This window comes from Strongylocentrotus purpuratus, unplaced genomic scaffold, assembly GCF_000002235.5.
Source record: "Strongylocentrotus purpuratus isolate Spur 01 unplaced genomic scaffold, Spur_5.0 spur5_contig_41, whole genome shotgun sequence".
Lineage (NCBI taxonomy): Eukaryota > Metazoa > Echinodermata > Echinoidea > Camarodonta > Strongylocentrotidae > Strongylocentrotus > Strongylocentrotus purpuratus.
In genome coordinates, this window is record NW_022145073.1 from 63,561 (window position 1) to 125,721 (window position 62,161).

General features: G+C 36.1%; 1 protein-coding gene and 2 long non-coding RNA genes across 3 annotated transcripts; all 3 read left to right on the forward strand.

The window, feature by feature from the left end:
* The first annotated feature begins 33,580 nt into the window (after positions 1-33,580).
* On the forward strand, positions 33,581-40,944 carry LOC105445371. Its single transcript, XM_030986940.1, has 5 exons — positions 33,581-33,777; positions 34,338-34,475; positions 35,062-35,268; positions 36,224-36,282; positions 40,418-40,944. The coding sequence occupies exons 2-5, from the start codon at positions 34,458-34,460 to the stop codon at positions 40,593-40,595; spliced, it is 462 nt and encodes a 153-aa protein (XP_030842800.1). The 5' UTR covers positions 33,581-33,777; positions 34,338-34,457; the 3' UTR covers positions 40,596-40,944.
* A 10-nt stretch (positions 40,945-40,954) lies between these two features.
* On the forward strand, positions 40,955-43,676 carry LOC115924563. Its single transcript, XR_004064361.1, has 2 exons — positions 40,955-41,495; positions 42,615-43,676. It is a non-coding gene; the product is annotated as an uncharacterized LOC115924563 (long non-coding RNA).
* Positions 43,677-51,406: 7,730 nt separating this feature from the next.
* LOC105445319 lies at positions 51,407-59,311 on the forward strand. Its single transcript, XR_004064374.1, has 5 exons — positions 51,407-51,528; positions 55,365-55,398; positions 56,584-56,638; positions 57,982-58,078; positions 59,297-59,311. It is a non-coding gene; the product is annotated as an uncharacterized LOC105445319 (long non-coding RNA).
* The last annotated feature ends 2,850 nt before the right edge of the window (positions 59,312-62,161 follow it).

Below are 62,161 nucleotides of genomic sequence, written 5' to 3' on the forward strand. Positions count from 1 at the left end.
AAATACACTACATTTTCCATAAATACAATGACGTCATAATATGCAATTTTGTATTTTTGACTTCCAAGGCCATTATGATGACGTTAAGATGTACTTAATGGCCAAATGAGATATGAAATCATACCTCCGACTCATACTCTATCTAAATATGAAAAAAAAAATTGGCAATCCCTATTCATCCCAATGGACTTTTCATAGGCATGTTTTTGCCCATATATGCAATGTATTACAAAAATCGCGCGTACGGACGGTTATCTTGAACGGACGCTCATTCCGTTTTTAATAGTGATAAAGAGCTAAACATGGTATCAAATTTTCCGGAAAAATATGAGGAATATTCGGTCAAAAGCTTTTGCGGAGAAATTATTTTTCGTTCGGCCGTGACGAACGAAAACGTGCAAAAATGCGTGTTTTGCGTGATTTTTTATGAAATGCTTATAATGGCCTGAAACGTATGCAAAAAAAATTTAAGACGATTTTGAGCAATTTAAAATTTTACGCGCGCATTAACGCGCGCGCCTACGCGTACGCGCATTTTTGCGCGCATTTATTGACCTCAAATTGACCCGACGGATATTGATCTTAATCTTGATAAATATGAATGTAAAATTACTTTCCGTTATGAAGATATGATCATAAGTTGATTTTTACAAAATGGCGCCTGGATGACGTCACGATGACTTTGAGTCTTTGAAAAGTCACGCAGTTCTAAGTTAGACTAAGATCTATTATCATTGAAAGATTCATAACAATGGCTTCATTCAGTCTTGAGATATCCTGCGAACAAATTCGAGGAAGAATAATAATAAATAATAATAATAATAATAATAAATAATAACAATCTTGACGAAATCAAAAGGTGATACGTTGACTTCGTTACGTATCACCTAATGATCCCTTCAAAATTTGCAATTTCAACTTTCGATCGAAAATTTTAACATGATCCCAACATCTCATTAAAAAACAAAGTCACCCTTTTTTATAGCCCATGGTCTCAGCTATAACATACCCCAACTTGGGAGAAAACAGAGCACACATAAGATAGATAGTGCTCATAGATGAATGCCATGTAGATTCATGATGTGAACGAAATTCACCTTCCATAGACATAACACGCAAATGACGAAAATTCTGACATGTGGCCTTTAACTGAATTTTGTACTATGATGACCTCATTAAAATGAAACTTAGTGAAAAGCGATCTTGTAGAGAATTGCCTTATCTACAACATATCGACATTTCAAAGAGAATCGATGAATATTGAGAGAAATACACTACATTTTCCATAAATACAATGACGTCATAATATGCAATTTTGTATTTTTGACTTCCAAGGCCATTATGATGACGTTAAGATGTACTTAATGGCCAAATGAGATATGAAATCATACCTCCGACTCATACTCTATCTAAATATGAAAAAAAAATTGGCAATCCCTATTCATCCCAATGGACTTTTCATAGGCATGTTTTTGCCCATATATGCAATGTATTACAAAAATCGCGCGTACGGACGGTTATCTTGAACGGACGCTCATTCCGTTTTTAATAGTGATAAAGAGCTAAACATGGTATCAAATTTTCCGGAAAAATATGAGGAATATTCGGTCAAAAGCTTTTGCGGAGAAATTATTTTTCGTTCGGCCGTGACGAACGAAAACGTGCAAAAATGCGTGTTTTGCGTGATTTTTTATGAAATGCTTATAATGGCCTGAAACGTATGCAAAAAAAATTTAAGACGATTTTGAGCAATTTAAAATTTTACGCGCGCATTAACGCGCGCGCCTACGCGTACGCGCATTTTTGCGCGCATTTATTGACCTCAAATTGACCCGACGGATATTGATCTTAATCTTGATAAATATGAATGTAAAATTACTTTCCGTTATGAAGATATGATCATAAGTTGATTTTTACAAAATGGCGCCTGGATGACGTCACGATGACTTTGAGTCTTTGAAAAGTCACGCAGTTCTAAGTTAGACTAAGATCTATTATCATTGAAAGATTCATAACAATGGCTTCATTCAGTCTTGAGATATCCTGCGAACAAATTCGAGGAAGAATAATAATAAATAATAATAATAATAATAATAAATAATAACAATCTTGACGAAATCAAAAGGTGATACGTTGACTTCGTTACGTATCACCTAATGATCCCTTCAAAATTTGCAATTTCAACTTTCGATCGAAAATTTTAACATGATCCCAACATCTCATTAAAAAACAAAGTCACCCTTTTTTATAGCCCATGGTCTCAGCTATAACATACCCCAACTTGGGAGAAAACAGAGCACACATAAGATAGATAGTGCTCATAGATGAATGCCATGTAGATTCATGATGTGAACGAAATTCACCTTCCATAGACATAACACGCAAATGACGAAAATTCTGACATGTGGCCTTTAACTGAATTTTGTACTATGATGACCTCATTAAAATGAAACTTAGTGAAAAGCGATCTTGTAGAGAATTGCCTTATCTACAACATATCGACATTTCAAAGAGAATCGATGAATATTGAGAGAAATACACTACATTTTCCATAAATACAATGACGTCATAATATGCAATTTTGTATTTTTGACTTCCAAGGCCATTATGATGACGTTAAGATGTACTTAATGGCCAAATGAGATATGAAATCATACCTCCGACTCATACTCTATCTAAATATGAAAAAAAAAATTGGCAATCCCTATTCATCCCAATGGACTTTTCATAGGCATGTTTTTGCCCATATATGCAATGTATTACAAAAATCGCGCGTACGGACGGTTATCTTGAACGGACGCTCATTCCGTTTTTAATAGTGATAAAGAGCTAAACATGGTATCAAATTTTCCGGAAAAATATGAGGAATATTCGGTCAAAAGCTTTTGCGGAGAAATTATTTTTCGTTCGGCCGTGACGAACGAAAACGTGCAAAAATGCGTGTTTTGCGTGATTTTTTATGAAATGCTTATAATGGCCTGAAACGTATGCAAAAAAATTTAAGACGATTTTGAGCAATTTAAAATTTTACGCGCGCATTAACGCGCGCGCCTACGCGTACGCGCATTTTTGCGCGCATTTATTGACCTCAAATTGACCCGACGGATATTGATCTTAATCTTGATAAATATGAATGTAAAATTACTTTCCGTTATGAAGATATGATCATAAGTTGATTTTTACAAAATGGCGCCTGGATGACGTCACGATGACTTTGAGTCTTTGAAAAGTCACGCAGTTCTAAGTTAGACTAAGATCTATTATCATTGAAAGATTCATAACAATGGCTTCATTCAGTCTTGAGATATCCTGCGAACAAATTCGAGGAAGAATAATAATAAATAATAATAATAATAATAATAAATAAATAACAATCTTGACGAAATCAAAAGGTGATACGTTGACTTCGTTACGTATCACCTAATGATCCCTTCAAAATTTGCAATTTCAACTTTCGATCGAAAATTTTAACATGATCCCAACATCTCATTAAAAAACAAAGTCACCCTTTTTTATAGCCCATGGTCTCAGCTATAACATACCCCAACTTGGGAGAAAACAGAGCACACATAAGATAGATAGTGCTCATAGATGAATGCCATGTAGATTCATGATGTGAACGAAATTCACCTTCCATAGACATAACACGCAAATGACGAAAATTCTGACATGTGGCCTTTAACTGAATTTTGTACTATGATGACCTCATTAAAATGAAACTTAGTGAAAAGCGATCTTGTAGAGAATTGCCTTATCTACAACATATCGACATTTCAAAGAGAATCGATGAATATTGAGAGAAATACACTACATTTTCCATAAATACAATGACGTCATAATATGCAATTTTGTATTTTTGACTTCCAAGGCCATTATGATGACGTTAAGATGTACTTAATGGCCAAATGAGATATGAAATCATACCTCCGACTCATACTCTATCTAAATATGAAAAAAAAAATTGGCAATCCCTATTCATCCCAATGGACTTTTCATAGGCATGTTTTTGCCCATATATGCAATGTATTACAAAAATCGCGCGTACGGACGGTTATCTTGAACGGACGCTCATTCCGTTTTTAATAGTGATAAAGAGCTAAACATGGTATCAAATTTTCCGGAAAAATATGAGGAATATTCGGTCAAAAGCTTTTGCGGAGAAATTATTTTTCGTTCGGCCGTGACGAACGAAAACGTGCAAAAATGCGTGTTTTGCGTGATTTTTTATGAAATGCTTATAATGGCCTGAAACGTATGCAAAAAAAATTTAAGACGATTTTGAGCAATTTAAAATTTTACGCGCGCATTAACGCGCGCGCCTACGCGTACGCGCATTTTTGCGCGCATTTATTGACCTCAAATTGACCCGACGGATATTGATCTTAATCTTGATAAATATGAATGTAAAATTACTTTCCGTTATGAAGATATGATCATAAGTTGATTTTTACAAAATGGCGCCTGGATGACGTCACGATGACTTTGAGTCTTTGAAAAGTCACGCAGTTCTAAGTTAGACTAAGATCTATTATCATTGAAAGATTCATAACAATGGCTTCATTCAGTCTTGAGATATCCTGCGAACAAATTCGAGGAAGAATAATAATAAATAATAATAATAATAATAATAAATAAATAACAATCTTGACGAAATCAAAAGGTGATACGTTGACTTCGTTACGTATCACCTAATGATCCCTTCAAAATTTGCAATTTCAACTTTCGATCGAAAATTTTAACATGATCCCAACATCTCATTAAAAAACAAAGTCACCCTTTTTTATAGCCCATGGTCTCAGCTATAACATACCCCAACTTGGGAGAAAACAGAGCACACATAAGATAGATAGTGCTCATAGATGAATGCCATGTAGATTCATGATGTGAACGAAATTCACCTTCCATAGACATAACACGCAAATGACGAAAATTCTGACATGTGGCCTTTAACTGAATTTTGTACTATGATGACCTCATTAAAATGAAACTTAGTGAAAAGCGATCTTGTAGAGAATTGCCTTATCTACAACATATCGACATTTCAAAGAGAATCGATGAATATTGAGAGAAATACACTACATTTTCCATAAATACAATGACGTCATAATATGCAATTTTGTATTTTTGACTTCCAAGGCCATTATGATGACGTTAAGATGTACTTAATGGCCAAATGAGATATGAAATCATACCTCCGACTCATACTCTATCTAAATATGAAAAAAAAAATTGGCAATCCCTATTCATCCCAATGGACTTTTCATAGGCATGTTTTTGCCCATATATGCAATGTATTACAAAAATCGCGCGTACGGACGGTTATCTTGAACGGACGCTCATTCCGTTTTTAATAGTGATAAAGAGCTAAACATGGTATCAAATTTTCCGGAAAAATATGAGGAATATTCGGTCAAAAGCTTTTGCGGAGAAATTATTTTTCGTTCGGCCGTGACGAACGAAAACGTGCAAAAATGCGTGTTTTGCGTGATTTTTTATGAAATGCTTATAATGGCCTGAAACGTATGCAAAAAAAATTTAAGACGATTTTGAGCAATTTAAAATTTTACGCGCGCATTAACGCGCGCGCCTACGCGTACGCGCATTTTTGCGCGCATTTATTGACCTCAAATTGACCCGACGGATATTGATCTTAATCTTGATAAATATGAATGTAAAATTACTTTCCGTTATGAAGATATGATCATAAGTTGATTTTTACAAAATGGCGCCTGGATGACGTCACGATGACTTTGAGTCTTTGAAAAGTCACGCAGTTCTAAGTTAGACTAAGATCTATTATCATTGAAAGATTCATAACAATGGCTTCATTCAGTCTTGAGATATCCTGCGAACAAATTCGAGGAAGAATAATAAATAATAATAATAATAATAATAAATAAATAACAATCTTGACGAAATCAAAAGGTGATACGTTGACTTCGTTACGTATCACCTAATGATCCCTTCAAAATTTGCAATTTCAACTTTCGATCGAAAATTTTAACATGATCCCAACATCTGATTAAAAAACAAAGTCACCCTTTTTTATAGCCCATGGTCTCAGCTATAACATACCCCAACTTGGGAGAAAACAGAGCACACATAAGATAGATAGTGCTCATAGATGAATGCCATGTAGATTCATGATGTGAACGAAATTCACCTTCCATAGACATAACACGCAAATGACGAAAATTCTGACATGTGGCCTTTAACTGAATTTTGTACTATGATGACCTCATTAAAATGAAACTTAGTGAAAAGCGATCTTGTAGAGAATTGCCTTATCTACAACATATCGACATTTCAAAGAGAATCGATGAATATTGAGAGAAATACACTACATTTTCCATAAATACAATGACGTCATAATATGCAATTTTGTATTTTTGACTTCCAAGGCCATTATGATGACGTTAAGATGTACTTAATGGCCAAATGAGATATGAAATCATACCTCCGACTCATACTCTATCTAAATATGAAAAAAAAAATTGGCAATCCCTATTCATCCCAATGGACTTTTCATAGGCATGTTTTTGCCCATATATGCAATGTATTACAAAAATCGCGCGTACGGACGGTTATCTTGAACGGACGCTCATTCCGTTTTTAATAGTGATAAAGAGCTAAACATGGTATCAAATTTTCCGGAAAAATATGAGGAATATTCGGTCAAAAGCTTTTGCGGAGAAATTATTTTTCGTTCGGCCGTGACGAACGAAAACGTGCAAAAATGCGTGTTTTGCGTGATTTTTTATGAAATGCTTATAATGGCCTGAAACGTATGCAAAAAAAATTTAAGACGATTTTGAGCAATTTAAAATTTTACGCGCGCATTAACGCGCGCGCCTACGCGTACGCGCATTTTTGCGCGCATTTATTGACCTCAAATTGACCCGACGGATATTGATCTTAATCTTGATAAATATGAATGTAAAATTACTTTCCGTTATGAAGATATGATCATAAGTTGATTTTTACAAAATGGCGCCTGGATGACGTCACGATGACTTTGAGTCTTTGAAAAGTCACGCAGTTCTAAGTTAGACTAAGATCTATTATCATTGAAAGATTCATAACAATGGCTTCATTCAGTCTTGAGATATCCTGCGAACAAATTCGAGGAAGAATAATAATAAATAATAATAATAATAATAAATAAATAACAATCTTGACGAAATCAAAAGGTGATACGTTGACTTCGTTACGTATCACCTAATGATCCCTTCAAAATTTGCAATTTCAACTTTCGATCGAAAATTTTAACATGATCCCAACATCTGATTAAAAAACAAAGTCACCCTTTTTTATAGCCCATGGTCTCAGCTATAACATACCCCAACTTGGGAGAAAACAGAGCACACATAAGATAGATAGTGCTCATAGATGAATGCCATGTAGATTCATGATGTGAACGAAATTCACCTTCCATAGACATAACACGCAAATGACGAAAATTCTGACATGTGGCCTTTAACTGAATTTTGTACTATGATGACCTCATTAAAATGAAACTTAGTGAAAAGCGATCTTGTAGAGAATTGCCTTATCTACAACATATCGACATTTCAAAGAGAATCGATGAATATTGAGAGAAATACACTACATTTTCCATAAATACAATGACGTCATAATATGCAATTTTGTATTTTTGACTTCCAAGGCCATTATGATGACGTTAAGATGTACTTAATGGCCAAATGAGATATGAAATCATACCTCCGACTCATACTCTATCTAAATATGAAAAAAAAATTGGCAATCCCTATTCATCCCAATGGACTTTTCATAGGCATGTTTTTGCCCATATATGCAATGTATTACAAAAATCGCGCGTACGGACGGTTATCTTGAACGGACGCTCATTCCGTTTTTAATAGTGATAAAGAGCTAAACATGGTATCAAATTTTCCGGAAAAATATGAGGAATATTCGGTCAAAAGCTTTTGCGGAGAAATTATTTTTCGTTCGGCCGTGACGAACGAAAACGTGCAAAAATGCGTGTTTTGCGTGATTTTTTATGAAATGCTTATAATGGCCTGAAACGTATGCAAAAAAAATTTAAGACGATTTTGAGCAATTTAAAATTTTACGCGCGCATTAACGCGCGCGCCTACGCGTACGCGCATTTTTGCGCGCATTTATTGACCTCAAATTGACCCGACGGATATTGATCTTAATCTTGATAAATATGAATGTAAAATTACTTTCCGTTATGAAGATATGATCATAAGTTGATTTTTACAAAATGGCGCCTGGATGACGTCACGATGACTTTGAGTCTTTGAAAAGTCACGCAGTTCTAAGTTAGACTAAGATCTATTATCATTGAAAGATTCATAACAATGGCTTCATTCAGTCTTGAGATATCCTGCGAACAAATTCGAGGAAGAATAATAATAAATAATAATAATAATAATAATAAATAAATAACAATCTTGACGAAATCAAAAGGTGATACGTTGACTTCGTTACGTATCACCTAATGATCCCTTCAAAATTTGCAATTTCAACTTTCGATCGAAAATTTTAACATGATCCCAACATCTGATTAAAAAACAAAGTCACCCTTTTTTATAGCCCATGGTCTCAGCTATAACATACCCCAACTTGGGAGAAAACAGAGCACACATAAGATAGATAGTGCTCATAGATGAATGCCATGTAGATTCATGATGTGAACGAAATTCACCTTCCATAGACATAACACGCAAATGACGAAAATTCTGACATGTGGCCTTTAACTGAATTTTGTACTATGATGACCTCATTAAAATGAAACTTAGTGAAAAGTGATCTTGTAGAGAATTGCCTTATCTACAACATATCGACATTTCAAAGAGAATCGATGAATATTGAGAGAAATACACTACATTTTCCATAAATACAATGACGTCATAATATGCAATTTTGTATTTTTGACTTCCAAGGCCATTATGATGACGTTAAGATGTACTTAATGGCCAAATGAGATATGAAATCATACCTCCGACTCATACTCTATCTAAATATGAAAAAAAAATTGGCAATCCCTATTCATCCCAATGGACTTTTCATAGGCATGTTTTTGCCCATATATGCAATGTATTACAAAAATCGCGCGTACGGACGGTTATCTTGAACGGACGCTCATTCCGTTTTTAATAGTGATAAAGAGCTAAACATGGTATCAAATTTTCCGGAAAAATATGAGGAATATTCGGTCAAAAGCTTTTGCGGAGAAATTATTTTTCGTTCGGCCGTGACGAACGAAAACGTGCAAAAATGCGTGTTTTGCGTGATTTTTTATGAAATGCTTATAATGGCCTGAAACGTATGCAAAAAAAATTTAAGACGATTTTGAGCAATTTAAAATTTTACGCGCGCATTAACGCGCGCGCCTACGCGTACGCGCATTTTTGCGCGCATTTATTGACCTCAAATTGACCCGACGGATATTGATCTTAATCTTGATAAATATGAATGTAAAATTACTTTCCGTTATGAAGATATGATCATAAGTTGATTTTTACAAAATGGCGCCTGGATGACGTCACGATGACTTTGAGTCTTTGAAAAGTCACGCAGTTCTAAGTTAGACTAAGATCTATTATCATTGAAAGATTCATAACAATGGCTTCATTCAGTCTTGAGATATCCTGCGAACAAATTCGAGGAAGAATAATAATAAATAATAATAATAATAATAAATAAATAACAATCTTGACGAAATCAAAAGGTGATACGTTGACTTCGTTACGTATCACCTAATGATCCCTTCAAAATTTGCAATTTCAACTTTCGATCGAAAATTTTAACATGATCCCAACATCTGATTAAAAAACAAAGTCACCCTTTTTTATAGCCCATGGTCTCAGCTATAACATACCCCAACTTGGGAGAAAACAGAGCACACATAAGATAGATAGTGCTCATAGATGAATGCCATGTAGATTCATGATGTGAACGAAATTCACCTTCCATAGACATAACACGCAAATGACGAAAATTCTGACATGTGGCCTTTAACTGAATTTTGTACTATGATGACCTCATTAAAATGAAACTTAGTGAAAAGCGATCTTGTAGAGAATTGCCTTATCTACAACATATCGACATTTCAAAGAGAATCGATGAATATTGAGAGAAATACACTACATTTTCCATAAATACAATGACGTCATAATATGCAATTTTGTATTTTTGACTTCCAAGGCCATTATGATGACGTTAAGATGTACTTAATGGCCAAATGAGATATGAAATCATACCTCCGACTCATACTCTATCTAAATATGAAAAAAAAAATTGGCAATCCCTATTCATCCCAATGGACTTTTCATAGGCATGTTTTTGCCCATATATGCAATGTATTACAAAAATCGCGCGTACGGACGGTTATCTTGAACGGACGCTCATTCCGTTTTTAATAGTGATAAAGAGCTAAACATGGTATCAAATTTTCCGGAAAAATATGAGGAATATTCGGTCAAAAGCTTTTGCGGAGAAATTATTTTTCGTTCGGCCGTGACGAACGAAAACGTGCAAAAATGCGTGTTTTGCGTGATTTTTTATGAAATGCTTATAATGGCCTGAAACGTATGCAAAAAAAATTTAAGACGATTTTGAGCAATTTAAAATTTTACGCGCGCATTAACGCGCGCGCCTACGCGTACGCGCATTTTTGCGCGCATTTATTGACCTCAAATTGACCCGACGGATATTGATCTTAATCTTGATAAATATGAATGTAAAATTACTTTCCGTTATGAAGATATGATCATAAGTTGATTTTTACAAAATGGCGCCTGGATGACGTCACGATGACTTTGAGTCTTTGAAAAGTCACGCAGTTCTAAGTTAGACTAAGATCTATTATCATTGAAAGATTCATAACAATGGCTTCATTCAGTCTTGAGATATCCTGCGAACAAATTCGAGGAAGAATAATAATAATAATAATAATAATAATAATAAATAAATAACAATCTTGACGAAATCAAAAGGTGATACGTTGACTTCGTTACGTATCACCTAATGATCCCTTCAAAATTTGCAATTTCAACTTTCGATCGAAAATTTTAACATGATCCCAACATCTGATTAAAAAACAAAGTCACCCTTTTTTATAGCCCATGGTCTCAGCTATAACATACCCCAACTTGGGAGAAAACAGAGCACACATAAGATAGATAGTGCTCATAGATGAATGCCATGTAGATTCATGATGTGAACGAAATTCACCTTCCATAGACATAACACGCAAATGACGAAAATTCTGACATGTGGCCTTTAACTGAATTTTGTACTATGATGACCTCATTAAAATGAAACTTAGTGAAAAGCGATCTTGTAGAGAATTGCCTTATCTACAACATATCGACATTTCAAAGAGAATCGATGAATATTGAGAGAAATACACTACATTTTCCATAAATACAATGACGTCATAATATGCAATTTTGTATTTTTGACTTCCAAGGCCATTATGATGACGTTAAGATGTACTTAATGGCCAAATGAGATATGAAATCATACCTCCGACTCATACTCTATCTAAATATGAAAAAAAAAATTGGCAATCCCTATTCATCCCAATGGACTTTTCATAGGCATGTTTTTGCCCATATATGCAATGTATTACAAAAATCGCGCGTACGGACGGTTATCTTGAACGGACGCTCATTCCGTTTTTAATAGTGATAAAGAGCTAAACATGGTATCAAATTTTCCGGAAAAATATGAGGAATATTCGGTCAAAAGCTTTTGCGGAGAAATTATTTTTCGTTCGGCCGTGACGAACGAAAACGTGCAAAAATGCGTGTTTTGCGTGATTTTTTATGAAATGCTTATAATGGCCTGAAACGTATGCAAAAAAAATTTAAGACGATTTTGAGCAATTTAAAATTTTACGCGCGCATTAACGCGCGCGCCTACGCGTACGCGCATTTTTGCGCGCATTTATTGACCTCAAATTGACCCGACGGATATTGATCTTAATCTTGATAAATATGAATGTAAAATTACTTTCCGTTATGAAGATATGATCATAAGTTGATTTTTACAAAATGGCGCCTGGATGACGTCACGATGACTTTGAGTCTTTGAAAAGTCACGCAGTTCTAAGTTAGACTAAGATCTATTATCATTGAAAGATTCATAACAATGGCTTCATTCAGTCTTGAGATATCCTGCGAACAAATTCGAGGAAGAATAATAATAAATAATAATAATAATAATAAATAAATAACAATCTTGACGAAATCAAAAGGTGATACGTTGACTTCGTTACGTATCACCTAATGATCCCTTCAAAATTTGCAATTTCAACTTTCGATCGAAAATTTTAACATGATCCCAACATCTGATTAAAAAACAAAGGCACCCTTTTTTATAGCCCATGGTCTCAGCTATAACATACCCCAACTTGGGAGAAAACAGAGCACACATAAGATAGATAGTGCTCATAGATGAATGCCATGTAGATTCATGATGTGAACGAAATTCACCTTCCATAGACATAACACGCAAATGACGAAAATTCTGACATGTGGCCTTTAACTGAATTTTGTACTATGATGACCTCATTAAAATGAAACTTAGTGAAAAGCGATCTTGTAGAGAATTGCCTTATCTACAACATATCGACATTTCAAAGAGAATCGATGAATATTGAGAGAAATACACTACATTTTCCATAAATACAATGACGTCATAATATGCAATTTTGTATTTTTGACTTCCAAGGCCATTATGATGACGTTAAGATGTACTTAATGGCCAAATGAGATATGAAATCATACCTCCGACTCATACTCTATCTAAATATGAAAAAAAAAATTGGCAATCCCTATTCATCCCAATGGACTTTTCATAGGCATGTTTTTGCCCATATATGCAATGTATTACAAAAATCGCGCGTACGGACGGTTATCTTGAACGGACGCTCATTCCGTTTTTAATAGTGATAAAGAGCTAAACATGGTATCAAATTTTCCGGAAAAATATGAGGAATATTCGGTCAAAAGCTTTTGCGGAGAAATTATTTTTCGTTCGGCCGTGACGAACGAAAACGTGCAAAAATGCGTGTTTTGCGTGATTTTTTATGAAATGCTTATAATGGCCTGAAACGTATGCAAAAAAAATTTAAGACGATTTTGAGCAATTTAAAATTTTACGCGCGCATTAACGCGCGCGCCTACGCGTACGCGCATTTTTGCGCGCATTTATTGACCTCAAATTGACCCGACGGATATTGATCTTAATCTTGATAAATATGAATGTAAAATTACTTTCCGTTATGAAGATATGATCATAAGTTGATTTTTACAAAATGGCGCCTGGATGACGTCACGATGACTTTGAGTCTTTGAAAAGTCACGCAGTTCTAAGTTAGACTAAGATCTATTATCATTGAAAGATTCATAACAATGGCTTCATTCAGTCTTGAGATATCCTGCGAACAAATTCGAGGAAGAATAATAATAAATAATAATAATAATAATAATAAATAAATAACAATCTTGACGAAATCAAAAGGTGATACGTTGACTTCGTTACGTATCACCTAATGATCCCTTCAAAATTTGCAATTTCAACTTTCGATCGAAAATTTTAACATGATCCCAACATCTGATTAAAAAACAAAGTCACCCTTTTTTATAGCCCATGGTCTCAGCTATAACATACCCCAACTTGGGAGAAAACAGAGCACACATAAGATAGATAGTGCTCATAGATGAATGCCATGTAGATTCATGATGTGAACGAAATTCACCTTCCATAGACATAACACGCAAATGACGAAAATTCTGACATGTGGCCTTTAACTGAATTTTGTACTATGATGACCTCATTAAAATGAAACTTAGTGAAAAGCGATCTTGTAGAGAATTGCCTTATCTACAACATATCGACATTTCAAAGAGAATCGATGAATATTGAGAGAAATACACTACATTTTCCATAAATACAATGACGTCATAATATGCAATTTTGTATTTTTGACTTCCAAGGCCATTATGATGACGTTAAGATGTACTTAATGGCCAAATGAGATATGAAATCATACCTCCGACTCATACTCTATCTAAATATGAAAAAAAAATTGGCAATCCCTATTCATCCCAATGGACTTTTCATAGGCATGTTTTTGCCCATATATGCAATGTATTACAAAAATCGCGCGTACGGACGGTTATCTTGAACGGACGCTCATTCCGTTTTTAATAGTGATAAAGAGCTAAACATGGTATCAAATTTTCCGGAAAAATATGAGGAATATTCGGTCAAAAGCTTTTGCGGAGAAATTATTTTTCGTTCGGCCGTGACGAACGAAAACGTGCAAAAATGCGTGTTTTGCGTGATTTTTTATGAAATGCTTATAATGGCCTGAAACGTATGCAAAAAAAATTTAAGACGATTTTGAGCAATTTAAAATTTTACGCGCGCATTAACGCGCGCGCCTACGCGTACGCGCATTTTTGCGCGCATTTATTGACCTCAAATTGACCCGACGGATATTGATCTTAATCTTGATAAATATGAATGTAAAATTACTTTCCGTTATGAAGATATGATCATAAGTTGATTTTTACAAAATGGCGCCTGGATGACGTCACGATGACTTTGAGTCTTTGAAAAGTCACGCAGTTCTAAGTTAGACTAAGATCTATTATCATTGAAAGATTCATAACAATGGCTTCATTCAGTCTTGAGATATCCTGCGAACAAATTCGAGGAAGAATAATAATAAATAATAATAATAATAATAACTAGAAATTTAATTCGTCATGGGGACGAATTAGGTGGTCTGTCTTTAATTCCTATGTTCATGCTCATCTTTAATGCAATATTTACTATATTGAAAAAGGGAGAAGTTATATAGACATGTAAAGAATGATGATCATGATGATGATCTTGATAGTAATGGTGATGACGATGATGATGATCATGGTGATGTTGATGATCATCAACAGACCATGATGACATCTGATTAAAAAATGAGGGGACGTTGAGATAGCGTTTAGTCTCAGCTACAACATACTCAAAAATCAACAAAAATCAAGCCGAAATAATGGCGATATTGCTATCAAAAGACAAGAATGTAGAATCCAGATTTGAGAAAAAGTCATCTCCCATAAGGATTGCATGCAAAAGTAATGGATCAAGTGATAATAGGGTAATGATAAAGTAAATATGGTTGTCTATTACATTATTTGCGATTGTACGTGTTTTAATATTTAAAGGAGATGGTACAGTAAAAGGTCAAAAAGAAAAAAAAGTGAAAAAAAAATTTGTTGGAGACCCCCGGACTCGAACCAGGGACCTCGAGGTCGGAAGTCAAGTGTGTTACCGATATACCAAAACATTTCCCATAGAGATTACACGTAAACGGAAAATGGAATGATCAAATCCCACTTTGCAAGTGAGATATGAGCATGATTCCGGCATCTGATCGAAAAATAAAGGGCACACGTGTGATAGCTTATTGTCTCAGCTACAACATACTCAAAGCTCAGCGAAAACAAAGCTAAAACGACGGAGATATTGCTCGCAAAAGACAGGATGTAGAATCCAGTTTTGAGAAAAAGTCATGTCCCATTGAGAATACACGCAAAATGTGAAAAATTGACATGCCACCTTTAATCACAAAAATACGCCATGATACCTTTGTCAAAATGAAAAATTGGAGTGACTGCATTTGTAGAGAATTGTCTCAGCTAGATCATATCAAAATTTGGAAGAAAATCGATCAATATTTACAGAGATACAATCAATTTTCCAGAAATATGCTGACGTCATAATATGCAAATTGAAATTTTGAGTTGGGAGGCCATTAGGATGACGTCATGAATTAATTGAGGGTCAAATGAGACATGAAATCATATCTCCAACTCATGTTTTTTCTAACCATGATATAAAAGTTGGGGTCATTGGACTATCTGAAGAGCTATTTTGATTTTTAAAATGGCATGTTTTTGATCAAATTTGCATTATATTGCCCATAGCAGCACGCGCGGATTTTGAACTTTGACGCGCGCTCACGGCCTTATGAAAGGTCAAGGGTAACTGAAATTAATGTAAATTGTCATTTACGGTAAGAGGAATCTAAATCATGTAAACATTTTGAATTTGACCTTTTTCCGCGCGCTGTGAGCGCGCGCAACGCGCGCGGGGACACGTACGGACGGAAAATGTTGAAATGCTTAAAATGACCTGATTCGTACTCTCGTTTAATAGTTAGGTGATTTTGAGCATTTTTAAATTTTGACGCACGCGTACGCGCGCGTCATGACCTTTATGTGACCTTTGATGACATGACCTGTTGACCCTTGATCTGAAGTATATGTGATATGAATATGAATGACCTTTGCTTATGCATCATGAAGATATGATGGATAACGTGATTTCACAAAATGGCGTCTGGATGACGTCACGATAACCTAATGACCTTGAAAATGTTCCTGTCACGTCTCATGACAATGACCTATGACTGTGCCAAAATTAAAAGAAATTGATTAAACTGATATTCAGTTATCCTCTGAACAATAAAGGGGGAGAAATAAAAATAAAGAATAAATAAATAATAATAAAGAAGAAAGAAAATTCTGACGAAAACAATAGGTGATCTGTTTTCAACAGACCACCTAATAAATAAATAACAATCTTGACGAAATCAAAAGGTGATACGTTGACTTCGTTACGTATCACCTAATGATCCCTTCAAAATTTGCAATTTCAACTTTCGATCGAAAATTTTAACATGATCCCAACATCTGATTAAAAAACAAAGTCACCCTTTTTTATAGCCCATGGTCTCAGCTATAACATACCCCAACTTGGGAGAAAACAGAGCACACATAAGATAGATAGTGCTCATAGATGAATGCCATGTAGATTCATGATGTGAACGAAATTCACCTTCCATAGACATAACACGCAAATGACGAAAATCTGACATGTGGCCTTTAACTGAATTTTGTACTATGATGACCTCATTAAAATGAAACTTAGTGAAAAGCGATCTTGTAGAGAATTGCCTTATCTACAACATATCGACATTTCAAAGAGAATCGATGAATATTGAGAGAAATACACTACATTTTCCATAAATACAATGACGTCATAATATGCAATTTTGTATTTTTGACTTCCAAGGCCATTATGATGACGTTAAGATGTACTTAATGGCCAAATGAGATATGAAATCATACCTCCGACTCATACTCTATCTAAATATGAAAAAAAAAATTGGCAATCCCTATTCATCCCAATGGACTTTTCATAGGCATGTTTTTGCCCATATATGCAATGTATTACAAAAATCGCGCGTACGGACGGTTATCTTGAACGGACGCTCATTCCGTTTTTAATAGTGATAAAGAGCTAAACATGGTATCAAATTTTCCGGAAAAATATGAGGAATATTCGGTCAAAAGCTTTTGCGGAGAAATTATTTTTCGTTCGGCCGTGACGAACGAAAACGTGCAAAAATGCGTGTTTTGCGTGATTTTTTATGAAATGCTTATAATGGCCTGAAACGTATGCAAAAAAAATTTAAGACGATTTTGAGCAATTTAAAATTTTACGCGCGCATTAACGCGCGCGCCTACGCGTACGCGCATTTTTGCGCGCATTTATTGACCTCAAATTGACCCGACGGATATTGATCTTAATCTTGATAAATATGAATGTAAAATTACTTTCCGTTATGAAGATATGATCATAAGTTGATTTTTACAAAATGGCGCCTGGATGACGTCACGATGACTTTGAGTCTTTGAAAAGTCACGCAGTTCTAAGTTAGACTAAGATCTATTATCATTGAAAGATTCATAACAATGGCTTCATTCAGTCTTGAGATATCCTGCGAACAAATTCGAGGAAGAATAATAATAAATAATAATAATAATAATAATAAATAAATAACAATCTTGACGAAATCAAAAGGTGATACGTTGACTTCGTTACGTATCACCTAATGATCCCTTCAAAATTTGCAATTTCAACTTTCGATCGAAAATTTTAACATGATCCCAACATCTGATTAAAAAACAAAGTCACCCTTTTTTATAGCCCATGGTCTCAGCTATAACATACCCCAACTTGGGAGAAAACAGAGCACACATAAGATAGATAGTGCTCATAGATGAATGCCATGTAGATTCATGATGTGAACGAAATTCACCTTCCATAGACATAACACGCAAATGACGAAAATTCTGACATGTGGCCTTTAACTGAATTTTGTACTATGATGACCTCATTAAAATGAAACTTAGTGAAAAGCGATCTTGTAGAGAATTGCCTTATCTACAACATATCGACATTTCAAAGAGAATCGATGAATATTGAGAGAAATACACTACATTTTCCATAAATACAATGACGTCATAATATGCAATTTTGTATTTTTGACTTCCAAGGCCATTATGATGACGTTAAGATGTACTTAATGGCCAAATGAGATATGAAATCATACCTCCGACTCATACTCTATCTAAATATGAAAAAAAAATTGGCAATCCCTATTCATCCCAATGGACTTTTCATAGGCATGTTTTTGCCCATATATGCAATGTATTACAAAAATCGCGCGTACGGACGGTTATCTTGAACGGACGCTCATTCCGTTTTTAATAGTGATAAAGAGCTAAACATGGTATCAAATTTTCCGGAAAAATATGAGGAATATTCGGTCAAAAGCTTTTGCGGAGAAATTATTTTTCGTTCGGCCGTGACGAACGAAAACGTGCAAAAATGCGTGTTTTGCGTGATTTTTTATGAAATGCTTATAATGGCCTGAAACGTATGCAAAAAAAATTTAAGACGATTTTGAGCAATTTAAAATTTTACGCGCGCATTAACGCGCGCGCCTACGCGTACGCGCATTTTTGCGCGCATTTATTGACCTCAAATTGACCCGACGGATATTGATCTTAATCTTGATAAATATGAATGTAAAATTACTTTCCGTTATGAAGATATGATCATAAGTTGATTTTTACAAAATGGCGCCTGGATGACGTCACGATGACTTTGAGTCTTTGAAAAGTCACGCAGTTCTAAGTTAGACTAAGATCTATTATCATTGAAAGATTCATAACAATGGCTTCATTCAGTCTTGAGATATCCTGCGAACAAATTCGAGGAAGAATAATAATAAATAATAATAATAATAATAATAAATAAATAACAATCTTGACGAAATCAAAAGGTGATACGTTGACTTCGTTACGTATCACCTAATGATCCCTTCAAAATTTGCAATTTCAACTTTCGATCGAAAATTTTAACATGATCCCAACATCTGATTAAAAAACAAAGTCACCCTTTTTTATAGCCCATGGTCTCAGCTATAACATACCCCAACTTGGGAGAAAACAGAGCACACATAAGATAGATAGTGCTCATAGATGAATGCCATGTAGATTCATGATGTGAACGAAATTCACCTTCCATAGACATAACACGCAAATGACGAAAATTCTGACATGTGGCCTTTAACTGAATTTTGTACTATGATGACCTCATTAAAATGAAACTTAGTGAAAAGCGATCTTGTAGAGAATTGCCTTATCTACAACATATCGACATTTCAAAGAGAATCGATGAATATTGAGAGAAATACACTACATTTTCCATAAATACAATGACGTCATAATATGCAATTTTGTATTTTTGACTTCCAAGGCCATTATGATGACGTTAAGATGTACTTAATGGCCAAATGAGATATGAAATCATACCTCCGACTCATACTCTATCTAAATATGAAAAAAAAAATTGGCAATCCCTATTCATCCCAATGGACTTTTCATAGGCATGTTTTTGCCCATATATGCAATGTATTACAAAAATCGCGCGTACGGACGGTTATCTTGAACGGACGCTCATTCCGTTTTTAATAGTGATAAAGAGCTAAACATGGTATCAAATTTTCCGGAAAAATATGAGGAATATTCGGTCAAAAGCTTTTGCGGAGAAATTATTTTTCGTTCGGCCGTGACGAACGAAAACGTGCAAAAATGCGTGTTTTGCGTGATTTTTTATGAAATGCTTATAATGGCCTGAAACGTATGCAAAAAAAATTTAAGACGATTTTGAGCAATTTAAAATTTTACGCGCGCATTAACGCGCGCGCCTACGCGTACGCGCATTTTTGCGCGCATTTATTGACCTCAAATTGACCCGACGGATATTGATCTTAATCTTGATAAATATGAATGTAAAATTACTTTCCGTTATGAAGATATGATCATAAGTTGATTTTTACAAAATGGCGCCTGGATGACGTCACGATGACTTTGAGTCTTTGAAAAGTCACGCAGTTCTAAGTTAGACTAAGATCTATTATCATTGAAAGATTCATAACAATGGCTTCATTCAGTCTTGAGATATCCTGCGAACAAATTCGAGGAAGAATAATAATAAATAATAATAATAATAATAATAAATAAATAACAATCTTGACGAAATCAAAAGGTGATACGTTGACTTCGTTACGTATCACCTAACTAGACTTTAATTCGTCACTTAGACGAATTAGGTGATACGTATGATAATGGTTTACATAACGAATAATGCATTACACGATATATTATTTTGTAAAATGCTTCTCCCATTCATATGCTTCTCCCATTATGATCTATTCATATGTCAAGATTAAATTGTGTCTCCTTGATCATCATTGGTCTAGGGAAGATAGATTGAAACAATATATGACCTTTGACCCTGTGCAGTAACCAGTTACACATTTGACTCTAATTTACATCATGAAGAACACCTTTTGACGATTTTTATCTTATTCAAAGAAATGAAAATGTAATTGATAAATGATTATCATCATTATGATAATGATGATCATGATGATCATGATCATGATCATGAGCGCGATCATGACATCTTATTGAAAAAATGCGGGCGCTATTTGAGTTGCTGCCGAGCTTGATTTTTTAGCTCTGATTTTATCTGCTTTTTTAGTACTTCTTTATCTGTTGATACCATTTTATTTTATGTGATGCAGTGGAATATGCCTCGGAGAGCAAACAGAACAGGTATGGAAAAGAAGTGTTGTGTTCTACTTGTGCATTTTGTGATCTTAAGTTTAGGATGGTCAGCGTCCAGTATATGTACGAGCACTGACATAGTACCCACGTATATCGGGCATTACCAGGCACCGTCTTTCTCACAAGAGACTTTGAATTTGGACAGAACAATGGATGTTCATACCCCCGTATCGAGAACCTCTTACAGCCCCGAACAACTCCTTTCATTACGTAATACAACAATAAAACCATCGGAGGAAGTTCGTCATGTTGCTAAGGAACTAGGAATCACCAGACGGGGCTGTCGTGCTGGGCGTCGAGTACGTCGCCCGATCAAAACACGAATTTCTTGCAGGAAAAATGAGCTTAAAACTGTCAAGGAACCTCCACACAAATTGAATCCTAATTTGAGACACATACAAGTCGTTAACAAGAGATGTAAAGATAGACATCCAACTATTATGCTAACAAACGTACGGTCGATGAATAAAAAGATTGATGAAATGACTGCAACAGTTAATCATTATGATGCCGACATTGTCGGTGTAACTGAAACCTGGTTTGGTGATTCAAATCCTGTTGTAGCCAATACCATGCAGGGCTACAAACTTTTCCATCGAGACAGAACTGCTCAAAGGGGTGGAGGGGTTGCCCTCTACTTGCGAGAGGACTTACATCCTGTTGAATTCGAACTTGACCGGGTCCCACCTCATCTTGAAATAATCTGGATTAAAGTTAATGTGTATGACTATGTGAAAGGTAATGCCAACCTCTTTGTATGCGTCGTGTACTCTCCACCCCGTACACCGCACCAAGATGACATAATCACCCATCTGATTACCATGGGGGACCATATCAGAAGCACTCATCCAGACTCTTCCATGTTGATAGTTGGAGACTTCAACGATCTCGATGTTTCTGTGTTTGAGAGACATCTCAATTTATCGCAGATGGTTAAGCAACACACCCGCAACAATCGCATTCTAGACATGATTTTTACTGATCATCCAGACCATTATAGCGAACCCCTTATCAAAGCTCCAATAGCCAACTCTGACCATGCTACCGTGCTGATGACTGGATCATCTCAACTTTCTTCAGACAACGTCGTCAAGACCTACAGACGCCCTCTTCGGGACTCCAATATTAGATCCTTTGGGAGATGGATAACGGCCTATAAGTTTGATTGGTTACATCACATTGATACTACTACGGATGAAATGGTAGAGGCCTTTCAGGAAGTGCTCATCCAGGCGTATCATGAACACTTCCCATTAGTCGCATCTAAACGAGCAAAATATGACAAACCATGGATCACGCGTCGCATCCGAGCCCTCATCGAGAATAGGCAACGAGCGTATGATTCCGGGAACTTGGACAGGTTTCGTGCCGTAAGGAATCTAGTCCAGCGAGAGATAGCAAAAAGCAAGGCATCTTTCTACCCTCGGAAGGTTCAAATGTTGAAACAAAGTGAACCTTCCCAATGGCATCGGCAAATTCGTAGCATGGCTGGAGTTACCAAGTCTTCGCTAACCCTTCCACCCTGCCTTGGGCATAACGACTCGCAGAAAGCTGCCAGGGTTAATGAACACTTCGCAAACATCTGTAACCAGCTCCCATCACTGGACTGGACATCTCTACCATCTTATCTTCCACCCTTACCACCACCGATTATTCATGCCCATCAAGTGTATAACGTCTTACGTCGGCTGAATGCATCCAAGGCAGCGGCACCGGGCGATATTCCAATCAAACTTATCAAGGAGTTTGCAATGGAACTCTCGGACCCCCTCTCGGTGATATTCAATGCCATTCTTCACACTGGGAACTACCCTTCGAGTTGGAAACGAGCAGTTATCACTCCTATTCCGAAAAAACAGCAAGTTTCACAACTATCAGACTTACGGCCCATCTCCATCACTGCAATATTCTCACGCGTGATGGAAACCTTCATCTGTAGATGGGTTACTCACGACCTCTCACCTATTATTGACCAGAAGCAGTTTGGTAATGTTGCTGGAAGCTCCACGTCACATTACCTCATCAGCCTTCTTGACACGATCGGAAAGAATCTAGACAGACCTGGCCACTGTGCATCTTTGTGCGCGATCGACTTCGCAAAGGCGTTTGATAACGTGAATCACAATGTTGTAATTGGAAAGTTAATCAACTACGTAGTACAACCTGCACTGATTCCAGCGATTTGTAGTTTTTTGAATGAGCGCAAACAGGCAGTTAGAGTTGGTTCGACCATATCCTGTGATCTGGGAGTTACATGCGGAGTCCCCCAGGGCACAAAATTAGGTCCCGTGATTTTTCTTGTCATGATTAATGATGCGCTGAGTGAATTCAACCACAGATGGAAATATGTGGATGACCTCAGTGTAGTAGAAATCCGCCGAGCGAATGAACCCTCTACTGTCCAACTTCAACTTGATAGTCTTATCCAGTGGTGTGAGTCGAATGACATGAAGCCCAACCCTACTAAATGTTGCGTCATGAATATCTCGTTCGTAAAGCAAGTGCAGTTTCCTAAGCTCCAAGTCGCTGATACCAGCTTATCCGTGGTCGACCACCTCACGCTACTTGGTGTCCATCTTCAAGCCGACTTAAAGTGGGACACCAATGTTTCAGCGATGGTTTCGAAGGCTAGCAGACGTCTCTACATTGTATATCGCCTCAGAAAATGTAGACTTCCGACCTCTGATTTGGTTGCTATTTATGCTATGTACATCAGACCTGTACTTGAATACGCATCACCTGTCTGGTCCTCGTCACTGACCACTGCTCAATCCAATGACATTGAACGTGTGCAGAAAAGGGTCTGTCGAGTCATCCTTGGTGGGTATGACTCCTACCGCGGTGCTTTGGATCACCTCCGTCTTGATTCTCTCCACTCACGACGAGAAGGTCTTCTCCTCTCTTTTGCACGTGACCTTCTCACGTCAGCTCGCCATCGTGACTTTCTTCCAAAGTCCCGACGATCACTGTCTGGAAGGCAGTTACGGAACTCACATCTTCTCCATGAACCAAAATGCAGGACCACAAGATATTACAATTCTAGTATCCCATCAATTGTTCGTTTACTAAATAAGAATCCCGACCTCCTCATATAGGTCTAGCTATTTAATCCTGAACCTCTATTTGAATTTGCATCTAGTTTTATGAATATAGTTGTGATAAATATGATTTTAATCAATAGAACTTTGATAAAATGCATTTTTTAAGAATTTGATTTTGTGAAAAGAAATGTAATTTTTAGAAATATAATTTAGTTAAATGCAATTTTTATCCGATAAATTATTATAAAAGATATTTTCATTGCCAATCTATGCAACTCAAAAGAACAATGTATATTATTTGACTTTTTAAATTCAACTTTGATAAATGCAAGTTGATTAATGCAATAATTATTAATGTTATTTCAATAAATTTAATTTAATAAATGTAATTTTATATTTTTAAGCCGGGTTTTACATCACGTATTCATGAAGATCATACATAACAATATTTAATAATTGTATTTTATCGAATTATTTTGTATATATACTTCATGTAAATGTTACAGTTTAATTATTTAATTTTAATTTTTTAATGATTAATAATAATTTTTCTCTTAATACATTATCAAAATGTCCTGCTCCGACTCTCAAACTGTATACCTGATCTTACACCCTTTGAATTTCTATTTATTTCATATCCAAGTATGCAAACCGAACTCAATATTATTATTGTTTTCATTATCTATGATTTATTTACTATGTACTGTTTATATCTGGATTCATTTAAAAGTGTTTAAGCATATAATTATATTTTTTATGTCTATGGAATTATTTTTACCCTGTAAATTCACTTGTATCAGCCTCCAGCTGTATTGTTGAATATTCGAATAAAACCTTATCAAATCAAAATAGTCTCAGCTACAACATACTCAAAAATCAACAAAATCTAAGCCGAAATAACGGCGATATTGCTCGCAAAAGACAGGAATGTAGACTCCAGATTTTAGAAAAAGTCATCTCCCATAGGGATTATACGCAAAAAGAAGTGGATTAAGTGAAAATAGGGTAATAATAAAGTAAAAAGGGTTATTTATGACATTTTTTGCGAATCTACGTGTTTAAATAATCAAAGGAGATGGTACAGTGAAGGTCAAAAGGAAAAAAAAGTGAGAAAAAAAAGTCTTGGAGACACCCGGACTCGAACCAGGGATCTCGAGGTTGGAAGTCAAGTGCGTTACCGATATACCAAAACATCTCCTATAGCGATTACACGTAAACGGAAAATGGAATTCAGAAATCCTACTTTGCAAGTAAAATATGAGCATGATCCCGGCATATGATCGAAAAATGAAGTACACACTGGAGATAGCTCATTGTCTCAGCTACAACATATCCAAAACTCACGGAAAACAACGTTACAAAAACGGAGATGTTGCTCGCGAAAGACGGAAATGTAGAATGCAGTTTTGAGAAATAGTCATGTCCCATAGACAATACACGCAAAATGTGAAAAATTGACATGCCTCCTTTAATCGCAAAAATACGCCATGATACCTTTGTTAAACTGGACAATTATGTACACTGCATTTGTAGAAAATTGTTTCAGCTAGAACATATCAAAATTTGGAAGAAAATCAATAAATATTTACAGAGATACAATCAATTTCCAAAAATATGCTGACGTCATAATATGCAAATTGAAATTTTTAGTTCGGAGGCTATTATGATGACGTCATTAGTTAATTGAGGGTCAAATGAGACGTGAAATCATATTTCCAACTCATAATCTATCTAAATATGAACAAATATTGGGAGTTTCTATTTTTTCTGAAGAGTTACAAAGAATTTTGTATAGGCATGTTTTTGCTCATGTATTGTGGATAAAGAAAACGCAGATCCGCGCGCGCTGTCAACTTTGACGGACGCTCATTGCGTTATTAAAAGGTTAACAAGTTATCAAACTGCTTGGAAAAATGTGCCAAATAAGATGGTAGAGGAAATTCGGCGATTCTATGTTGCAAAATGCTTGTACGCGCAAAAAACGCGCGCGCATGCGCGTGAGCACGATTTGTTGTCAAATGCTCCATATGGCCTGAAACGTATGCAAAAAGAATTTGGGATGATTTAGAGCATTTTTTATTTTTGCGCGCGCGTAAACGCGCGGACAAACGCGTACGCGCGCATCTTCGCATGTTTATTGACCTTTTATTGACCGGACGGATATTGATCTTATTCATGATAAATATGAATGAAAAATTACTTCTCGTTATGAAGATATGATCATAAGTTGATTTTCACAAAATGGCGCCTGGATGACGTCACGATGACGTTGAGTCTATGAAAAGTCACGCAGTACTAAGTTAGACTAAGATCTATCATCATGGCAAGTTTTATGATAATGGCTTAAGCCATTCTCGAGATATCCTGCGAACAAAATTGAGGAAGAATAATAATAATTTCTTCTATACAGACACAAAATAAATACTAGACTTTAATTCGTCACTTAGACGAATTAGGTGATACGTATGATATTGGTTTACATAACAAAGAATGCATTACACGATATCATATTATTTTATAAAATGCTCTTCCCATAATGATCTATCCATATGTCAAGTTTAAATTGTGTCGATCCCTTGATCATTATGGATATAGGGAAGATAGATTGAGACAATATATGACCATTGACTCTGTGCAGTAACCAGTTACACCTTTGACTCTAATTTACATCATGAAGAACGCATTTTGACGATTTTTATCTTATTCAAAGAAATGAAAATATAATTGATAAATAAGAGCTTATGCCTGAATAATTAAAAATGTATAGTGTATGACGTCACGATGTCCCGGCGTAAATGAAAAGTGTGAGAATACATTAGCGATCATTTTGAGTTGTCGACGTGAGATTCACTAGTTGCTTGAAAATAAAATCTTTAAATATCGGATGGATATATACTGTCACTGTATAAAGAATGTGGATTAGAGGGATATTGATCCGTCAGTCTTTCTTGAAGGCTTGTCAATTAAAGGAATACAAAGATTTGAATGTATTTCGCTCAAGAAATTACATACAGCATTGCCAGTAAATTTCACGGGATCAATGTTAAAATCTCCCATTATATAAAACTGTTTATGTTCAGTATGTGTTTTTTGTAAAACATTTTCAACGACAGGGAAATTGCTTTCAATAAACAGTGATTCATAGTTGTATGATGGGTATAATATACATATATCATTGCGTATTTCATATTCAAAATTGTCAGCGACCAATAGACCAACACCTCCACTCTTTTGTACTTGGCGATTAAATTGTATAAATGAATGACCGGATACATTGAATAATAGTGGCGTACTATCATTAACCCAAGTTTCTATACATAAGTACAGATGAAATTGGATAAAGCATTACAATGTATGTTTAAACTACGCGAATTAAAATGTAAAATACTAAAAAATGATAGTTAATGTTACTGAATTCAGTCGTAAAATCCTCATCAATATAATATTTACAGTTCAGAAACCTACTGAAATGAAACTCATATTCTTTTTCGGATAAATAGTTTAAATCATTGATATCAGTATAAGTATCTGTAGTATTACTACCAAATATTGAATGAAGTTCGTCATTATTCAAGTCTTGAATAGGAAATGAACAATGAGAACAGAGTGGGTTATTAATGTAGCCGAATGCTCATGTTCTCTATAACGCTCATTTTATGTATTTTATTACCAGAGAAAAAAAGATGTCAGTCAGTCACTCAATAGTGTCTGAGAGTACAGTCTAGAAAGTAAAAGGGTTTCCTTACATAATTTCAATACGAGGACACTGCTAACGTTTAAGTTTCACAAATAGGACATACGTGACATATTCATCATTTCAACATTCAACTGAAAATTGTGATATGATCTCATCATCTGATCAAAAAACTAAAAGCACCGTTTTTATAGCCCATGGTCTCAGCTATAACATACCCCAATTTGGGAGAAAACAGAGCACACATAAGATAGATAGTGCTCATAGATGAATGCCATGCAGATTCATGATGTGAACGAAATTCACCTTCCATAGACATAACACGCAAATGACGAAAATTCTGACATGTGGCCTTTAATTGAATTTTGTACTATGATGACCTCATTAAAATGAAACTTAGTGAAAAGTGATCTTGTAGAGAATTGCCTTATCTACAACATATCGACATTTCAAAGAGAATCGATGAATATTGAGAGAAATACACTACATTTTCCATAAATACAATGACGTCATAATATGCAATTTTGTATTTTTGACTTCCAAGGCCATTATGATGCCGTCAAGATGTACTTAATGGCCAAATGAGATATGAAATCATACCTCCGACTCATACTCTATCTAAATATGAAAAAAAAATTGGCAATCCCTATTCATCCCAATGGACTTTTCATAGGCATGTTTTTGCCCATATATGCAATGTATTACAAAAATCGCGCGTACGGACGGTTATCTTGAACGGACGCTCATTCCGTTTTTAATAGTGATAAAGAGCTAAACATGGTATCAAATTTTCCGGAAAAATATGAGGAATATTCGGTCAAGAGCTTTTGCGGAGAAATTATTTTTCGTTCGGCCGTGACGAACGAAAACGTGCAAAAATGCGTGTTTTGCGTGATTTTTTATGAAATGCTTAAAATGGCCTGAAACGTATGCAAAAAAAATTTAAGACGATTTTGAGCAATTTAAAATTTTACGCGCGCATTGACGCGCGCGCCTACGCGTACGCGCATTTTTGCGCGCATTTATTGACCTCATATTGATCCGACGGATATTGATCTTAATCTTGATAAATATGAATGTAAAATTACTTTCCGTTATGAAGATATGATCATAAGTTGATTTTTACAAAATGGCGCCTGGATGACGTCACGATGACTTTGAGTCTTTGAAAAGTCACGCAGTTCTAAGTTAGACTAAGATCTATCATCAGTGAAAGATTCATAACAATGGCTTTATTGAGTCTTGAGATATCCTGCGAACAAATTCGAGGAAGAATAATAAATAAAAAAAAAATAAATAAAAATCTTGACGAAATCAAAAGGTGATACGTTGACTTCGTTACGTATCACCTAATAACTAGACTTGAATTCGTCACGAAGACGAATAAGGTGGTCTGTCTAAGTCTTATGATAGATTTGAGAATGGGATAAGTTATATAGACATGTAAACAATGATGATGATGATGATGATGATCTTGATAGTAATGGTGATGACGATGATGACGATGATAATGATAATGTTGATGATGACGATGATGATGTTGATGATCATGATCATGATCATGATCGTGAGCATGATCCTGACATCTAATTGAAAAAAATGAGAGAGATGTAGATAGCATATAGTCTCAGCTACATTATACTCAAAAATCAACAAAAAACAAGCGGAAATAACGGCGATATTGCTCGCAAAAGACAGGAATGTAGAATCCAGATTTAAGAAAAAGTCATCTCCCATAAGTATTACAAGCAAAAAGTAATGGATCAAGTGATAATAGGGTAATAATAAATTAAATATAGTTGTTTATTACATTTGTTGCGATTCTACGTGTTTTAATATTCAAATGAGATGGTACAGTGAAAGGTCAAAAAGAAAAAAAAGTGAAGAAAAAAAATTGTTGGAGACGCCCGGACTCGAACCAGGGACCTCGATGTCGGAAGTCAAGTGCGTTACCGATATACCAAAACATTTCACATAGAGATTACACGTAAACGGAAAATGGAATTCTCAAATCCCACTTTGTAAGTGAAATATGAGCATGATCCCGGCATCTGATCGAAAAATAAAGGGCACACCTGTGATAGCTTATTGTCTCAGCTACAACATACTCAAAGCTCAGCGTAAACAAAGATAAAACGACGGAGATATTGCTCGCGAAAGACGAGAATGTAGAATCCAGTTTTGAGAAAAAGTCATGTCCCATAGAGAATACACGCAAAATGTGACAAATTGACATGCCTCCTTTAATCTTAAAAATACGCCATGATGCTTTTGTCAAAATGAAATATTGTGGAAACTGCATTTGTAGAGAATATTCTCAGGTAGAACATATCAAAATTTGAAAGAAAATTGATGAATATTTACAGAGATACAATCAATTTTCCAAAAATCTGCTGACGTCATAATATGAAAATTAAAATTTTGAGTTTGGAGGCCATTATGATGACGTCATGAGTTAATTGAGGGTCAAATGAGACATGAAATCATATCTCCAACTCATGCTTTTTCCAACCATGATATAAAAGTTGGGGTCAATTGACTATCTGAAGAGCTATTTTGATTTTTAAAATGTCGTGTTTTTGATCAAATTTGCATTATATTGCCCATAGCAGTACGCGCGGATTTTGAACTTTGACGCGCGCTCACAGCCTTATGAAAGGTCAAGAGTGACTGAAATTAATGTAAATTGTCATTTACGGTAAGAGGAATCTAAATCATGTACAAAATTTGAATTTGACGTTTTCTGCGCGCTGTGCGCGCGCGCAACGCGCGCGGGGAACACGTACGGACGGAAAAATTTGAAATGCTTAAAATGACCTGATTCGTACTCTCGTTCAATAGTTAAGTGATTTTGAGCATTTTAAAATTTTGACGTGCGCGTACGTGCGCGTCATGACCTTTATGTGACCTTTGATGACATGCGTTGTTGACTCTTGACCTGAAGTGTATGTGATATGAATATGAATGACCTTTGCTCATGCGTCATGAAGATATGATGGATAACGTGATTTCACAAAATGGCGCCTGGATGACGTCACGATGACTTGATGACCTTGAAAATGTTTCTGTCACGTCTCATGACAATGACCTATGACTGTGCCAAAGTTGAACGAAATTGATCAAACTGATCTTGAGTTATCTTGTCCACAAAAAAGTGAATAAATAAATAAATAAATAAAGAAAGAAAATTCTGACGAAAACAATAGGTGATCTGTCGTTGACAGACCACCTAACAAGAGGGTGGTATGTGATACATACCACCTAATTATCGGTGGTATGTACTGTAATGTGAAATGTGAAAAATGACATCCTTTTAATTGCAAATTTAGACCATGATGCCGTGACCTAAATCAAAAATAAAATACACAACTTTCGTATAAAATCGTCTCAGCTATACCATCTCCAAAATTGATAGAAAACAACCAATATGCACTGAGATACATGTTCATGTACACTCAATTTTGTACAAAAGTTATGACGTCATTAAGTAAAAATTAGTATTTTTAAGTTCTTAGGCCGTTATGATGACGTCATGATATACTTTTGGACAAAAAAAGACATGAAATCATATTCCCGACTCATATTCTATCCAAATATGAAGAAAAAAAATGGGGGCTCCCGTTCATCCTGAAGAGTTATAATGGATTTTGTGTACATGTAGGCATATTTTTGGCCATGTTATGTATTGAGAAAACTCGCGCGCACGTACGTCCATCTTGAACGGACGCTCATTCCGTTATCAATGGTCATGAAATGCTTTACATGGTATCAAATTGTTGGGAAAATTATGAAGATTACTATGTTTCAAATAACAGCGCACACAATATTCCACTTATAGACCGACTTTCTATAGGCATATGCCATGGTCTGAAGTTAATGTTAAGTTTTCTCGAGAACAAAACACGAGTGTTGTTTGGTTTGTGGAACATGCTAGCAATGTGCTGGTTGCACGTCGTGTATGTGATGACAACACCCAGGTACTTGCGAGATGTCATAGACCCTAATAACACACCTACTTTCACACAATTCCTATAGATGGAACGTTTCTTTGTTGTCATATAGAATAATGTTCCCATAAATTACTGTTTTTATCAGTATGAACATTATAGAGCCACTAGGGCAATATGATGACATCAAATCGGTTAAATAGCATCATATTCAGATTCACTGACCCATATAACCCCAGATTAGTATCAATTTGTGCTATTTTAGCCCTTTTTTAAAATAGAAAGTACAGTCGACATCTCACTAAGATAGCGGCCATTTTGGTTTGACCATTACAGCGGCCCGAGGGGACGTCCTTCTCGGGTGCCAACCAAAAATCGAAATAGTATGGTATGGGCAACCCATGTGCCAAATTTGGTGCTTTTGGAAGAATGTGAACCAAAATATCCCTAACAACCCCCACTAGAAGTGTAAGAAATACACCGAGAGAGAGAGAGAGAGAGAGGGGGGGAAAGGAAAAATAATAGGACAGGCTGAGAACGTGTGTTAGAGATTTAAAGAAGAGAGACAGAAAGAGAGCGTGAAAACTGGAAAACAACAACAATATGCACGTCAGTGAATCAGATTTCATATAGTGTTGTAAATAAAATACTGCACAATACATTCCATTACAGTTACTGCTTTGTTCTGTGGGGAGGAGCAATGTCTTCCTCTATGTTTTTTTTTTTTCTTTCTTTTTTTATGTGACGTTATTTAATTATGCAAAATTCATGCGGCGTCTTGTCCAGTAATATGCCTATATTTAGGGTACCGTGTTATAGACGTGTCCATTTAGGATGGGGGGGGGGGATTATGAAAACTCATGTGATTTCATCTTACTTGGTGTTGTTAGACCTATTTAACTTTTAACGTACGATCATTAAAATCAAATGTATTGCTGGAATTCATAGTCTTTGGTTAGGATTTTTTATTATTTATTTTAAAGCAAGGTTATTTTATTAGCTCCTCTAGGCTACTCGTACATTGTATATCCCAAAATTTTCCATCAAATAATGCTGACACATGGCTTTTATAAATTGGTATTATAGATGTGACCGGTGCATGGCGCGCTGAGGTTCGTCAGCAGATGATATAGAATTAGCTGCGCTGGTAGTACCGACCGGTATTGTTGCGTGATAATTAAGATGTCGAGCATTACCAAACTTCTGTTGGTTGGAAATTTCATTGTCAAGAACTCGAGAAGTGGACGTGCGTTTATGCAAGGCAAAGTGGGGGTGGAAGGGCATCCCGAGGAATTATTTGACATATTTGTCAACGATCTAATTGGGATGCAAGCTGTGGTACGGAAATTGGAAGCTCTTGAGGTGCTTACATCATTTGGAGCCAAGAATATTGTTATAGACAGAATCGCTAAGAAGGCACTGGTCAACCATAACACCAAGGTTGGTAGATCTAGACAGAGTAGTACCCCTATCTGTATTTAACTATAACCTTAATTTTTAAGGATGTCTTAATGCAAGAAATTACAATAATTTGGTATTGGTAACTAACTTATTGTGCCTAGGCCAGATCTAGAGAATGCAGGCAGCTTTGCTGCCTGCGTTTTAGGCTCATCTATCCAAAATAAGTGAGTCATTTTTTCATGCCATCCTAGGGCAAAAATCTGAAAATATTTTAATTTTTTTTTTAGCTACCTGGCATCTTTGTTCTTTCCTTAACTGTGACGGGCTATTTAATTTTTTTTCCCAAGATCATTTCTGTGCCAAAATCCGTGATTTAGACGGGTCGTTCACTTTTTCCCCGTGTTATAATTATAATAATTCCACTGCCATTTTGAAACTTCGCAAACGGTACCCAGCGACGCTTAATGCCGGCATGGCGCGCGTGCGCGGTATCGTTTGCGATGTTTCAAAACAGTCACAGTGGGAATATAACATGCGAAAAAATGAACGACCCGTCTAAATCACGGAATTTGGCACAAAAATGATCTTGGGGAAAAAAAGTAAATGGCCCGTCACTGTTAAAGAAGGAACAAAGATGCCAGGTAGGTATAATTTAAAAAAATATATTTTCAGATTTTTGCCCTAGGCTATGAGGATGGCATGAAAATATTACTCACTTATTTTGGATGAGCCTAAAAAGTTAGAACCTGCGTTCTTGCTGCCTGCAAAGCTGCCTGCGTTCCTAGGGCTAATAGAATACCAACTTATAGGTCTAGCAAAACCAAAAGCATGATTGAAACCCAGTTTCATCTAAATCCAAGACCAAGGCAAAAATCAATAATAAAATTTAAAAAAACAAGTAGATCTAGCAAACTTTGATCTAGACCCTAGACCCTTGGGGGGGGGGGGGGGGGTCAGGCCTGAAAAATTATTCTTCTTCTTCCAGTTGACCAGTGTTGTTCGAGATGGATCAGCAATAGGTGTTGCTAAAAACAAATATCGGGTTAAATTGAATGTATAAATAATGAAATGGGCCTAGATCCTTTTGAACACTCAACAAATAAGTGGTTGGAGTCTATAATTTGAGGGTATCTATTTGTGATATGATTGGAAAGCTGATTTTAATTGAAATTTATGAATTTTCTTTTCATTTTTATTTCAGTTCTTCTACAAGATTGCAGGTTTTGATTTTCCGGATGAAATCGTACAGAACTACCTAAGCCCACCTGTTCTTAACATTGCACAAGTAAAAGCGTCGCCGACGAAGAAGCGTGTTAGCGTAATGGCGAATGTGGAAGAGGTAAGTGTTTTTTTTTTTTTTTTTTTGCAACATTTTAGTGACCACTTACTCGTACGCACGCATTGACTTCTGTACAAATTAAGTCTGTGGACGGAGGTGGAAAAAAGAGACCGCAGCAATGTACATGTATGCCAAGCTTTGTCAGTTGTATGATAATTATTTGTATTTGTGTATTAATTTTACCCTCGATCTGTACGATGTTCTGGGGGCTTTGCTTCCACACCCTCGCCCATAATGGAAGTTTCCCTGATCTGCAAATGTCGAAACATGTTTTTTCGATTTAAGGTTCCAGGGGCTCTTTTGGTAATTGTTGGACTTAAAGTTGGAGCCCATCACCCAAATAGGGATGGATTTTCTGCAAACTGCTATGGAATCTTGCATTTACGATATTGTTTGCTACGATAATCTCATTTCTTGAACCTGGCAATGCTTTTGCAATGAGATTCATTTGAAATGGAAATATAAAGAGTGGCCCTGTAATTTTTGGGTACGGCCTACATTGTATATTTTAGGTTTATAAGTTTTTATTTATTAGTATATTTGAACTATGGGTGAGTTTTGTAGTTCATATTTTGTATTTGTGTAGGTTGGAGAAGTCCGTAATGTCGCAGGAGGGAAGAGAATACGCACAGTCTCGTTAAATGACGGAGAGGAGTCCATTCGGCTTAGCCTCTGGGAAGAACATACGGACATTCCCATTCACATAAATGATCGACTCAAAATCGAGTGTGTGGAGGTTTCGGAATGGAACAACGTAAAACAATTGGATTCGACGTCAGCCATGCGTGTTGAGGTTTGTATGCATACAATAGTTGAAAAGTTGAAAGTGGGTTTGATCCCCGGCACTTATTTCCTTGGGCAAGGCATTTTACTTACATTAGCTTCACTCCATCCAGGTGTAGATGCATACCTGGGAGGATGATATACACGCCTATAAAATGTTAAATGGCAGCTGGAATTGAATTCAAGGAACGGGGTAATAATATAGCGATTTTAGAGCCTTTATATGGGAAAAGTGCATTATAAATATTAATATAGTAATATTATTAATAGCTTTATCATGGATATATGATATCAAAGGCACTGAATTTTCACAAAAGAATTATGATTAAGTTGGTTTAGTTTTTATTATACTGGTATGTTCCAAGAAACGTTTTGATTAGAAGCCCCCGGTAAATATGATATGTAATGCATGACAGAGTTATGTTTTTGAGCAGTGTCACCACAAAGTTTTGATAAATGTCTGGGAAAAAGAAATTGTGCTTTTAGATTTATGCCAACAATAACAATTGATTCAATAAAATCCATATTTGTTCTTGGATACATGACATACATGGTATAAATGAAGAATTGGAGATTGTTACAATACTAGCTGTTATTGTATAGTGCCATCTGTTGTTGAGTAAAGGTCAAAGAATAAAGCCCCTATTTTGACTTTAAGAATAATCAGACAGGTTGATCAATGGGTATACATGTAGGCAATTGCAAAATGTGCATTCTGCATCTTATTGCAGTCAAAGCATTAGCGGAGATGTTAAGCAGGAAGAGTTGGAAAAGCATACAATAAACACCATTTTGGGGTTGTAAGTTTATATTACATGGCATTATGCTATTTTTTCTGTGAAATGTGGATTGTTATTCTATGAATTATTTTGAAATGAATTGGGTTTTAATTTACTATGTTAATTTCATATTTATTTTGTTGTTGCACATATGTGCTATATATCTTTATGTTTGTTTTATTGCAGCCAGTGGTAATGAATGATGAGGATAAGACTGGCCAAGTTATTGCTCTTACGAGTGACAAGTAAGTTTGTTTGAATTTAAATATATTTTTTGTTTCAACATTTTGTCTACCAGAGGTAAAAAAGGGTAATTTTGTTGGGTTGACGTGTGTTGGTCTGTTTGTGTTTGTCATTCTTGTGGTATTGCAGGAACTATGTATCTTTGGCGTTCATTGAAACTGTTGTATCAGTTGGTTGGGGTCAAATATCAATTTTGAGATTTTGTGGAAAAGGGAAGTGGAAGTCCTCTATACAGTGCGTGTCAATGAAAACTATACATTTTCAAAATGTCTACCAAATAAAAACTAAATGGTTCTTGGGGGAAATGTTTATATACTATGTAGAAAAAGTTCATATATCCTCAAATATTATCATGACACAAAAAGTCTAAAAATAATGCATGCTTCAGTGAGCAATGTCCATTTTTGTAAAGGACACAAAAAAGAGGCTGTGCAGGAATTAGCTATTCATTTATGACAGGCGTATGGGTTGCCATGGGGATCAAAATTAATAATGTAATAAATCAGCTAACATAGTCATAATTAAACTACAAGTTAAAAATAGACAATCAATATTTAAATGTAAAAATGTAATGGTTAACGGTTTGTTTTCATACATGTATTATTAATGTTTAATTGTTTTGACTTTTAGTTTGCTTTTGTCTTCGTTAGTTGATTTATGCCGTTATTGATTTTGACCCATATGGCGGCACATAAGCATGTTAAATGAATAATGAATTCCTGCGCAGCCTTGTTTTGTGTCCTTTATAAAAGTGGGAATTGCTCATTGAAGTATGTGTTATTTTCGGCTTTTTTTGTGTCATAATGATTATAGTTGATCATAAGGTCATGTGTCACATTGGGGTATAGTAAGAGGGTGGAGGCGTTACATTTTGGAGGAAAAATTATCACATTTTTTCACATAGCATGAAAACAATGTACAGTCATGAGCTGTACAATGTCTCATATTGTAGATAAATTATCAGGTTACATGTCTGTGAAGTTTCAGCTTTGTCGTCCTAGTTTTTATACAAAGATAATTTGAGTGAGTATAGGGTAGAGAGTGGAGGATCCTACATGTATGGTGGAGGATCCTACGTACGGTGGAGGCATATGTGTTAAAGTATAGGGAATTCCAATTTTTGTTATTTTCTTATTCTTTGTTGCGTTATATTTTTGCATCCACTCAGTCATACAGGTTGAGTGATACTCGGTGAGTAAATGGGCAATTCCAAGCTGAAGTGCATGCATGGAGCTGAAACTTTAATGTGGTACTGTGCCTTAATTTGTAAATGCAAATTAGGATCTGAAATTAACACAAAGGCCTCTTTACAACCAATCATTTAAAGGCATTGGCTAACGTCTTTAGGATTTTAAAAAAGCTTGTTTTACTACTTGAAAATGATTTAAACGTACATGAGTTATAGTTTAAAAACACCAATCTGAAAGTGTCATATGAAAATATCTACAGGAATTTTTTTTCAAATAGCGAAAATGTGATACAATATGTTTGGAAACGATATCAATCTTTTTTTAACGGTTGGTTCTTGCAATTTTCTTGTTAAATTTCTTTTAAATCTAATTTTGTTCCTTGAAAATGGTATAAACGTATGAGTTAATTAGGAAGACCAATCGGAATGTCTCAAATCGTAATATCTATGGGAAGTATTTTTAAATATTGAAAATCTGAAGCAATGTTTGAAAATGATATTTAACGATATCTAGTGATCGATTCTTGTAACGGCCGTTGTAATTTTTCTCGCGGCGAGAATAAATACTCAAAATCTGTGTTTTAGACGTATACTTATCTAAAGCGTTTCATTCCAAATTTTTGATGCTTTTGGGGTTTTTGAGTTGACATAAAGCTATCCATACATATTCCTCTTGATTTTGATATTTTTTAAATTATATGCCTACAACGTTAGCCTATGTCTTTAAGTTCAAACATTATGAGATTCAGTTTTCTTACGCTGAATAATTGATCAAACCCAAATTTGCACATATGGGACTATGGTGCTTTAAATATCTAGTTGCTTTTCTCTGATTTTTTTGGCTTAAAGTAATTATCATGGACTATACTCTAACAAACTTTTGTCTTTACAAGCATTTCTTCTCACAAAATACCCCAAAATACACAGGGAAACCAGATACCACTCCGTATCACAAAATAATCAACCAATTTTCTTATGAAAGACACCAAGAACACCATATCCAATCAATAACTCAAACTTGTGATATCTATTTAAAGTTCACCCAGTTTAAGCAAAATGTTTTCTGCTCAAATATGCATGTCCATTTTGCGTCACTCCGTAACCATGCAAGCTTATGAATATTTATATCTCATTAATTAAGTGGATCACTACAACAAATATTATTATTTTGAAAAGTGCATGGGTACCAACAACTATTGTCGTGTACCATTTCTTTGTACTGGTAAATAAAGATTAAAGTATGGATGATAAATTTGTTTGGATGCTGAAATTTGTTTCTGAATAACGCCGTACCCTTGGAACTGCCCAAATACAACTTGTATCAATGGAAAGCTAAGTAGGAAAATAATATAAATATACAAAACTAAATCTTAATTTTCATATTGGTATACATGATTGTACCTCAACTAGGCTATTCTCTCCCCCCGGTCCCCAGTACTTGAAAATGACTTTTAATTGTATAGTGCAGGGGAGTGACGTCAAATGATGTGCATGGAATATGCTATAGCTGTCCGGTAGACAGGCACGATTATGGGTTTGCCCTTCAGGGAAAAAAACCAAACCATTCCATAACTGTGGACCTGTGTGTGTTGAGGGTCTATTATGAAATGAAAGGGCAAACACAATCATTCCTGGCTGCTAGACGTCTATATGCACATTCTTTGATGTTACTCACCAATGTAGCAATAATTCAGGCCACTTTGTAATTGAAGTATAAAGTACCAATTTTGAAGCTGCCAATTTTTGAGTGTTTTGGAAGGAATCACTTTCTAGCTACAGTGTAGATGGCCAATGAAAAACGCTTAAATTTGGTTTTGTTGTCTTGTAGCTTATTAGCTTATTTTTGATGTGTAATTTAGTTATTTCATTTTCTGGTCCAGTCAGGGTCTAACTTTATTTTTGCATCCTTTATCAGTGGGTAATACAACATGTTTGTTGATGAGGGTAAAGGTCATTGAGGGGTCAAAAGGTCATATTGCATGTTTTTATTGATCGTAAAATCAGGCAAGTCTGTATCAGCTGGTACATGTACAAGTACATGTATGTAACTTACCAGCTATACTAATGAATTTATTTAAAGTGTTCTCCTTTTGTGAGTTATGGTTTGTAGATCTATACAAGAACATATATTCAGTGGAAATAATTTTGATAAAGACATGAAGAACAGAGAATCTCAGTACTGCACAGCTTGTAGTGTGAAAAAAATTATATTCATTTGATTTAGACATAATATAATATTTAACTATAGTTTAGTAAAATAGTCCAGTGGCAAAGATTACTTTTCAAATGCCTTCCTACATACTCATATTATGACAGATAAAAAAAATGAAATATCTATTGGAAACATGTAGGCCTAGTCTCAATATATGCATTTATTTGTGGGTTGGATGTGATTCTTAGCAGAATATTGTAAAAAAAAGAAATTCAAAAAATATTTCAAATCCACCTACAGACTGATTTTTTTCTTCACAATTCATTGTCATGACCACAACACTATGCCATCAGTTTTTGACCAATTAAAGCAATTTAAAGCAATTTCATATCAATATCATTTTGGCAATTCCAAAGCATCAAAAACCACAACAATTATTAGGTGAACTAGCTGTTACCATCTTTCAGATGCATCTATAGACAGATTTTTTTCTCCACAATTCATTGTCGTGACCACAACCCTATATGCCTTCATTTTTTGACCAATTAAAGCAATAATTTCATTGTAAGAAATATTCAGAACTGTCAGTATTATTAATTTGATTTTTCTCTTGGTGTATAGAATCATCTTTTTTAAAATCATGAAGTGATATAGGTTTGGAGAAGAAAGCCTTTTGTGCCATTTATACACAGGAGTAGGATCAAAGCGTGTTTGGAAGAACACTTGTCATAATATTGTTTGGTTTGGGGATTATTTGAATATTCATCTAATATTGTGTTTGTCTGTTTCCTTACAGCCTGGAATTACCATATGAATTGATTTTCGAATGTGATGGAACAGAATACGAGGTCACCGTCAATGGTCAATCCAATATTGAAGTAAACCTGCACCATCTGCCCACAAGGGGGATCTTGAGCATCCGGCAGGAGGGGATGGTCATGGTGTGCGTCAGGTTGAGACAGGATGATGTTTAAGTTTATGTAAGACTTTACCTTAGGATGTATAGGTTTTAGCAGAGCCATCAATAAACAAAGTTCGGCCAACCCGGCTCGTTTAGGTTATAACATGGCGCATATTGCTTTGTTAGGCAAGCACAATACAAAAGAAAATGCGCCATGTTGTTACCCAAATGTAACCGAGTTGGCCAAACTCTGTTTACTAATGGCTCTGGGTTTTAGTTGAAGGTATGAAGTACATGTTCATGTTAATATTATTTTGATTTGGATATAATTGGTGATGTACATTGCCTGTATTTTCCTTTAGTTTTATTATTATTTTTGCTTTTGGTAACTTTCAAGAAACTTCTTTCATACATCTAAGATAATAAAAAAAAGGTATACACTCAATAGAGCTTTCATTTTTGTGATCTTGCTTGAAAAAATATGGATAATCAAAAATAATGCAAATTACAGGCAGTGCCACTAATTATTTTAGATATGTAACATTTGACCTAGATTGAATCAATGTAAGTATTATCAATTATGTTGTGCAGAAAGTATGATTATTTAATTGTTTTCCAGATGAGCATGATGCTAATGAAACTATTTTTGATACTGTTATATTGGTAAACAAACCCAAATACCTAGACATGCATACTTTAGTTAGAAATATAGTATTATTATGTTTTTCCTATGTAAACATGTATTAAATTTTCACTAAACAGAAAAACCTCCAAAAAATTATGTTACCAAATATATGCAAAACTCCATTTTTATTAAAAAAATGAAGTTTATTTTTGTTATTGTGGTAAAAATGTTTGTTTTATATTTTCTATGATATGTAAACTTTTGACCCCAATCGTACATTTAAATGTGATTTTGTTGTTTTGGATATGGTTATACATAGTTGTTGGTTTTAACTGTTGGAATACAGAGGTTAAAGGTCAAGGGCCACAGATGTCACCCTTTTTTGAAATAATTTGTTTTAAGGGGGAGGCATATTAGACGTAGTTGTATAAATTGTCTTGTTTATATTTTTGTTAGCAATTTATACTATATACATGTAATTTTAAAGGTGAATTTTAAGTGTTAGTTTTGGAGCCTGACAACCTTTTTTTTTGGGGGGGGGGGAGTATTGAGAATATTCTCCATAATGTTGGTTATAATTGTTCTATTTTATCAACTTCCGTCACATTGTTTGCGTTTTGTTTGAAACTGTTGGGTTTGAAAGTTTGATCCTGTAAGATATGTTACAATTTTCTTGTGCATTATAGATATTTCTGTTCATGGTCAAGTATTAAGTTGCATTTGAATCATTGCTTTCTTAAAATGTGTTAATTGTATGACAGAGAGTAAGTAAAAAAATATGATTACAGAGATTTTACGTTCCGTATGAAAGTTATATCGATCCGGTAATATTCCTGTGCCGTATGGATATTAATAGGTCAAGTGTAAAGATGTATATGAATGATTGCTTTCCTAAAATGTGTTAATTGTAGGTCAGAAAGTAAGATAATAAAAATAAAAGGTATACACTCAATAGAGCTTTCATTTTTGTGATCTTGCTTGAAAAAATATGGATAATCAAAAATAATGCAAATTACAGGCAGTGCCACTAATTATTTTAGATATGTAACATTTGACCTAGATTGAATCAATGTAAGTATTATCAATTATGTTGTGCAGAAAGTATGATTATTTAATTGTTTTCCAGATGAGCATGATGCTAATGAAACTATTTTTGATACTGTTATATTGGTAAACAAACCCAAATACCTAGACATGCATACTTTAGTTAGAAATATAGTATTATTATGTTTTTCCTATGTAAACATGTATTAAATTTTCACTAAACAGAAAAACCTCCAAAAAATTATGTTACCAAATATATGCAAAACTCCATTTTTATTAAAAAAATGAAGTTTATTTTTGTTATTGTGGTAAAAATGTTTGTTTTATATTTTCTATGATATGTAAACTTTTGACCCCAATCGTACATTTAAATGTGATTTTGTTGTTTTGGATATGGTTATACATAGTTGTTGGAATACAGAGGTTAAAGGTCAAGGGCCACAGATGTCACCCTTTTTTGAAATAATTTGTTTTAAGGGGGAGGCATATTAGACGTAGTTGTATAAATTGTCTTGTTTATATTTTTGTTAGCAATTTATACTATATACATGTAATTTTAAAGGTGAATTTTAAGTGTTAGTTTTGGAGCCTGACAACCTTTTTTTTTGGGGGGGGGGGAGTATTGAGAATATTCTCCATAATGTTGGTTATAATTGTTCTATTTTATCAACTTCCGTCACATTGTTTGCGTTTTGTTTGAAACTGTTGGGTTTGAAAGTTCGATCCTGTAAGATATGTTACAATTTTCTTGTGCATTATAGATATTTCTGTTCATGGTCAAGTATTAAGTTGCATTTGAATGATTGCTTTCTTAAAATGTGTTAATTGTATGACAGAGAGTAAGTAAAAAAAAATATGATTACAGAGATTATACGTTCCGTATGAAAGTTATATCGATCCGGTAATATTCCTGTGCCGTATGGATATTAATAGGTCAAGTGTAAAGATGTATATGAATGATTGCTTTCCTAAAATGTGTTAATTGTACGTCAGAAAGTAAGGAAATATTTGAAAAAATGTTATTTACTAAGTTTAGATTGTTGCAAGAAATTAACATTTGAAATGTTTCACAATAGGAGCAAAGTATACACATCTGGGGTAGATTTAATTTGTAATGTTTTATTTGTTGTGAAGATTTTAGTAGTTATTAGCACAGTTTAAAACAAAATATGTTATAGTGCATCCCATAAAAAAGTACCCTGTACTCTTATTTCCTCATAAGGTATAACTTACCATGAAAGTAATTAAGTTCTGTATTATTGAAGAGAATATAAGTTAATCTTTAACATGAAATAAAACAAGGTCATACAATTTATACATATATATATATGATGCTTTTAAATTTGGGTATACTATTTTTTTCTGTGATGCATGTGTAGTGTTTAACATATACAATTGGATCAACAATACAATGATACAGATGAAAAGTTGCATAAAGTTGCTTCTATTAGTGTTTATATTTGTATTAAAGTATTTTTTAATATAGTTTCATGAATAACTGTTTAAATTTATTTATGTGATTGAAATACTAATCAGGGGATGGTGTTGTCCATGAATGAATTGTAGAGATGAATTCTATGTGCCATGTACAGTGTATGTGCATTGTTATACAATGATTCTTATTTCTTTGAGGAGTGAGTGAATAGGTTTCAAGTTGTAATAGTGTTATCATATTAGATTACAGTATTCCTGTTATATCGAGTTTAGATACAATGCATGTTATGCACTTTTCCAAATGTCGTTATAACAGGAGTGGACTGTATTGGATTGTGCTTCAAGTGGTCTTAGAAAAGTGTTAGATATGGACTGAGGTGGCCTGTGGAGGTGGCACAATGTATAGATGATGCCATTTGAAAACTGGATTGAGTTTGCATAAAGATTTTAAAACGGTCTCGGTTGGTCCTGGAATTGATGTGTGAAGCACCAAAGTGGACTCGGGTTGGCTTATAATGGAACTGACATAATTATCTGAAAGATTTTATTTTTTGTTTTTTTAATTTATAAGCCAACTCGAGTCCATTTTTGTGTTTATGACAATTATGTTGTTGATGAAGATATTGATGATATGATGTTGATAATGATGATGGTGCATGATGATGATTATGATGATAATGATGTATATGGAGATGAAGATGATTATGGTCATCATAAGGGTGATCCTTGGTAGGATTGTTGTGATGATCATTGTGATTGTGACAAGATAATGCAGTGGCGGATCTAGGATTTAAAAGGGGATCCGAAAATGGGGGGGGGGGTGCACCCAAATTTTTATGATTTTAACATGCAGTCAATGAGTGGTTTTCACAAAAATAGGGGGCGTCGATTGTGTCCACCCCCATCCCCCCGGATCCACCACTGATGATGGATCTCTTACATTTAAGACTTGGCAGTTAAGTTGAAAACCAAAATTCATTTGGGACATGGCTTTACTGGACAAAGACCAAAGTGTTGCCTATTATGATTATTTAAACTGAAAATGAGATTTTCATATCAATATTCAAGTGAAATAAATATGGGCATTTATGATTTGATTTGAAAGAAAGAATAAGAATGTTAGCCTACAGAATTTTAAAAAATGATCAAGCACAAGGAAAACCCAGAGCTTTATAAATGTATTATGTATAATTATTTGTTTAGATGCCTCAGTTTTAATTGCAAGAGTAGTCTACGATATCTTTTAACAATAAAAATATCAATCAATTTGTAGATAACATAGACTTGGTGAATTACCTGATGAATTTAATTTTGCAAGATTTCTTTCTTTTCAATTTTTATTTTTGTTTTAGAGAATACCGTAATGCCTTTTTTTTAATACATTTATGTAGGTAGGCAATCTTTTGGAACCTGTAGAGGTTTGCGCACGTCACTACGTAAAGGAAATGTTGACGCCCCCTAATGAATATGCATTATGCTTGTGCCGACACGGCGTGTGTACTGTCCGTACACGCTGTGCATGCATATCTATCTAGGCTATGACAGCACATCTGCACTACCGATTCAAGCAAGAGAATATATGTATTTCACCACACTTGTATTGTTTTGAATACATTAATTGCATCTATACTTGCATCAATTAAGTTAGTGCATTTCTAAATTTGTATTGTACTGTTGTGACTTCATACTTGCATCAATATAAGTTATTGCATCTAACCTGTTCCAAACTGCATTTTGCGTGTCTCAAATTTATATCTTTGTCATGGGTGCATTGTTTGCATCAAGCAAGTTATTGCATTGTACATGTTCCAATCTGCATTCTACATGCTTCAAAGTTTCTATCTTTCGGTAATTGTATTGTTTTGACTACACACTCCAATTATTTAAGTTATTATATTGTACATGTTCCAAGCTGCATTCTACGTGTACCAAAATTTCTATCTTTGGGTAATTGTAATGTTTTGCCTACACACTCCAATCATATCCAAATTATTGCATTGTACATGTTCCAAGCTGCATTCTACGTGCTCCAAATTTTCTATCTTTTGGTAATTGTATTGTTTTGACTACACACTCCCATTATTTAATTTATTGCATTGTATATGTTCCAAGCTGCATTCTACGTGTTCCAGAATTTCTATCTTTGGGTAATTGTATTGTTTTGCCTACACACTCCCATCATTCAAATTATTGCATTGTACATGTTCCAAGCTGCATTCTACGTGTTCCAAAATGTCTATCTTTACGGGATAATATTCTTTTGCCTACACACTCCCATCATTCAAATTATTGCATTGTACATGTTCCAAGCTGCATTCTACGTGTTCCAAAATGTCTATCTTTACGGGATAATATTCTTTTGCCTACACACTCCCATCATTCAAATTATTGCATTGTACATGTTCCAAGCTGCATTCTACGTGTTCCAAAATTTCTATCTTTGGGTAATTGTATTGTTTTGCCTACACACTCCCATTATTTAAGTTATTGCATTGTATATGTTCCAAACTGCATTCTACGTGTACCAAAATTTCTATTTTTTGGTAATTGTGTTGTTTTTGCCTACACACTCCCATCATTCAAATTATTGCATTGTACATGTTCCAAGCTGCATTCTACGTGTTCCAAAATGTCTATCTTTACGGGATAATATTCTTTTGCCTACACACTCCCATCATTCAAATTATTGCAATGTACATGTTCCAAGCTGCATTCTACGTGTTCCAAAATTTCTATCTTTGGGTAATTGTAATGTTTTGCCTACACACTCCCATCATTCAAATTATTGCATTGTACATGTTCCAAGCTGCATTCTACGTGTTCCAAAATGTCTATCTTTATGGGATAATATTCTTTTGCCTACACACTCCCATCATTCAAATTATTGCAATGTACATGTTCCAAGCTGCATTCTACGTGTTCCAAATTTCTATCTTTGGGTAATTGTATTGTTTTGCCTACACACTCCCATCATTCAAATTATTGCATTGTACATGTTCCAAGCTGCATTCTACGTGTTCCAAAATTTCTATCTTTGGGTAATTGTATTGTTTTGCCTACACACTCCCATCATTCAAATTATTGCATTGTACATGTTCCAAGCTGCATTCTACGTGTTCCAAAATTTCTATCTTTGGGTAATTGTAATGTTTTGCCTACACACTCCCATCATTCAAATTATTGCATTGTACATGTTCTAAGCTGCATTCTACGTGTACCAAAATTTCTATCTTTGGGTAATTGTATTGTTCTGTCTACATACCACTCAGGCGCGGAGCCAGGATTTTCCAATAAGCGGGGGGGGGGGGGGGGGGGGGGGGGGGCCGGAAGTTTAAAAATTGCGCAGACCGTTGTTGTCCAACTCAATATACCAATACTGACAAGGTCATAATAGAAGCACCATACCGGTACATCGGGGGGGGGGGGCTATAGCCCCTTGCCCGAAAAATAAATGAGAAAAGATTTTTTTTTTAAATCATATTCGGGCCGCTCGCTGTCCCCCCCCCCCCCCCATTACTGGCGAAGCGCATAAGCTTTGATGCTTCATTAAATTATGAGAGAAAGAAGATGATTCGTTGTTCCATTCCCGTCTCTTAATCCTTGTTTGAATTCAGCTTTCCCCCTTCAGCACGAGGCGTGGAAGCTTTGACGTTTTATTAAGTTATTAGAGAAAGAAGATGATTCGTTGTTCGAGAATTGAGAGTCGAGAATGAAACAACGAATCGTCTTCTTTCACTAATAATTTAATGAAAACTAAATTCAAACAAGGATTAAGAGTCGAGAATGGAACAATGAATCATCTTCTTTCTCTAATAATTTAATAAAACGTAAAAGCTTCCACGCCTCGTGCTGAAGGGGGAAAGCTAAATTCAACAAGGATTAAGAGACGAGAATGGTACAAAGAATCGTCTTCTTTCTCTAATAATTTAAAAAAAACTGAATTCAAACAAGGATTAAGAATCGAGAATGGAACAACGAATCATCTTCTTTCTCTCATAATTTAATGAAGCATCAAAGCTTATGCGCTTCGCCAGTAATGGGGGGGGGGGGGGAAAGCGAGCGGCCCGAATATGATTTAAAAAAAAAATCTTTTCTCATTTATTTTGGTGACAAATAATACTTTCACAAAATACATATTATGCTCAAATTTTTGCTCGCTCGCTTCGCTCACTAGCCGAATTGTGAAACCAGAAAATTACTTTTTCGGGCAAGGGGCTATAGGGCCCCCCCTCCGATGTACCGGTATGGTGCTTCTATTATGACCTTGTCAGTATTGGTATATTGAGTTGGACAAAAACGGTCTGCGCAATTTTTAAACTTCCGGCCCCCCCCCCCCCCCCCCCCCCCCCCCCCCCTTATTGAAAAATCCTGGCTCCGCGCCTGAGTGGTATGTAGACAAAACAATACAATTACCCAAAGATAGAAATTTGGTACGCGTAGAATGCAGCTTAGAACATGTACAATGCAATAATTTGAATGATGGGAGTGTGTAGGCAAAACATTACAATTACCCAAAGATAGAAATTTTGGAACACGTAGAATGCAGCTTGGAACATGTACAATGCAATAATTTGAATGATGGGAGTGTGTAGGCAAAACAATACAATTACCCAAAGATAGAAATTTTGGAACACGTAGAATGCAGCTTGGAACATGTACAATGCAATAATTTGAATGATGGGAGTGTGTAGGCAAAAGAATATTATCCCATAAAGATAGACATTTTGGAACACGTAGAATGCAGCTTGGAACATGTACAATGCAATAATTTGAATGATGGGAGTGTGTAGGCAAAAACAACACAATTACCAAAAAATAGAAATTTTGGTACACGTAGAATGCAGTTTGGAACATATACAATGCAATAACTTAAATAATGGGAGTGTGTAGGCAAAACAATACAATTACCCAAAGATAGAAATTTTGGAACACGTAGAATGCAGCTTGGAACATGTACAATGCAATAATTTGAATGATGGGAGTGTGTAGGCAAAACAATACAATTACCTAAAGATAGAAATTTTGGAACACGTAGAATGCAGCTTGGAACATGTACAATGCAATAATTTGAATGATGGGAGTGTGTAGGCAAAACAATACAATTACCCAAAGATAGAAATTTTGGAACACGTAGAATGCAGCTTGGAACATGTACAATGCAATAATTTGAATGATGGGAGTGTGTAGGCAAAACATTACAATTACCCAAAGATAGAAATTTTGGAACACGTAGAATGCAGCTTGGAACATGTACAATGCAATAATTTGAATGATGGGAGTGTGTAGGCAAAACAATACAATTACCTAAAGATAGAAATTTTGGAACACGTAGAATGCAGCTTGGAACATGTACAATGCAATAATTTGAATGATGGGAGTGTGTAGGCAAAACAATACAATTACCCAAAGATAGAAATTTTGGAACACGTAGAATGCAGCTTGGAACATGTACAATGCAATAATTTGAATGATGGGAGTGTGTAGGCAAAACATTACAATTACCCAAAGATAGAAATTTTGGAACACGTAGAATGCAGCTTGGAACATGTACAATGCAATAATTTGAATGATGGGAGTGTGTAGGCAAAACAATACAATTACCTAAAGATAGAAATTTTGGAACACGTAGAATGCAGCTTGGAACATGTACAATGCAATAATTTGAATGATGGGAGTGTGTAGGCAAAACAATACAATTACCCAAAGATAGAAATTTTGGAACACGTAGAATGCAGCTTGGAACATGTACAATGCAATAATTTGAATGATGGGAGTGTGTAGGCAAAACATTACAATTACCCAAAGATAGAAATTTTGGAACACGTAGAATGCAGCTTGGAACATGTACAATGCAATAATTTGAATGATGGGAGTGTGTAGGCAAAACATTACAATTACCCAAAGATAGAAATTTTGGAACACGTAGAATGCAGCTTGGAACATGTACAATGCAATAATTTGAATGATATAGGCAAAACAATACAATTACCCAAAGATAGAAATTTTGGAACACGTAGAATGCAGCTTGGAACATGTACAATGCAATAATTTGAATGATGGGAGTGTGTAGGCAAAACATTACAATTACCCAAAGATAGAAATTTTGGAACACGTAGAATGCAGCTTGGAACATGTACATTGCAATAATTTGAATGATGGGAGTGTGTAGGCAAAAGAATATTATCCCGTAAAGATAGACATTTTGGAACACGTAGAATGCAGCTTGGAACATGTACAATGCAATAATTTGAATGATGGGAGTGTGTAGGCAAAAACAACACAATTACCAAAAATAGAAATTTTGGTACACGTAGAATGCAGTTTGGAACATATACAATGCAATAACTTAAATAATGGGAGTGTGTAGGCAAAACAATACAATTACCCAAAGATAGAAATTTTGGAACACGTAGAATGCAGCTTGGAACATGTACAATGCAATAATTTGAATAATGGGAGTGTGTAGGCAAAACAATATTATCCCATAAAGATAGACATTTTGGAACACGTAGAATGCAGCTTGGAACATGTACAATGCAATAATTTGAATGATGGGAGTGTGTAGGCAAAACAATACAATTACCCAAAGATAGAAATTTTGGAACACGTAGAATGCAGCTTGGAACATGTACAATGCAATAATTTGAATGATGGGAGTGTGTAGGCAAAAGAATATTATCCCGTAAAGATAGACATTTTGGAACACGTAGAATGCAGCTTGGAACATGTACAATGCAATAATTTGAATGATGGGAGTGTGTAGGCAAAACAATACAATTACCCAAAGATAGAAATTTTGGAACACGTAGAATGCAGCTTGGAACATGTACATTGCAATAATTTGAATGATGGGAGTGTGTAGGCAAAAGAATATTATCCCGTAAAGATAGAAAATTTGGAACACGTAAATGCAGCTTGGAACATGTACAATGCAATAATTTGAATGATGGGAGTGTGTAGGCAAAACAATACAATTACCCAAAGATAGAAATTTTGGTACACGTAGAATGCAGCTTGGAACATGTACAATATAATAACTTAAATAATTGGAGTGTGTAGTCAAAACAATACAATTACCGAAAGATAGAAACTTTGAAGCACGTAGAATGCAGATTGGAACATGTACAATGCAATAACTTGATTGATGCAAACAATGCACCCATGACAAAGATATAAATTTGAGACACGCAAAATGCAGTTTGGAACAGGTTAGATGCAATAACTTATTTGATGCAAGTATGAAGTCACAACAGTACAATACAAATTTAGAAATGCACTAACTTAATTGATGCAAGTATAGATGCAATTAATGTATTCAAAACAATAAAAGTGTAGTGAAATACATATATTCTCTTGCTTGAATCGGTAGTGCAGATGTGCTGTCATAGCCTAGATAGATATGCATGCACAGCGTGTACGGACAGTACACCGGCAGTACACACGCCGTGTCGGCACAAGCATAATGCATATTCATTAGGGGGCGTCAACATTTCCTTTACGTAGTGACGTGCGCAAACCTCTACAGGTTCCAAAAGATTGCCTACCATTTATGTATTGTGTGTAGGGCCTATGTGATATAACAAATAATCTGCACGTACTGTTAAAAAACACTAACAAAGCCCATGAATGTTTTGCTTACAATATTATTTTTCGATACTATCTTAAAAGATAGATAAATATAAAACGAAATAAATATATTTTTAAAAAATACAAAAATGAGAGATATAACGCGTGCCGTAAAGTATTTTGGTGACAATAGTCAAATTACTGACTAATCGCCATTAAACCAAAACACAACAACACATTTGTCGTCGCGAGAGCATCGTCACTTTGTGGTTTGTCTCTTGGACAAAATCTTGCCTTGTGAAGCCGAATCTTGACCTTAGTTGTACACGTCGTTTAGGTAAGTTGATAATTCGAGATTTCCTTCTCATTATGCTGCATGGAAAGTCATGTTTGCAGCCACACGTTAGTCAAAACACACCCCTGTACCGCTTACCGTACAGAGCAGACTCAGAGGTTTATAATTGTTGCTGCGGCGTTGTGTATAGCCAGGGAGGCCGGCGCTAGTGTAGTTCCGTGTCCATTTTTTTTAGCAGTTTCATATCCATTCTTAGCAAAGGAAATTTAGCCCAATTTTTTACTAATTTTAATTCATAGCCATAGGTCTAAAAGTTTGATCTAGACCTAGACATAGACTAGTTTGGATCACATCCGACATCAGGAAACCTCCGTTTAAACTTTAAGGCTTCGATGTCGATGTTGTCGCTCAGTACCGTCTCTACGGTAGATCTATAGCTTTGCAACTCAAACTGAAGCTATCAGTCCAAAATTATGCAAACTTCTCGTATGGTTTATGGTATCGTGCATGCGAGAAATGTGCATAATTTTGGACTGATAGCTTCAGTTTGAGGTGCAGAGCTATAGCGTAGAGATGGTACTGAGCAACGACGTCGACATCGAAGCCCTAAACTAAACGGAGGTTTCCCGATGTCGGATGTGATCCAAATTCAGGTGGAAAATGCAATAGGCCCTAGACCTCTATATCATGATTATGATTCAAATTAGTAACAAATTGGGCTAAAATTCCTTTGCTAAGCCTAAGAATGGATTATTAAACTGCTAAAAAAATGGATACGGAACTACTCTAGCGTATAGCGCCGGGAGGCCAATGCCCAAATCTAACTTTTTAATTACTACTTTGTTTATAATAAAACTAAGATTAAAAGAAAGCATTTACTTTCACTAAGACAACTCACCCATCTGCCGACTCCAGAATGTCCATAAAATAGGAGATATCCAGCTCATAATTATACATTTCCTTCTACGCGCGCGCCTGGCCGTCCGTAAGACGAGCCTTGAAACAATCAATTTCAATTACGTTGAGAATTAGACAGGCCCGAGGGAATGGGCGTGTCATCATGGTCATTGCCCGGACAACAAGTTCAAAACTTCGCGCGAAAGTACATTCATTCAGGTACGGTAATTGCATGCAAACCGCAATCGAGCCATGCTAGCCATGGCATGGAGGGTCAAAACATGATAGAGAGAAAGCTCGAAAGCCACTCATTGTAAATTAAGAAAGTAATTGAAATAAATAAATAGATCTAGGCCTAGAGGTCTACCTTAGTTTTGCGATGTATTCAATTACTATTTCCTCATGAGTAAAGATCTGACACTGCATTATCATCGATCGATAAATCCAACTTGCACTTGTAGCGATCACAATACGGAATCAAACATGACTGCACGCATTGATAGACGTGTACTACTTACGGAGATATTTCTCTCCCTCTCTCTCTCTCTCACTAACCATATGATGATATCATACACTAAAACACACACGTTCAAATCATGGCATTCATTACACTTCTCAATTGGAGTATAGACTGCTCACATAGACTTTTTTTTTTTACTGAAATGTCTTTTGTTACACTTCTCATACATTACTGCACGACACTGGTGTCTAGTGCTGAGAATAAGGTACTATGTGTGAGACTACGTCAAATTTGTTTTGCGCGCGATGAGACCGGAGCTCATACATATTCATATAATGATGTCGCAAGACTTCTATTTGGGGCTGGAACAATGAGGTCTCTGTTCACAGTTTTTCTTCTCAATTTGAGATGGCTCTAGCTATGGGGCTCAAACCGACGCAAGATTGACAAAAACATCGTACTCTATCTACCTTCGAATGTGCAGTTTGTAAAAATCTGCAATTAAAAAGATATAATCTTTTTTCTTTATATTTTCTAGTTGTTAAAAGTGACATTTGTGCACATCTGATATGTTAATCTCTATCAAAAGTTCTTTGATATTAAATTGATTCCATATTTTTAGGCTTTACCTTCAGTCATTGAGAAGGATTTTAGTGAGCTAACCTCATCGCCCTCTAGGACCCTTCTAGTTTCTCTTGTGCGTCCGTTATTTTCGTCTGCTAGCCCAATTAATGGATTAAAATATGTCAAAATCTGGAAGATCGTCAATAAATGGTGAAAGACCGTTACAGATCCGAGATTATAGGTATGTTGTGGAGTGTGTAATTGTGTATTTGTTATACATTTTATTCCATAGATATTTTTTTTCTTTTTTTTCCCCTTTTTTTTCTTCTGGTAATTTTCTGACTTGGACGACGAGCGCACAAATCGTAGGCGTAGAAGCCTTACGCCCGGGCATTGGCCTCCCTACTAAGACCTTGCAGGCTTACCAAAAAGTCAATGGGATTCATTGCCTTGATTAAAAATAAAATCCATACAGTGGGTCTAGAGACGAGTCCACATCAGACAGACAAATTCCTGGCTTCATTATAAAATCCAAAAGTCAAAACAGGCCTAAATCCAAGGCAAAAGTAAAATAAAAGGGGGGGGGGGGGGGAAATTGCGCCCTAATTTTTTTTTTTTTTTTTATATATTTTTTTAAAATTCTGTGTGTGTGCCATTACTAATGGCAAAATGCCCATTCTGACCTCTAAAGTATCCTACAAGCATCTCACATCGGCCATTTGGGGATGTTCATTGGTTCATTGAACACACCAGTCGTGACAAAATCATGCATATTCAGCCAATGATCCATAACAATTTTCTTCCTGTTTGTAGGAACTGTAAGAGGCATTGATCCATCATGTCACAGTCCGTGTTTATTTTTAAGAATATAACTTTTGTCAGTAAAATACAACTTTTGGGATTAAGAATACAGTTTTTGAACTCTTGAGGTTGGCAGGTCTGAGTACGTACAGTACATATGTACTACGTACACAGTACATGCAGTCTAGTCATTACGTCACGATCACATCACCATGGTACCAGCACGCACACAGCTAGCTGTGCGCGTTAATTTATTTATCCGTGCGCGCATGCATGCGCATTGGGTCTATCGTCAGAATTAACGCCTATTGGCCATGCGCAGAAAGTCATGACTAAAAGTTAAACACGACTTGCGCAGAACTTAAACAGTTTTTTAGTTAAACACGACTTAGACAGGACTTAAACAGTTGTTTAGTTAGACAAGACTTAGACACTACTTCAGAATACAAAATTTAGTTAAACAGGACTTAGACATGACCTCGCGTTAAAGTCGTGTCTAACTAAACAGTCGTTTAACTTAAGACATGACTAAGGGCGCGTTTATCTAGGCTTGCCATTAGATATGTACATATCGTACCCCACTATCGAACCCCACTATCGAACCCCACTATACGATCGTGATTTGCGGGATGTCGCGTTTATCTACACTTCACGATTCACAATAAAGGCCTTGTCTCTTCGCAGCTGCTCAGCTCAGCTCGTTTGACCCGGAAGCAGACAGTTTCTCGGAGGTCAACTTCACACGTATGCTTGTACAACACACCTGTGTGGTCCTATTTGTATGTGAGGTACAAAACAGCTTTGCGTTTATCGATCTCTCAGAAACGTGATTCTGGCTGTATGTCACATACAAAACGCACCTTTTTGCGTCTTTTGATATGCCCATATCTAAAGACGTTTGAAAAAGGCTTTGCGTTTATCTACTTCTAAATTTGCCTGAAAGACGTTTGAGAACCTGATTCTAGCCAAAATTTGCTAGATAAACGCAACCTATGTTAGACACAACTTCAGAATACGGGCCGTTGTATTTATGTAATTCAGCATTATGAATGAGGCCTCATTATTTCCATTTGTATTTATTTTGTGATATGTTCATATTCTGGAATTTTATGCAATGTAATTGTTTTTTTTTTTTTTTTTTCTATTTGTATTTCAGTTTTGACTGTTCTTTAGAGACTTGGTTAGTACCGGTAAGTTGATATTAGTTGTTAATAGAGAGTAAGTTGATCTGCTTAAGAAGGCTGAAGTCAAGTAGTTTTTAAATTAAAGCTACGATGGAATGAAACAGATCTGCATAATTGGGAACATAATTGAACGCGGAATAGGAAAGCTATGGCTTAATGAAATTTTCTATATAACATTTTTGACACTTTCGTAAGTATGTAACATCATTTTGTGGACAATTCTCAATACTCTTTCATTGGGTGTTGCCAAAATTTGAAGAGAATCCATGAATTATGTAAGGAGTTGATAAAGAAGAACAAGTTTGTTTTTTTTAAACACCTAGTGCAAATGATAGATGTATTTTGATTTTAGTCCAATGCAATACATATAGTACAGCTGACCTTGCCTTAGTCGAACTTGGATAAGTCAAAATTGCTATGGTTGAAAGTCTACACGTAGCCCAACCTGTTTTGTCCTATTATTTTATGATCGTCCTAAATCAAAATTTGTCTAAGTTAAAGCTATTTTATGGGTCCCAAAAGATTTGAGTTAGGCCATTAATTTTTTTTTACATGTTTAGCGTCCCCGCCCGCTTCATTTTTGGGGGGGGGGGGCCTCCTTTCTTTTCTTTTTTTTCTTCTTTTTTTTTTTTTATACAATTTTGATGATGGCTAGGTGGCTTCCAAAAGAATGAATGGAATCTTGATACATATTTGTACTGCCCTCCTCTGCTATCTGAAAGAAACCTATCAGGATGGATAATTAATGTAGTGACCTTTGGGGAAAAATCAATTGTAGCATGTTAATTAGCATCAAAAGTACATACGGTAGGTAGTGTTTTGTCAAGTCCAGGGCCCTGTGGTATAAAACTATTGTATCTTTACAATTAATGGTATCTCTGCAAACACTGCTTAGCTAATAAACATCAAGAAATCAATGGTATTTACCATAGTTTGTAGAGATATCATTAATTGTAAAGATACTAGATAGTTTTATGCAATGGGGCCTTGATGGTTGATATGTATGACATACTGAATTGTTATAATGAGGTTGGACTGTATTATGAAATGTTTGAGTGACATCAAAGTATGCAAATTAGTTGTTACCAAAGTTGAATTTGTGATGCAATCTAACTTGGTTTATTTAATTGTTTGTTTTTTATATTTTTGTCATGTTTTACTTGTACTTTTTATTTTTTGTTTTGATGACAGGTGCTTTGGACTTTGACAGGGGCTTTGGACTTTGACGGAAGAAAGTTTTTGGAGTGTAGGTATACCGAGTGTCTAAAAAATCAAAGTTGAAACTTTTAAATATTCTGCCAAATAAATAAAAAATGTGAAACATTCTCGGGAAATTGTCATATGTATGGATGGGGAAGCTCTTGTCTATCATATGATGCCAACACATGTGATAATAATTCATACTTGGATGAGCACTGGCCACTTTTGTACAGGGTATGAAAATTAGATTGTGCAAGATTTGGCTGTTCAATTTGGCTGAGCGAGAAGTCCCCAAGCATAACAATTGTTAATGATCTGATGAATTTATGATTAATTACGATGGATATGGGTTTGTGCTGTGTGTGATGTGTCCCACCTCTTGCCCCACCCCACCCAACTTCATTTAAAGGAGAATGAAACCCTGATTGTTATGCCTCCGTTACGAAGTAGCCGGAGGCATTATGTTTTCGGGTTGTCCGTCCGTCTGTATGTACGTACGTACGTCCCGTTTTCGTGATCGCGTTATCTGAAGAACCGATTGATGGATTTGTGCCAAACTTTGGTCATGTATGTATCTTGCAGAGCCGATGAACTGATTAGATTTTGGGATTACGAGGTCAAAGGTCACAGGCTCATTATGTATGCAAAAACAGCTCGTGATCGCGTTATCTGAAGAACCGATTGATGGATTGCTGCCAAACTTAGGTCATGTATGTTACTTGCAGAGTCGATGAATTGATTAAATTTTGGGGTCACGAGGTCAAAGGTCAAAGGCCACAGCGCACATTATGTATGCAAAAACAGCTTGTGATCGCGTTATCTCAAGAACCAACCGATGGATTCCTGACAAAATTAGGTCATGTATGTTACTTGCAGAGCCAATGAACTGAGTAAATTCTTGGTTCATAAGGTCAAAGGTCATGGCTCATTATGTATGCAAAATAGCTTGTAATCACGATATTCTGAGAACCTGTTAATGGATTACAATTGAATTTGAATTCGAAAAAATTTCTTGTCTTGGTTTGTAAAATTGCTTTATGACGGAGGCATCATTTTCGACTGCACGCAGTCGAATTCCATCTAGTTAAAATATAGATTCGGCCTGGATAGATATCACATAGTCCCATATACATCTTTCTGTGTACAGTGCTTTAATTTACCAAATACTGCTGGCAAAATTTTGTATCATTTTGATGATTCCAGAACCTTGCAGTACACACCAATACTTATAGATGATCAAACTTTTCTGATCGATTCCACAACGTTTCTTTTCACAATGCAATTGAATTGCATGACCAGAACTGGTCTATACCTTTAATAATATAATTTTTAATTATTATACAAATACGATACAGTGGATTCTAACTAGACATACAATGTTTGTTACAGGTGGATTTGGTGGATGAGGAGGAGGACGCTGTTTCGGTGGACGAGGCGGCGGTGGACGCGGAAGGGGAGAATTCGGGCGGAGGAAGGGGACGAGGAGGTATGTCTTGTTTATTTTCACCATCTTTGGAACGGTAGTTACTAAGGACTTTGATGGATGAAATTATCATCACAATATGATTGATTTCAATCCAAACAGATAAGATCATTCTCGATTTTCATGCCTCCACTACAAAGTAGCCAGAGGCATTACTCTCAAACTGAAATAGCTTGTAATCAAAATATTCTGAGAACCTGATAATGGATTACAATCAAACTTGATAATGGATTACAATCAAACTTGAATATTAAAAATTGCTTCCGATTTGGTTTGTAAAATCGCTCTATAGCGGAGGCATCATTTTCGACTGCACGCAGTCTAAGTTCCATCTAGTTAGTCTTATTGTGTTAATCAAAAAAATAATTATTATTCTGTGTGTGTCGCGTAGTCCCACATACATCTTTCTGTGTACAGTGCTTGTAACTTTACCAAGACTGGGTCAAATCTCATCATTTTGATGATCCAGATCACACCAATACTTATATGCTAGCTGAGCAACCTTTTCTGATCGATTCCACAACGTTTTTTTCACAATGCAATCGCATGACCAAAACTGGTCTTTGCCTTCAAAGGTACTATGTCCCATTTGCAGGCCAACAAAATGAAAAGGTTAAATTTCAACAGCATTTGAAAGATAATACTAATTTAGAACTTCCCTAAAAAAAGGGGGCTTGAAAATGTCTTTAAGTTGGAAAATAACGACTATTAGTTGTCAAATCGACTTAAGAGCTATAGAGCCAGTAAGTAATGGTCTGATTTTCAGACCATTGTACCGAATGGTCGTACATTTTATGCTGCGCAAAGATTCAATCAGTTTAATTTTGGCCATTACAAGCAGAAGTGGGATATTGATGTTGACAAATGCTCATATACCCTTTACAGCTCATTTTATACATGTATGTTATTTCCAAAGAAGAAAAAAAGCTAGTGAGTCACTCAATAGTGTCTGACAGTGAAGCTAATGTAGCAAGTAAACGGGTTTCTTTGCATAATTTGAATATTAGGACACTGCTAAACGTTTAAACTTCACAGATAGGACATACATGACATATTCATAATTCCTATAAAGTTCTACAGAATTTGATTGTGGCTGCAAAAGGGACATAGTATCTTTAAGCATTGAATGAGGGCTCACTATTTGTATTTATTTTTGTAATATAATCATATTGGTATTTTATGAAATGCAATTGTTTTTTTTCTTTTCTTTTTTTCTTTCAGGTTATTGACTGTTTTCAAGATTGCTGAGAGTTGCAGAGAGTAAGTTGATCTGCTTAAGAAGGCTAAAGTCAAGTAGTTTTTAAAATAAAGCTACAATGGAATGAAACAGATCTCCATAATTGGGAACATAATTGAACGCGGAATAGGAAAGCTATGGCTTAATGAAATTTTCTATGACACTTCCGTAGGTATGTAACATAATTTGTGGACAATTCTCAATACTCTTCCATTGGGTGTTGCCAAAATTTGAAGAGAATCCTTGAATTATGTAAGGAGTTGATAAAGAGAACAAGTTTGTTTGTTTTTAAACACCTAGTGCAAATGATAGATTGTTGGAGAAGTCGAGCAGGCTGTAGAGCCCCAGCGATGCCTGGGGCGGTGACCTGTCGATTTCCCGTCGTGGCCGGTCGATTTTAGGTAAAAACTGGGCGAATTCGCGGAGCTTTTTCGCGCGGTGTCCCTGCAGTGACCGACCGATGACCCTCCGATTGCCGGGCGGTCTCCCACCAGCCACCGGCTGATTTTAAAGAAATTGCCTGGCGGCCGGCCACTGATCGGCGGGGCTCCAAAATACGCTCGGTGCCTGGCCGTTCCGCCGCCCGGGCCCGAAATAACGATCGCGTTCGCCGCCGAGCAATTTAGGTCAAAAATCGAAGGCGCTAGGGTCAAAGGCTGGCCGACCTATTTTGGACTCGCCGCCAGGTGACCGACTGATCTCCCAGCGGCGACCGGGCGGCGACTGCTCGACAGCCTTTGACCTAGGGGCTTCGATTTTTGACCTAATCGCTCGACGGTGAACGCTCGATTAGGCCGGCGTCCGGGCGGCGACCGTCGCCGAGCGATTTTAGGTAAAAACTGGACTGGGCGAAATCGCGGAGCTTTTTCGCGCGATGTCCCGGCAGTGACCGACCGGTGACCCTCCGATTGCCGGGGCGTCTCCCACCAGCCCCCGGCTGATTTTAAAGAAAGAAATTGCCCGGCGCGCGGCCAGTGATCGGCGGAGCTCCAAAATACGCTGGGTGCCTGGCCGTTCGCCGCCCGGCACCGAACTAATCGAGCGTTCGCCGCGAGCAATTTAGGTCAAAAATCGAAGGCGCTAGGTCAAAGGCTGCCGACCTATTTTGGACTCGCCGCCCAGTGACCGACTCATCTTCCAGCGGCGACCTCAGTCGGCGGCGACTGCTCGACAGCCTTTGACCTAGGGGCTTCGATTTTGACCTTAATTGCTCGACGGTGCACGCTCGATTAGGCCGGCGTCCGGGCGGCGACGACCGGTCGCGAGCGATTTTAGGTAAAAACTGGCGAAATCGCGGAGCTTTTTCGCGCGGTGTCCTGGCAGTGACCGACCGTTGACCCTCCGATTGCGAGCGGGCGGTCTCCACCAGCCCCGGCTGATTTTAAGAAATTGCCCGGCGGCGCGGCCAGTGATCGCGGAGCTCCAAAAATACGCTCGGTGCCTGGCCGTTCGCCGCCCGGGCACCGAACTAATCGAGCGTGTTCGCCGCCGAGCAATTTAGGTCAAAAATCGAAGGCGCTAGGTCAAAGGCTGCCGACCTATTTTGGACTCGCCGCCCAGTGACCGACTAATCTTCCAGCGGCGACCGGGCGGCGACTGCTCGACAGCCTTTGACCTAGGGGCTTCGATTGTTGACCTAAATCGCTCGACGGTGCACGCTCGATTAGGCCGGCGTCCGGGCGGCGACCACCCGGTCGCCGAGCGTAGTCTGGGCGGCGAGTGAAAGTGAGCAGGGCGCCGCCCGAATTTTAACTCCTCGCTAAAACTTCAGCAGCGACCGAGCGATGCCTTAAAAACGAGCGGTGACCGGGCAAAATTGGCTAAAACTCCTCGCCGCCGGGCGCCGCCGAGCAGGCTAATTTTGGGTAATGTGACTACCGTATTTGCCGGCGTAAAGGCCCGCAGTATTATTGGAAGAGAAAATATCAAAAGAGTCGGGTGCGGCCTATGCGGCGAAAGAGTAGTAATTTTTTTTTTTTTTTTTTTTTAGTTTCGATTTATGGCGCTATGCCTGGCAATGTCTCCAGCTCAGTAATCATGTGTTGACTCACCACTCGGAAACTACAACAACAACACTAAAATTTGTCTGTCATTTTGTTTGAAAGTAATCTTTCTAATAGATCTCAATATGTAGTTTATAATAATAATTCCTCAATTTTTTTGTCTATAACAAATGTTGTACCACAAGGTTCTATCCTACGAGCTCCTTGATGATTTCTCAGAATTGCCCAAACGTGTCTATTGAATTTAATTAATTTTTTTTTCTATTCCTTCTGTCTTTTGCAGACCGAGGGTGGTACACTCCAAAGAACTCTCCAAAGAACTCTCCAAAGAACTCTCCAAAGAACTCTCCAAAGAACTCTCCAAAAGAACTCTCCAAAGACTGTCCAAAGAACTCTCCAAAGAACTCTCCAAAGAACTCTCCAAAGAACTTGCACTTAAACTTGCACTTGAACTTACACTTGCACTTGAACTTACACTTGCACTTGAACTTACACTTGCACTTGAACTTACACTTGAACTAGCACTTGCACTTGAACTAGCACTTGAACTTGAACTTGCACTTGAACTATCTTGAACTATCTTGACTATTTTGAACTATCTTGAACTATTTGGACTATCTTGAACTCTCCAAAGAACTTGCACTTGAACTTGCTCTTGAACTTACACTTGAACTAGCACTTGAACTTGAACTCTCTTGAACCTTGAATCTGAAACATACTGAATGAACTTGAATCTGGAATATCTGAATCGAATCAAACTGGAGACAGAATATCTAAGATTGTATTGCCATTTTTAGAAGACATAATTATTGTCAATTATAAAGAATTATTGGCAGTTTCTAGAAG

Bases quoted from the DNA above. Each gene is read 5' to 3' on its own strand.
- LOC105445371 (XM_030986940.1), top strand. The intron at 35,269-36,223 runs GTTTGTATGCAT...GTTTTATTGCAG, and splicing joins CGTCAGCCATGCGTGTTGAG to CCAGTGGTAATGAATGATGA. The intron at 36,283-40,417 runs GTAAGTTTGTTT...GTTTCCTTACAG, and splicing joins ATTGCTCTTACGAGTGACAA to CCTGGAATTACCATATGAAT.